The following is a 58652-nucleotide window of genomic DNA, read 5'->3' on the forward strand; positions in this document are numbered from 1 at the left end:
TAGACTGGCTGGGACCTCATCAAACCCTGCTGTCCTGAACAATCACGCCATAAACTACCAAACACGATTTTCTAATGCACTTGGTCTCTCACCTTTGTTGTTATGAGGCATCTTTGCATCTCTGCAGCAATCACTATCCAGCCAGTCTCAGATGTAGCTCTGTTCTTTTGCAGCACCGTGCTGTACTTTAGACACCTCTTCCCACTCTATTCACCAGCGCAGCTGGTTTTTTTGTAAGTTCTTTGGAAGACCAATGCAAACCAGCATGTGTACTTCCAGCGCTTTTGATTGTGTTTTCTGCTATATCATAGAAAGCAAGCTTTTGTGGCTTCTTCTAAAGTCACAGGAGACCAGAAATGCATGTGCGGTTTCATGGCAGAGCTCCCCAGGGCCTTGGAAAGATACCATTACTTCCCTTTCTCTGCTGGAAACACTCCAAAGGACACATTTGCTGCCTTTATCTAGCAGTCATGTGGTGAGCAGTATGAAACGACTTTGCTGGGGCTCAGCTCAGTTTCTCCAAAAAACCCAGAAACCCTGGCACTTTATTTGGCTGCGCCAAACTCTGCAGACTGGTGGCAAGTTATCCCAATTCACAAGCCTGTCACAGCCAAGAGGCTTCTCTTGCTACAGCTGCAGCAGGGAAGCTGATCTATTTCTTGAGATTTTCGGAGTTGGCATGTTTAACTTGAAATGACAGAGAGACAAAGAAAATGGTTCTGGAAATGGTTCATTCAGCCCAAGATTCCCTTAACTATTTGCTATTCATGCAGTTACACTGGGTCAAACAGTGGAAGAGTAATAGTAGAACACAATTGAGTGGAAGAGAGACAATTTCAGGGAGACAGTTGCTTCTGATCAAAGAGAATCCAGATTTGTGCTCAGTGGAGCAAGAATGAACAAAACCTGCAATCATTAAGTCTCACAGAGAATTTTTTTATACTGTAAAGTACCATTTTCTTAAACATTAATTAGAGGAAAGAAAAAGAAGGCACATTTATGAATGGATAGACCTGCAGGTTTATCTGCCTGTTAAGAAGCAGATAAGCACACAAGCTAAGAAGCCAGGGTCTGTTGGTACCTGCATGGAAGATCTCCAAGTAAATAAATTCAAAGAAGAAAAAATAGCGACCCAGTTGGATAACGCTCAAGGAGGCTCCCTTAACTGGGTCCTGAACTACTGCATCAGTGCGGCACTGACGGGCTCTGAATCAACACCCATCGCTTGATCTTACATCCTTTCTGTAAAGATGTCTGTTTTGCTCATCTAAAGCACCTCACAGCTTCAGCCAACACAGTGTTCTTGTCTTTCTGTCTTCAGTTCGGCATCAAACAGGAATGCTTCATGCGCAGGCTCTTCCGAATCTTCTTTCTCCTGAAAATAACCCACAAGATTATGTCCTTGCCCTCCTTTCACCCTCATGATGCTGACTGAGCTACCTGCAGAGTCTCGATGAGAGCCACCCTTTCTCTTTCCAATTCACCCCATGCAAAGCCTGCATGTAAAGCCTGCTTTGGTGGACAGGCACCATTGCTGAGCTCAGAGGGACTCCCGGTACCTCTGGGTTTCAGGCCATCACATGATGCTCCCTTTCAGGCTGTCTAGACTGTGAGTGGGCAATGCTGATGTCTGAATTTTCAGCCCACCAAAGAAATGCCTGGTGAATTGCTCAATATGCAGGATGAAAAAGATGCCAAGTTCCTGTGTTCATTCCTTCCGGCAGAGCAAGGAGAGGGGAAAAGCAAGCTGCTCTTGGGCAAGAGCCCTTTTCACTTTTCTCCAGACTCCTCTCTTGTCCCCTTTGCTGCTCAGCTGGCATGGAGAAGCTCGTGCGCCTCATCTTCTTGGTCTTCTTGTCAGGTAAGAAAGCGTACATGGCTTTGGGTTTCTGTTAACAGATAGGGTAAAGGTGCGAAACTTAGTCTCTACCTGCACCTCCTATGAGATTACTGATAAAGCTATGGGAGGTCTTGAAGCCAGGTCTTGAAACAGTAGCTTTTTCCAGATGCAAAGGCATCTTCATTGTAGCTTGTGGTTCTTTGGAAGACCAGTACAAACACTTACCATGGATAAAGAGTCTTGCTGCCTGTCTGTAACACTGCAAGGTCCAACGCAATGCAAGCAGAGGGAACCTGGAGCACTGCAGGGTCTTCTGCACTCTCCTTGTCCTCCCTAATTACATTGCAGGGGTGGCAGACTCCTTCCTCAGAGTTTGCTCTTTTCCCTTAATTTAACAAAGGGCCAGCAGTGATCCAAGTGTGCAGCTTTTCTCACAGGGATCCTTTTGAGTCAGAACAGGAAACCCTGTTGACAGAACTCTTGTGTACCTTCTCAGAGCGAAATGCGAAATTGCAAAATCCTCTTTGTTTGCATTTGTAAGGCTTCGGGTAGCAGTAGCTAGGGTTCAAGAGGAGAAAAGTAACACTCAGTGAAGGGGACATCTCTGAAATTTTGGGATATTTTCAGCTTGGAAAGTAACATTCATCTGAAACGAGAAGGCACAGGACCCCGCTGGTACTCCCAGCCGGCAGCCTTCTCTCTCCAGCTGCACTTTGGAGATCTCAGATACTTGCAGCAGTGCACAGAAAAGCCACAGGTTCAGGCTTTGGGAGCGCAGAAACCTATCTCAAAAATCTGAATGAGTTTGGAAAAAACTCCACTATACTTTTTTTCAGTAGCACACAACAAGGGAGGAGGAACACAAATAGCAAGTGATCCGTCAGCAGAATTGCTGGAAAAGATAATGACACAAAGTTTTCCACGGAGGCATCAGCAAATTTTTAAATGCCATGATTCTGATCAAGAGGTTTTTTGCAATGCTGTTTCTATTTAAAACAAAACCAAAAAACCAAAACCCTGGGGCCGTTTCAGGAACTGAAGGGGCACAACTGGAGGTGAGAAGGGGTCCACAAGAGAAATAGGAGGGGGGGTTAAATTGTTTAGAGGGATTGCACAGGACTGGACTGGACAGGCAGTGAGTTAAGCTTTGACTGGAACAACTGAGTGGAGCAACATCCCAGGATAAAGAGTTGTAGGTGTTGGATACTTGGAGAGCACAGATCCATTTTTATGCCTTCTTCCACTCAAACCTGAAAGATCTTCAGATTTTTTAGTTTACAATTCACTTAGAATGGCTGAAATAATTTTTAAAAGTGTTTTTAAAAGGCTCAGCCAACACAAAGTCCTCAAGAGAGCCTATTGTTTTACTTCTGGTTTATCATTACTTACCGTTTTACAGAAGGCACTAGCCTTTGAATTTTTTTCACTAGAAATACAGAGATTTCCACAAATACCACACTGCACTTCTGTCTGGAAATATTAATAGTTCAAACTGTCCCCTCTGTCTTTGCCTACCATAAAGAGGAATGGAAATTAGAAATAAGGAACTAAAGAAAAAAAAAAAAAAGCCAAGCAGCCAAAGGCCATGACATTGTCAACAGGATTAAAAATTAGTAGGATACTAGAAGATGGGGTGAAAAAAATTGCGAAGACCCTGGACTTAGAAATTAGGAGTGGGATAAGAAATACCCTCCTAAACGGCTAGCTGGGCACTGTTTTGTAGGTGTCACTGATTCTAGCATTTTCCAGGGCTGTGTTGCTTCTCTATGGCTGTGTAAAGAGCCTTAAAATAGGGATAAACCTCATGGGCATTTACTGCAAAGGACCTTTTCCGCAGCAGAAGCTACTCCAGAGCCAAATCTGCATCTATGACCATATGTGGATGGGCTGACCTCAAGGCCAAAACCTGAAACAAGCTGCCTTGCTGCCAGTAAGCAGGTTGGACCTCGCAGAGCAGGGCTGTTACAGCAAGACTAGCCTACTGAGAGTTACACAGAAACAGTCTGTCATCATTGGGTCAAGCCATGTTTTTACGAGCTGCCTTGTAAAAAGAGCTTTTAAAAATCAAGACAGCTTGCCTGCCAACTCAATCTACCTGAATGCCCAGCTTCATGCTCCTCAGCACCAGAGGAAAATGCAGATTTATATTTAATCACACTGACGAACTGCTTCCCCTTACTGGGCAGGAGCCCAGTGATTACAGAAAGTGTGCTGTGCTTGAGCTCCAGGCTGCAATCCAGAGCAGTCACCACAAGGGCCCAAGGACCAAATTTTCCTGAGCTTCAGAAAATCTGCAAATATTAATGAAGCTGACACCTCCTTCTTCCCACACAAGAACAGCTGCCTGGCAAGAGCCAAACGATGCACCAGTCAGAGGGATCACTACAGACACACTTCAACAAAGTGGGAACCACGACTCCGAACCTCAGCACGCTGTGTCTTTCATCGAGGAAGCAGTCAGGTGACAGCCTGACAGTTGACAGCAGCTATCACTGGAGTTGTAAAAGATGAAAATTATGTTTACCATAAACATAGTGGTAAGGGACAGATACGAAAGAGACTGGCTCACCCCTTCCTCCTTCTCTCCTAGCATCCTGTGCTGCAGAGAACGTCACTGTGGTGTACGGAATGGAGGGGGGCACCATTTCTGTCAACTGCACCTATGACCCCTGGCAGCAGCGGTGGAGAGAAAAGAGCTGGTGCAAGCAGGTCGATGAGACCAAGTGCCAACACGTGGTGAGCGCCCGACGCTTCTGGCTGCCATTCCTAAAGAACAGGAACGGCACAACCTCCATCAGGGACAATGTCCATGAAGGGGTCCTGACGGTGACCATGAAGCGACTCAAGAAGGAGGACGCTGGGTTGTACCAGTGCAAAACTGACTACCTGGGGGAAACAAACAGCTTAAGGAAGGTGCAAGTGGAAGTGCTGACAGGTATGTCCTGTGCTGCAGAGAACATCACCGCGGTGTATGGGATGGAGGGGGGCTCCTGAGTTCCTACTTAATTTTCACGTGTGTCTGGAGATGCCAAGGCCTCACTTTAGTAAACATCTCCTTTTGTCTTACTTAAGGAGGCTCTGTGTTTCATTGCTGCTTTTTAGTTCCTGATTTACAGCAACATGCTCTCACTGTTAGAGGACATCTAACACATGGCATCCCCTTGTTGCTGCCCAGATTTATCTTCTAGCATGCAGCCCAGTGCCAAATCTCACCTTGGTTATCTACGCCTTCCTGGGGCACTGGTGTTGGAGACACCAAGGAATATCATGCAGAAACATCTGCAGACTAAACTGTTCTGTTTCTATCATCAGCTTTCCTGGAGACTCAAATGCCAGAGGAGCCCAGTGCTGTGCAGAGCATCTCCAGGTAAGCCATAAAACTCCTCATGCTGTGATCTCTAGTCTTCCTAGGACTAAGGCAGATTAGCATTGACAACCCCAGTGGAAGCTCAGAGGAATACCACTACAGGCATATTCTCTACCTCTTCCTAACCTGTGACAATGCCTGGAGCTGCTGAGGGGTTTCTACACAGCAGCTTTATCCTAATCCAGAAAATGCAGTGCTTCAGTGCCAAGCAAAACAACTCCTGCAGATCATAATTAATCCATACGTGACACAACCTACTGTAGTTGTTCTAACCTCCCAGGCTCTGTTGTGCACAGGCAGGGACTGCCTGTTGCAGGAGATGTTACCATATCTATGTTGTGTCCTACAAAAGTTTCTTTGAAGGTTGAACCATCCCCTTCATTGTTGTACTTATGGTTCCCCATAGCATCCCTCCTGAAGCTGATTTCACTGTCTTCTACATCATTGCTGGATTCCTGGTTACTAAGTTCATGGTGGCTGTGCTGATCTTTATCATTGGCAACAGCAGGAAGAACAGAGAAACAGAGCAGAAGAACCCAAGGTTGAATGAGCAGCAGGCCCTCCATATCGCTGGTGACCTGGCACATGATGGAATCAGCCCCTCCTGGGAGAGCACTGCTTAGAGCCAAACCAGAGGGAATCCACAGAGAAATGAACAGCAAGCATTTGCTGGCAAAGCTTTGCCACCTGCCATAAGAAAAGGATTGCCTACTAAACATAGGTATTGAGGAACCTATCGCTCTAGAGAGGGACTGTCACCATGTACCACCTCTTCTCATTGGCGCTGACCAACTTTTTCCAACACAACTGAGCTGAACAGATGCTGCCAGTAACACTTGAACCTAACGGAAGAGGATGGGATCGAGGGCCAGAGGGAAAGGAGGAATATGAAGGTTTTCTGTCAAGAGACCCAGCCCAGACTTATGTGCAGAGATGCTTTCCCAGGCATGGTAAAGGTGAGAGAGCTCTGCTCTGTTTTTCCCCAGCTCATTGCTCGGCCAGAAAAAACTTCGCTGCTCTATACAGCTACTAGCAAATGCTTTATTATAAATAAAACTACAAATAAAGAAGTGAACATAAATACAAGTTCAGGTAACACATCTCAACAACCATGTGTTGAGCAACTCACAAACACATCCACATACTGCTAAAATGGAAAGACATGGTTCTGTCTCAAATCTCCAAGAAACTTCTGATTCACTGAAGATCAGCGTTGAAGAGCTTTTTTCAAGGTGTCCTACATGTCTCTACAAAACACTCAAATGGCTCCTCCAAAAGCATGAAATATAACCAGAACTAGATGGTTTGTATTGAAAACTAATATTATTCGCCTAGAAATCAGCTTTTAAACTGAGATTCCACTCTCTAAAGACTGAAACTTTTGAGACACTTACGACAATGCAACACTCTGCATCATCTCCAGTCACAGCCAGTAGCTGCACCACCACCAGGCAGAGAGTCATTGCAGACAGCCATCCCCAGTATTATTCCACCAGGGTCTAAACTGAGAGCCGTCATCTTCATGTCACCTCAGAGTAGTGCCAGGTGAGAGATTCTGTCTTTCCAAGGTGGTGAAGACCAGCTCCCAAAAACTGCCTTGGACACACCTTGCTCAACAGTCACTGTGGAAAGGTGTGAGGAACTGCAGAACACAACAGAAAGGGACATGAAGTCTACGTGCAGCTCTGAGCCTGCTTCCTCATTTCTCAAACGCCTTTGCGAACAAAGAATGAACTTTCTCTCTGCATTTCTCCCTCTGTCTTTTTCTCCCTGTGTTTTTTCATCCCTCTGAAGGGGATGTTACTAACATGTGATCATTGTTCATCACGCCCCAAAGTGAAGCTCTCCCAGGAAGACCCCAAACCCAAGGGCATTCACACTGCTTTTCCCTGCACTGCCTGCAAAGCTAAATAAAATCAAACTGACTATGTGACTTCGTGTGGATTCATGATAAAGAGCCGCAGTACACCAGACCACAACACATCACCCAAAGAAGAGGTAACACTTAGAACATGCTGGTGTGTTTATAACGTACAGAAATGCTCTGAGCCAGCTGGATAGGTTGGCACATCCAGCCACCTCCATTTAGCACCGTGTAGAAACAGCAGCTCAGATCCCAAAACCAGAGCAGGCCATGCATTGTTCTGCTCCGTCTAAATTAATTGCCACTGTTTCCAGAGGGTAAATTAGCACATACACAGTCGCACACCACTGCAGCTCTACCAACACAAACCTAGCTTCAGTATTCCTGGGCAGTACTGTGGTGCCTGACTAGATGTGCTAGAAAACAAGGGAATTGCAGCTCTAATGAGGAGATCTAGGTCCTAGTTCCAGCTGCAACCTGTTGAGGCACCTCAGGCAGGGCCATCCGCTGCTCTGTGATGGCACAGTGATGGCTCTCCACCACTATGCAAGGGCTTTGGGAATGAGGAATATAAAACTTGCATGTAAGGATGAACATATCTGACTGAGAGCTGCTCCGTAACATACCAAGGCAGCACTAGAGACCAAAAAAGTTTCTTTTCCAGCCTCACAGCCTGATTGCTAAATATGGCTATCTAGACAACAACATATTTAAAGCAAAAAAGCAGCCAGTAAACATTATGCAGCCTTCCCACCCAAGAAGTATTATTAAGATTGTGGTTAAAAGATATTCGCAGCAATTCCAAACTGGCATCATCACTCCAGGCAGCAGACCACTGCAAGTGACAGAGCAAGTTAGCTTCCTCTGCAACAGAGAATTTCTCAGTGATAAAGAAGCTCTGGGATCCATTTTTTTCCTCTATGCCCTAAAACACTTTCTACTTCAGGATGAGGGGTTTTCCAGCCCTGCTGCTCTTGCTGGCACTACCAGGTAAGGCTCAGAGACTCTCCATTTCTCCAAAGAACAGGAGGCTCTCTGTGCTGTTGAGTGTATTGCACGCTGTTCTCTGCTTGAGCACTTTTTATTCAGGCCATCCGTAGCCGGGTACAGAACGGGATTCCCAGAAGTCAATAAGGGGAGGAAATGTTCAGCCTGAAATTTGCTTATTTTAATTATACAAGCTTTTTTTGTCTATAGTAGTTCTGTATTTTGTCCAGAAACTGAACTTCATGGTGGGGCATTTGGCAATCTTTGCCCTTCTGAGACCTTTCTCTCCCGCTATTGTAAGTTCTCAGTCTGAAATCACCTAGCACATGGGGAGGAAAATCGGTGTTTGTTGCTCTCTCCTGACACATCATGGACCACGTATTGTCACAGACAGGCTAGCTGCTGGTTGCTTTCTTATTGCAAATAAATACTTAGTCCACAGAGAGGAACAATAGGAATAAAAAATGGAAAAAGGGTAGTGGCACTAAGGCTGAGCATAGATGTTTATTTAGGCAAACCTGCAGCATTAAGTTACTCTTCTCGGAGGCCCAGTGGTATAAGGTAAGAAAACCTGCCATACTGAGCTGTGACCAGTTGTGGCATCATTCTCTTTCTTTGGAGGAACCATGCATGGGAGGAGAGGACACCTAAGGGTTTCTGCATGCGGAGGGAGCGTCCTCCAGAGCTAACTGCTCACGTGACATGCACAAGAATTTATGTGAGAAGACATTTTGGGGCAAGGAGCTGTCAGAAAAGCCTTGTCCAGTCTTAGCCTTGAGTTCCCCTCTAAAAGAAAAGATTAACTTTAACGGTGCACTGCATCATTCAGTTGACCTGGTAGACTTTGGATGTGGCTGGTTTTCTGTGATCACAACAGCACTTCGAAAAGAGAATTCTGGCACATATCAGCGTGGGGTGCAGGGTGATCTGAAGAATATTCTATTGCAAAGAATACAGATGGCGGTTTCACGTGAGGGTGAGGTATGAAGTCAACAGTGCACTGGGTGGGAGACAGCCTAAATAAATCAAGAATGATGTGTCATTTCCATTTTTGTTTCACAGCAAAAGACAGTGTATCTAGACATAGAGATCCCACTAGAGGTTATCAAGGACAGGGTAAAACTCTATTATATAGCTCAACACAGAACCACAATATGTACCTATATGTATCCAGAAAGAGAAGCACCCAGGAAATTACTTTTGCCACATGAAACAAAAAAGTTTCAAAGGAAAGAAAAAAAAAAAAGAAAATCATCAGTATTTTATGCATTACCATCAAAACCAATAAATATAATTTTGTAGGATTGTATTAATCAAAATCAAATGGGTTTGGGATAGAAATATTTCAAGTTAGTTGGTGAAAATGAAAAAACAATACTTGCTTTTGCAAAAATTTTCCATTCTGTTAGAAGTGTTTCACAGTCACAGAGATCTTTCACACAGAAAAGCTTTGATAACTCACGTAGAAGGCTCGTGAGATGGAGCAACACCATCTTAAACTTGAACACCTGTATGAGGGATAAGAAATATGCTGAGGTGGCTCCAGGTCCCAGCACCTGGGGAATCTGACAGCAACCACAGTGCTGGGGCCTGATACGGCCCATGATCAGGAAGGGCAGCAGTAATCCAGATTTCCCGTTTGCCACCCCAACTTCATCTCCAGTGATCACCCCCCTCAGACTGGTGGGCTGGTTATTGCCTTGTCTTCTGCAAGTTCTCTTTGCACTGATGTCAGCTCTGCCTCTTTGTGGGCGAGATGTACACCGCCACGAGACTGTTTTTTCCTGTCTTCTCCCTCTAATGAATCACCACTCTATTTTCTTTAGAACTTGTAAGGCTATTTGAAAAAAAAAAGGGAATTCCCTGTCTGTCCATTGCTCCTATTATGTCATAGCCAATGTCAGGAAACTTCAGCATTTTATTTGGTGCAAAACAGTGTCCCAAATTAGATGCCAACCTATTATCAGAGGTAACTCTGATCAAAGTATCATTAAAGTAGGAAGGACTGAAATGATGAATGACTTCTCATGGAAAATGATTAGAGTGTGGCTGAAAAAGCTCCAACTTAATGACTCAGGAGAATATCGTCTTGAGAACCACTTCCAGAGGAGAAATAAACTACTGAATAGGATCATGCTGGAAGTTTTGGGAGAGTTAATCAAAGAATTAACGATCTTCTAAAAGTCAGCAATTTCTTACTACTTGACAAGAAAGATTACAGGTCAATGTTAAAGAGCTCTCTTCTGAGCCTGGATATTTCCTGAGACACACATAATTCCTGATTTATTTATTTTTTTAACAGATTTTTGATACATACTAATGGTATACACAAATTGCAGCCAACTGGCGGGGGAGTCTGGCTTGGCTTTATTGACTAATGAAATTTTACATTTACATCAGCAGATGAAACAGACTCCAAGCAATCTGAATCTTTGCCTGAATTTCTACCAAAGTGCAGCTCTTTGTCACTGCTCGTTAGTAAACTTCTGTATTTGTTTTAACACTTTACTTCCTTTTCTGCTTTTAGCCAGCACGGGAGGCAGAAAAACAGATGATGTTTAGCGGAAGCTGTTCTTTGATTTTTCTGACATGAATGAAAAACGTGTACGGGAATCACATGACAGCTTTTTTCTAAGATGCTTCCTTTCTAACAGCATTCAAGCGCCCAAATAAGCAATTCAATTTTCATACTGTTCTCTAAAATGGCATGAATTTTCATGGCCGACCTATACCTTCTAGAGAACTTGTCTCCTGAAGGAGCTGTCCTTTCCCTTTGATCTGTCACAGACCCAAACTTGTAAGGAAATCAGAACCCAAATCTCATTGTGCCTCTGCATATGATATAATCATTGCATAAGCAGGTTTTCCAAGGCATCATGCAATCACATATCAAATAGTTTGCAAGCATGAAAAAAACACCAGAGGATCACCACCCGAAGGGAAGGAAACTGGAATCACAATATGTCTGTTCTTGTCGTACTAGCTACTTACTCCTAGCTTTCTGGCTGGGCCTGAACTTGGTGTTTTCACTTAGACACGCTGATAACAGGTACTATCCAATCACCCAGACAAAACTCCCGGTACCTGAGGAACCGGTTGATTGCATTCCTGTGATTCAGCTCCATTAACTAACCTTCTTTTACTGGTAAATAGCACAGGATGAATTTTCTTGTTCAACTTCACGATTTCATAGCTAACAAGCAAGCAGCAACTCTAGACCATTCTTGAATGCAAAGCAGGATTTTTTAGCATGAGAAAAAGTCACCAGGGATGGATTGATGTGGGAAAATCACCTGCTTTTGGTTTTTTGTTTTTTTTTTCTTTTTTTTTTTTTGAGGGAAAAGTTGGAATCAGGATGCAGATTTAGACACCATTTCACTCCCCACTAAGAAGGAAGATGTTGTCAACTCCACAGATGACAGCAGTAACGATCAGAGGTAAAAAACAAAGACTCCCAGACTCTGAGCATAGCATTCCGGATGCATTGCAGGATTTGAGGAGAAGTGTGACAAACAACTGAAGCACATGCAGGCACACACAAACACACACAAAAAGGCTTCCCCTTTCTCCGCTACAGAGTTTGGTCCAACCTCTGCAAGTGCCATGAAAAGCTGTAGCTGGCTCTTTTCCATTTCAGGAGCACTAGGTGAGGCCTCAACTGAAGATCCTCAGTTTGACTGCATTCTTACTTTCTACCTGGTTAAAAAAGGGACAACTATATGGGCCATGCAATGCTACAATGACTCTGCCTTTTGTACAAGCATGCCAGGCTAAGACCAATCCCAGCTAAACAACATAGCATGTCAGACCAGAGTTATCACCAGGCCTGATCAAAGGTGACCCTATTAATGATCCTGATCAAAGACAGACCAGGAGAAGAGCTACTGCATCCTGATGAGGGACGCCTTTGAACTCTGGTAGCACTGCAAATGACTGCAGGAAGAGAATTCAAGCTCCTGAGTATTCCCCAGGCTTGCCAAGTGCCAAAGAAAATACAGCTGGGAGGGATCCTCTGTGGCTGTAGATCAGTACTGACCTCATGGAACCACACTTGTTTAGAGACAGCAGGGGTAATATTTGCATGCTGAATTTTTATCCTGGAACCATAATCCATTTTCAAACACACAAAATCCCCTCCCAAATTAACCTGGTCACCTCTGGTGCTGTAAATAGTAATGGGGATATCATGCTTTTCCCTGCAGGACTCTCTATGCTCTCATGGTGCTGAGTTCCTTCCTGCCAATAACTGCTTTGATTGCTACTGTTATACTCCTTGTCACGACTTACATCAGAAAGAAAACGGCAGGTAAAGCTCCTTAATCCTCTTGTCTAGTTTTCCTGCCCCTACAGCTTGCTATCCCACCACCCTGAATGTAAGGAAGGTCTGTCCATAGCAGTCGTTGTCCAGGGAGGCAATGAGACCGAGCTGAGAGTGAAACGCAAGATGCGAGTTAAATCACGGGGAAGGGATAGTGGGAGTAGTAATTTTTAAATTGAAAAGGTAAAGGTGTAGTTTTACACTCAAAGGAGTTTCTGTCCTTTACGGCAGGAAGGGGGATGGACTTTGGCAGACATTCTTCCTTCAGACAAGCAGCGCTGCAGGTAAGGCACCGTCAGCAATGCCACATTCCTGGCGCTTTGTTTGATCTCTGTCATGCAGAGACACTGGCTCTGTGTTCACCATCATGGGGAGCACAAAGCAGGCAGCACCATGCAGCCTACAGTGGATGCACAGCACCCGCTCGAGCTAGCAGACTAAAGCTAGCTGTCTGTGTGTGTTGATTGCCTGATATGTTGCTGCAAAGCAGACACAACCTAAGTCGGTTATCTGAGTAAGTCACAGCCCTTCTGCATATTTTTGTTTATAGTACTCAGAAGAATAAATGTAATAACAAACATATAGTTTTGACAATTAACTGGCTTTGAATCTTCAAAAACATCTCCAAAGTTTCTCATTAAACTTCACTAGTTGCAATCGCCCTAAATATTTAGCATGTTAACTGTTGTTACATCTTTCTACCCAGCCCCTTAAATCTTAGGAAGTAGAGTTTTGTGCAGGAGAAGTTTTCTAAACTCCTCTGAGAACACATTCCCTCTTCCCATGCAGCCCCTCCCCTCTTCCCTAGTTTCATGGTACAAGGAGAAAATATTTGTGGTGGTAGATGAACTAAGACTAATATTCAGAAGCAAAAAATGCTGAATTTCTTTTTAACTTCTCATTCTTCATGGTTGTCAGAAGGACAGAAGAAACAAAGCAAGCAGAATGCCAGAAGGGGAACTGAATGACAGTACAATATATGCTGTCATAAGGCACCAATCTCAGCCAAAGCCTGAAGATGTTATATATGTCAACACACAGCCTCCACCACAAGTTTTCTTTCACGTTCAAGAACCACCAGGCATTTCAGTTTCCTCAGAGCCTGTGGAATATGCTACTGTCATCTTCAGAGCCACAACTCCACACTCTGGAACTGAAAAAACAGGTTCACCGAATCCAAGCAGCACAAAGCCTTGGGCTTATTCACAGAAGTTTGCTGAACTGCATTTAGAAACAGTCCATTTGTAACCAGGCGCTGAAGCTGGGTACAGATGGGACGCGAGGCAGAAAGCGAGTGAAAGCATGAGGCACAGGGATGCACACACCTTCCCTGAGAAAATAACTTTTCGCATAGCACAGCATCACAGTTCAGCTGTTGGTAAGCAAACCTCGTGGAAAGCTGTGGTATATTTGTTTTTTTCCAAATTGCTCTATTTTTAAACAACAGGCAACTATAAGCCCAAATACAGGAAACTGGTTCTCTCTGGTAGCGGCTGATACAGTGCCGCAGTCACCAAAGGGCTGTGAGATACGGGAACACGACACTTCCTTGTAGACATTCTTCAACAGCCCACTTCAATACTCATATATAAAAAGTTAATTATTGCTCACTCTGCTAAGGTCCAAGTCAGCAAAGGGGTAAAGAATCTGCTTTATTTTAAACACCTAAGTTGTTTCATGGACTTCAGAGAGACAAGTAATGCACTTGGCATGTTTTAGTAAACAAGGGTCTGGTTGAAAAACATTTGTCTACGCTATGGTATAAACTGCCTTCAGCTTGAACACACGGGTGTAGAATTCACACCCAAAGTTAGTTAGTTAGTTAGTTTTACAAAGAAATAACTTTGCATTTCCTTGCCTTTGGTGCTTCTTGTTTATTAATGCCACACCCATGCTACAGTACAAATCTAGCTTGACTTTATTATAAACTACATACATTTTGATCAAAATACCAAATCCTGTTATCATGGCGATATGTGCAAACATTCCTTAGGGATTACGGATAAATCTCAAAATTCACCTGACTGAGATTTTCATCTTAATTTTGAGAGTTGGAGCCTGAGGATGCTAAGTACGACACAAAAATGGTTTCAGTTTTTTGGTATTAAGATTGCAAGACTCCAGCCTAGGTACTGGGTGGCATGGGAGGAAATGAATGTAAAAAGGCAGAGAATATGTCCATGGATCAGATAAACTGCACTGTGCCTGTGAGTGCTTGTACAGTTCTGAAGAGTGGCGGGGAAAAAGAGAGAGAGGGAGAGAGAAAGAGAGAGAGAGGAGAGAAGTAGGAAATTCTGTTGACTGGTCTGATGTGGCTACACAATAGCAGGATTTTTGCCATCATATCTGAGATTATTTTGTCCCTCTACTGCAAATTCTCTGAAAATAAAGCTAGAAAAACCCCATAATAATAGCTAAAGAAATAAATTTGTAGCTTCCTAAACAGGCTTGCATGATTTCATTCTTCACTTCCTGTCCCAGCTTCGCATTTTGTGTTCTTGCATGCCGTTATTCTGTTATTTCCCTTTTTAATTTTTCTTTCCTTTTTTTTTTTGATGGTCACTGCATTGACCAACTCTGGAAATAATTAATGACTGACACCCTTGTGCTTTGGGTAATTTTTGAGATGTCAGAAGCGTTGGTGTGGGGACCACACCATTAAGGTCTGAAATGATACACCATAAGACAGACAAATGGTTAACATAATAAGCTTCAATATATAAATTCAACATCTTATTTAGCCTGTTTGATTCTTTGAAAGCACCTAAAACTTTGTATGCCTAAATTCCTCATCTGGGTGCAATGTCATACACAGTGGAAGTTCTGGGGGCCTCAGATCCTGAAGTAATAGATGTTAAATAACTAACTTAATAGAGAGGCTTACTGGTATGCACTTCTTTCTGCCTACAAAGCTGAAGAAGATCTACTATCGTATGATGAATTTGAGGGTGTTTCTAGGGACAGTTTATCTGTATGGACAGCATCAGTCCTCTGTCACAAAATGTAAAAATATAATTGCCTGGTTTAAAATAAAGACACAAGAAATATTCTCAAATCTTTCTAAATTTGTAACATCTTACGGGTATTTTCCTTCTGTGCAAATGATGGAGATTTGCTAGTAACCTGAACTGCCTACAACGAAGGACGAATTATCCTAAGACCCAGTTTAGACTGGCATGTTCGGCTGTTCAGTTTGCAAAGTATCAGCAGCCCATCCATCCTCCTCCTGTTACGCCCCGCTGTGAACCACCTTCAGGAACGGTCTAACTCGCGTACGAGCAGCCTCTGCACATCTGGGACATTACAAACCTGGCCATGTCAGATAAGCCTGACAGAGGCAGCTAGTTAGTCCCCTAGTCCTAGATTGGCTGCTGAATAGTTGTGTAGATGTGTATCTGGCCAGCACATCTCTCCCAGCTTATCTTTCATTTGATGGTAGCACAAAATAAAGTCGTGGCATTCTAGGAACCGGGCATATCAGATGGGCAGGACACGGCTGACAGGATGTAAGAGGGCAGGAGCTTTTTCTACGACTGAGGCTATTAGTCAGTACATTCCACTCCAGTGCCTCCAGACCTCTCCTCTGTCCTTCTGCAGGACATCTAGTTAAAACTCACTCCAACTCTAAACATTCTCTGCAGCCTATGCTAAAGGAGTTATTTGTTTTTTCTTTGTCTCATTTGAGAAGCCATAAACACTACGAGGACCGTTTTCATCTCTAATAGGAGTAAACGAATATCCATAGGACAAATGGCTGGGCACCTTCATCTGTTCCATGCTCTTCACCGCAAACAGCTCTTGCCCTAAGCGCACTATAAGAACATAACAATCATATAATAAAGTATAATCTAGAGATTCTGCTAAAGTCATCATCGTATTATGTCATCTAAGTGCCTTCCAGTAGCAGTTTTGCAAATTGGGTACAATTTGCCATATGCCTAAGAAGCCAGGGAGATTTAAGCAAAAGGCAGAGATGAAAGAGAATGTTTTATTAGCCACTGTGTAAACCAACCAGTTCTGCTCCATGTCTTGAAAGACCCACAGAAAGCAAAACGGGAAAGCAAACTGAGTGTTGCATATACTACAAACTACAGAGACTGAGGAGTGTCCTGCTAGACAAAATGAAGTTGACTCATTCATACTTTTCTTCTTCCTCTGGGAGTCACTGAAACACGAGAACGTTTCTGGAACAACTGATTGTGTCAAACTCCTGCAAGTACAAAGGATCAGCAAAGTGTTGCTGCTTGAAGAACCTAAAGAAAGAGAAAACCCAGCTTACCAACCCGTTCACTTCACATCAGTAGTACAAAATTCTGTTCATTCTATTCACTCCAGAACACCTGTTCAATTGTTCTCAGCTTCCTGCCTTACTTCTCTCCCATGCCCAACCAGTGTAAAATACTGATTACCAGAAAGGAAAGCAAAGCAACTAAAGACAAGATCCTGGCAACAGTAACTAGCCCAAGATTAGCAGATAGAGGAACTTCTCTCCAAAGTGAGGGACTGCTTTAAATTAGTCCGTTCCTGTTCTTGTCAGGGAACTGAAAAGGATTTCAAATCAAGAATAAAGCAAAAAGCTGTAAAAAAATCCATATCTGAGTGGCTTTGTAATCAGATAACCTATTATGTGCTGAGGGCATTCCCTCCAGGCCTACAAGGCCTGCTTACTCCCTTGGGCCACCGCCCTTCATGCTCTTCTGCATTCACGAATCTTCAGCTGTGAGGTCCTTGAGGATTTATTCTGCTCTGTTTGCCAACAATCACACTTCCAGCACTTCTGCATTTCATCGTGATTGCAGAGCTGCCAGCAATGCAGGGACAGAAAACCAGGCCAGCTTTCTTCAGGACCCACACTGACCACCAGCCTGCGGGGGCTTTGCAGGACGTACAACAGTGTCTGAGTTAGGAGGCCAGATCCTGTGCATTTGGCAGAGGGGAAAAAGGCGTCTTCAGAAGATATTTCCCAACAGCAGGACCTAACTGGATGCTCTGAGCTGCCTGCTGGCAGAACTTCTATCTACCTCACCTATGGGGACACCATCCCCCTAATTTTGACACTTGACATAAGAGGTAAGGTTATGCCCCACTATAACTGGCATTAGAAGCACACACCAATTTTCCATTGGCGCTTTGGGACCACTTCAGTGTAGCTAAATACAAATGCATCCAGTATTTCCAAGCTGCTTTACAGTTAGTGCAAGATGTCACTCACAGTTGGTTCACTCGGAAAGCACTATTGAGGCATCCACTGCAGCAGAAAGAAACACAATACTGCTTGGGGTAAAACTCGCCTTTTTTTGTTCTGTTTTTGCCAGCTAGTGATATTCAAGTGTGCTTTCAACCTCTGCTAGCAGAGACATGCTTTTGCAGCAGTGAGGGCAAAATCGGTCCCTGAACTGCAGTAGCGCCTACTGTTCTTTCAAGAACACAGCATATAGCTACAAACACCTGCGAAGTTCGGTGTAGCCCTTCTAAGAGTGCCCATCTCAAGAACACAGGGAAAAAAAAAAATATAGGCAGAACATAATGTTTTGCTTTTTTATATGGCTGCTTTTAGCCCAAAGAGCTTCGCAAACTGTAAACGTGCACAGGAACTGTTTCAACAACACTGTAACTTACAACCACCTGGTATCACACAAAGATTGCCTAACAGTGTGGGACCTCAGCCTCGACAGAAGTATTTATGTTATTGTAGTGAATGTTTAAGTTACTATACTGCTGAGAGATCCTGAGCAGCCCGCATGGAAGAAACAGCATGCCTGAGAGGGATTAGCAGGCAGACATGGAAACTGACTCTCTCTTAAACCTTTCAAAGCCTGCCCAATCCTCTTAAGAGGAAAACTTCCTTTGGTGCCAAAAGACAAGAAATAAGCCTTTTCTAAGGGTGCCCATTCAGTCATATTTGGCCAAAAAAAAAGATAATGACGTGACACTTGGGAATTTGGGGACAAGAAGAAAACACCTTCCTGGAAGGTAACCAAGAATATAAAGGAATGAATGTCTTAGAAAGAAGAGCATTTGGGTAACATGAAGTCGGATTGTCATCTCTTACATTTATGCAACACTGTACAGATTCCATTGCTGCACCCATAGGACACTCCCTGTGCTCCAGGGCAGCTTCTATATAATCATTGGATTCTTCTGCATGGCCTTTCAGGGATAATTATTCAATGCCATGAGTTCTGCAGCAAGCATGTCACCAAGGCAGGCTGAGCATTACGCCAGCAGATATCCAGGAGCTGGATAGCTATGGCCGGGACACAGCGTGACTACTGGGCATATTTCTCTTCATTATTAGAACAGTAATTTTTCCTTTCAAACAATAATTGCAGCCCATCCTCTTTCCTCCCAGCCCAGAGTCAACGAACCCTCTCCCCACACTCGAAGGACGCACAGAAATAACACCAGCCAGCTCGAAGCACACTTCCTTCCCTCCCCACAGCTCAGCGATGGCAATTTCCCAACCTCAGGAGGGTCACAGCAGCTTCTCCAGGCTCAAAGCTGAGGCAAGGCCTTCTTCCATCCTTCCTTTCTCAGGCCCTGCATGCAAACCACCCTACAGCCGCCATCTTGAGGCACTACCTCGGCCTGTGAGGAAGTGCAGCAGGCCAAGATGGAGGCCCTCTTCACCAGCCAATCAGGTGTCCCAGAGCACCACCCATCCAATGAGCACCCACGGTGGGCCATCCCTCAGCCAATCAGCTTCCAGCACTCACCAGCAGCCAGGCGCCAAGGGTGGGCAGAGCAGTCCCTCAGGCAGCAAGATGGCGGGGAAGACGAACACAAAGATGCCCGGGCCTTTCGTCCAGGGCAGGGCAGAAGGGCAGCAGGAGCACCCAGCTGTCCCCCGCGGTGGAGGGCAGGAAAGCTCATCTAGGCCTTTCTCAGCGGTGCTAAACCCACTGCCTGCCCTCACCGCTCGCGTCACTGCTGCCACTTCACTGAAAAGACCAGGTCTGAAAACCAGAGCCAAAGCTTGTTCCCTGTTTATAAATTTTTATTAGCTGGATAGTGTACACAGTACTTACAATTGCATCTATTAAAGACCAAAATACACTTGAAAAAATGCATCATATAAAAAAAATTATAAACTTTTAACTATATACAAACTTTGTCTTACATTACGTTAATCTCAGTACCCTCCCACACCCATTCACAAAGAAGACGCTCCTTTTTCCCCCCCTCTTTTTAACATGCAGGGCCTTAAAGCCATTTTAGCATCACTTGAGGACCATTTTCCACATCCCATTCTTTACACTCATACAAAACTGGTTTTTGATCGGCTCGCCGCTCCAGCGCTTTCTGGGTCAATCGACCACGTTTCGCCCCAAGCCTCTTTTATCCTCATCCACTCTTTCATGCACTCCTGAAGTGGAGTTTTTGCTCAAGTGTAACCAATCCACAAAGAATTCTCATTTAATTACTAGAGAGGTTTGAAGTTGATGACATCTCCAATTTAACAAATTTACCCAGGAAAAGAAAGTAGACTTTTTGGTAACATGGTGTTGACCAGGAACTCCAATCTCACCAAGCAAACACTACTTTTAGAAGTGATACACATAACCCAAAGCAAATGAAAAATATGACTGTAGCACTCAGGCTTTCACATCACTATTTAAAGTATTAACAATAAGACTTCCTATATAACACAAACCCATAGGTCTTAATACACATTCTACAACAACGGATCCGAGAACCTATATATGAAGGGCCTATTGGGGAAAAAAGTTCTAGCTGTTTTGAAGAAGTTTACAAGTTCTTTAAGAAAAGAAGTAATTACTCAATAAAAAAAATACCTATGTCAGAGCAACAATCTTGCTTTCCTATTTCCAACTCTCAGAGGGGGTTCTCCAGGACAGAGATTAGCTGTCACCTGAAAAGCAGAAACGTTACAGAGGCTGTCTTACTCCAGCACAGAGATATTCCGCCAGCACATAAATACTCCACTGACAAAATGTACAGATGCTCTAAAAAAATATTTACAATAATGCTGCAAATTCAACCGAAGCAATTTTTTTGCCATTCCTTCACTAAGAGCTACATATTTCCTGAAATGGGTGACCTCACAAGAAATGCTAGGTGAGGACTTCATAGTCGCCAACTGAAGAAAATAAGCACCGTGCTCTAATTGGCCAAGTATTTTAAGGCGGAAGCAACCAAAGGCACCGAAGATGCCACTAACGCAACGGAGGTAAACAAATGCCTTTAAATCATTAGAAAAAAAAAAATCTTAACGCAAGATTTGTGAGCAGAGTGTTAGATTACTAATATAATTTAAGACAAAATCGAAAGAAAGAAGACCGATTCGCATTCAAGAACTAGGCCACCTCCTCCCATAGTTACAGGTGTCACTCTGTGTTGAAGTTTCTTTCTCAGCTTCAGCCAGTCTGTGGGAAGGGTAAGAACGCAGAACTAAAAATTGAGAAAAATTCACTGAATGCCATTTAGAAAATCCAGGTGCCTAACTACAAATACCAAACCTGTATTCCTTCTTTGTTCTTTCATTGGCTACGTACTTCCACAGGTGGCTGACCTAAACATTGTCACCCTTAATATCCAGACATGCATACTCTTCTTCCAAGATTGCCTGCTGGCAATGTAGAATCTAACATTTCTCCACATTTCTGCTCCCTCCTCTTGCATTCCTTCCCATCTACTCATACTCTTAGGTCTAGTATTTCTCTCTTTTTATCCAAAGTAAATAGAATTTCCAAGGCTCCGTCTTTTTTTATTCTCCCAGTCTTCTACAACTTGCTAATTTGTCCTCCATTTTGCACTTAGTCATAATGGGAAAACCTTAGGGGGGAGATAATATGGGTTGTATTTTTCAAGTTGCATTTACCTTTTTTGTCACTTGAAAAACAGAGTTCACTGAATTTAAACCAGTCTTGTCCATCCTTGGCTGCTGTCTCAAAACCACCTCACCCTCTGCAAGTTTACCTATTCAGGTTCATAATCACCTCCCCCAACGACAATGCCTGGCAATATTTCCAATCCCATGCTTAACCGCCATGCTGCAGTTCTAGGTTTTAACTACAGAACACGAAAACTGGAAGAGATGGGACTACAGCATGCAGGTGATACACAGAGCATCTGTAAAACTCATTCAAGACGGGAAGAGACAGGCATGGGAAGATGCAAGTATCACCTGTTAAAACGATTATGAACTACAGCTTCCATCACCAAATTTCAAATCAGTAAGAACGGGGCAAGCTTAAAATCTGCATGAAGTGACAGAATTAAAGATAAAGATATGCTTTGTAAAGATACTCAGCCAGAGGCCAGCCACAGGTCATGAAAAAACTTTTTTTTTTCTTAAATGTAAGTACTCCTCCTTCATTAAGTGCCACTTTTTTATTATTATTATTATTATTATTTAAAGAGTCTCTAAGAAGCCTGAAAGGTTTATCGGTATCTGCCTTCACTTGTTTAACCGTCCTTCAGTTACAGCAGGACAAGCTGAGTTGAGTTGTCCTACGCTTCTGCTGTCATGAAACAATCCCTCGCTCTTGTGTAGAGTGAGAGAAATGTAGAACTAATTTAGAAGAGACATCAAGAAACACCATCACAAGATGGTCAAGTGCTATCACTGAGATTGCAGATTTTATGTCTTTTGGAGGAACCATGCACAGCACTGGCAGGTTAGAAGGAAGATTAAAAAAAATCCTTTGGAAGAGACTCACTTAAAAGTTTTAATCCTTTTTATACTAGCATCCCCTTTTCTTCCAAAGCAACAACTACTGGCAATAAACATCAAAAAACATCCAGCGACTGCTTGTACTAACTAAATCCTTATCCCCCCATCAGCCTTTCCTATCTTACTCCTTGGAACAGATACACAATATATCAAGTCCTATAATAATCTTGAAATATTTCTACCACTGTGACTGGATGGCCGAACTTTTCCCAGAGAAGAGCTTGCCGTTTACATATTTTACAAGGTGGAACTTTAAAGAACCCCACTTCAGTTTCTGCCCGTTTCAGAAGTGCAGCTGCAACGACAGGGAACAGTTCAATAATGAAGCCCAAAGGTGTAGGAGTGGATGTAAATAACAAATCTCTGCTGGGAAAACGAAGTACTGGGGTGTAGCCACGTCAGTGCTGGTTGCTATAAACTGGATTATGTCTCTGTACAGAAGGGCCGTAACTCCACGAGGTCTTTGCTGGCCCTGCTTCAGCCTGCCAGAGTTATTGCTGGTCACCGAGTCAGTGGCACACCCTCGCCCATGGCCAAGCTGAACGCAAGAGATGTTTAAAAGAATTTTAAAAAAAAAAAAAAAAAAAAAAAAGGCATGAGCAGTCAGACTCTGAAACCCTTGTGCTGGATCAGAAGAGTATACCAAGAAAGTCGTTAAGTTTTTATTTGTTGAGTCAACTGCAGTTAAAATCTCGACCACGTACTGAAAATGTGGTGCTCGTTCTGTAGAAAAGGATAGGCTGTGGTATGGTGATTGTCCCATTGAAAGACTCGATACACTGGGAAGGTAGGACAGACTTGCAGAAGGGGTGGGAATTCTATTCAGTTATTTTTTTTTCTTTAAGCAGTGGTTAGGAGACTCGGATCATCTGTGTCATTGCTTCTTCATTGGCCTGAGCGGGATCCTACAGATAGAAAATAGATAGCATGTTGTAACTCCAACATTCTTCCGTAACAGCAGAGAGAACCACACACAACTATCAAGAGGAGACACTCCTGCGCCCTCCCTTGACCTCTAAACATGCCATATTTTCCCAGGTTTTACAGGGCAGTGTAAGAGAACGGGCTATATAAATCTTAATAGTGCCTAGTAATGTGTTGTTTCTAACAGAATGGTAATAGGGAAGACCTCGTACTGGTCTAGTATTTGGGAAGGATTCTACTTCAGAATAAGAAATATTCTGCTCAACCACACTAATCAACAACAGCATTTGCTAATTCTAGTCTATTGTGTCCCTTCCTTTGAAAACCTGTCTTGCACTTTTTATGTAAATCAATATGCAGCCAAGAATCAGATATTCACATTTTTTCATTTTCCATCAGATGTAAGATAAGGTGTCTCTACTTCTAATTCATGCCCTAAAAAAAAAATACTTCTGGTATGCACTCAGAAAGGCTGCAAAGATCGTCTCTCTTAAGACAAATACAAACATTCTCTGTTAATAAAAAGTGAATACATTTCTATCAATATTACTGTAATTTAATTTCTCAAGGCAAATGGACACTTGCTCTCTACAAGTGAGAGAAGGTTTCTTTACAATGCCTAAAACACAAATTCAAAGGCAGAGAGGAACAAAGGTCAGCAGCCTAACCCAAAAAAGAACAAACAAACCAGTACAATGACACCTCTAAAGTATATTTTGAGGAACTGAAAGTGGCAGGTGTCCAAAGAACAGACAAAATTCTACTTACCTGCATGTGAGGGCTGTCTTTTTCCTTTGGTGAGAAGAATCGTCCACCTTCTCCCCTCTTCCTGGCCATGGCATGACGATGCCGAGATTCATGCAAGTATTTCTGCAACAATATGAAGGAGATAGGGAGAGACCAACCTACTATTTCTGGTTCAGTACTTTCAGCAGAGGAAATTCCTGAACCACTGGAAAAGCCTATCCAGTCCCTGTCCTTCCCCCTTCCCTGAAGACAAAGTGTTTACAGTAATGCCCGTTTGCAATAGTTACATACACATTCAGCAACTAAAAGCGTGAAAGGGAAGCAAGACTGCCACCAAGGGACTTCAAAACAATTACTCTGATGTAGCTTATGAACAAAAAAAACAAAATTTAAAAAAAAAAAATTAACAAACACTTTAAATTCTAGTCCTCATTTTCCAGCAGAGGCGGTTTTCTGTGCCTTTCTTACAGAGCAACCAACCCTGTATTAGATCTGAGTTAGATTCTCACCCTTCTTTCTTTGGGAATTTTCCCCTCCGCTTCAAGCTTAGCACGTGCCTGCCTCCTCTTAAGGATCCGGTGATACTGCTTGGCATTTACATAGAGGGGCTCTTCTTCCAGCATTTCTGCTCCAGGCAAAGGTATTCTCTGGATAGCTGGTACTGATCCAGCTCCAGGTACCATCTGTGCAGAGAACGTGTTTTTAGTACTTGTAGATCAGAACACAAAGTGAATGTGAAAAAGTAATTAAAAAAAAAAAAGTTAAAATGGAAAGTGTTTGGGTTTTGTTCAGATAATGCACCTATGTAAATTAAAAGGAGTAATAATGTTCTGAAACTGCAGAACAAATTTAAACAAATCAATTACTTATCAGTTATGCTTGGGTTTTTTTTCTAATAACGGTACAATTCCAATACAATATACATTTCTATGACCATGTTACTGCTTCTTGTACAATTAAGCATACAGGGCATGCCCGTTGCTTCCCTTTCTTTTTTGTTATCACTTATTTAATTTATATGATCATTTCAGAGCATTTCTTAAGCAAATATTACTTGTAGAGCTGCTGACATCTAGTGGGCACGAACAATAAAATTCAAGTTAAAAGGCCTCGCACTAAAAGAAGTAAGAACTGGCAGAAAAAGCCCTTTTATGAATCAGAGAAACAAATAAAGGGATCCTCAAGAACAGCAATAGTTGATTCAATCTTTTTAAACCTCCGCTGTCAGTTAACAGCTTGCTTTGAATTTCAGTTTCTAGATTTCCGAACTCACTAATTTGCTGTGGGAGAAAGAAAGTACAGAATATGTAGATCACAATAGGACACAGGCCATTAAAACTGAAACCTCACATTATTTACACTTTAAACTAATGGTAGCTGCTGAGAAGACTGACCATATTAAGGTGATATGAATCTCAGACAACAGTTTATGTACAGATGCCTTAAACCTCAACCTTTACAAATATCAATGGAAAGTTAAATACATACCATAACCATTCCACCTGAATTGACAACATTTCCAGCAACTGGCAGTGTCACTGTGACAGTCCCTTGTCCACTACTGGTTGTATTGGTGTTGGCTCCTGTTTGGACAATTTGCGCTCCAGCCAAACTGGCTGCTGGAATGGTGATCATGCCTGTAACAGGGACTGTAACTTTAAGAAAATAAAACACAAAAGAAAAAAACAAACAAAACAAAACAAACAAACAAAACAAAAACACAAACCAAAAACACGCACACAAAAAGAAGGGAACACCATTAGTCCCTCTTCTGTTTTTTACTCATTCATCCTTCCATAACATGCAAAAAGATTCAGAAAAGCACTGCAAGTTATTAATTAAATTCCACCGCTTGGTCCTCATACTTCCTATTTTTTGCATTTCTGTCTGCACAGTTATCACAGAATGGTTTGGGTGGGAAGGGACCCTAAAGATCAGCCAGTTCCACCCCCCTGCCATGGGCAGGGACACCTCCCACCAGACCAGGCTGCTCCCAGCCCCATCCAACCTGACCTTGAGCACTTCAGGGATGGGGCAGCCACAGCTTCCCCGGGCAGCCTGTGCCAGGGCCTCACCGCCCTCACAGGGAAGAATTTCCTCCCAATATCTGATCTAAATCTCCCCTCTTTCAGTTTGAAACTGTTACCCCTCATCCTGTCACTACCCTCCCTGATCAAGAGTCCCTCCCCACCTCCCCTGCAGCCCCCTTTCAGTGCTGGAAGGTGCAACAAGGTCTCCCCGGAGCCTTCTCCAGGCTGAAAACCCCCAGCTCTCTCAGCCTGGCCTCACAGGGAGCTGCTCCAGCCCCCTGAGCATCTTCATGGCCTCCTCTGGACCCACTCGAGCAGCTCCATGTCTGTCTTGTGCTGGTGCCCCCAGAGCTGGACGCAGCCCTGAAGGGGGGGTCTCGCCAGAGCAGAGCAGAGGGGGAGAATCCCCTCCCTCGCCCTGCTGCCCCCGCTGCTGTGGTGCAGCCCAGGACAGGGTTGCCTCTCTGGGCTGTGAGCGCACACTGCTGGCTCATGTTCAGTTTTTCATCCACCAACGCCCCCAAGTCCTTCTCCCCAGGGCTGCTCTCGATCCACTCATCGCCCAGCCTGTACCTTGGGATTGCCCCGACCCCGGTGCAGGACCTTGCACTCGGCCTTGCTGCACTTCACGAGGTTTGCACGGGCCCACCTCGCCCACCCCTCCAGCCTGCCACGGTCCCTCTGGATGGTCTCCCTTCCCTCCCCTGTGTCGGCCGCACCACTCAGCTTGGTGTTGCTGGCAAACGTGCCGAGGGTGCACTCGATCCCACTGCCCGTGTCGCCACAGACACTGAAGAGCACCAGTCCCAACACCGTCCCGTGAGGAACGCCACTCCTCACTGGTCTCCACTCACACGTGGAGCCACTGACCGTGACTCTGAGTGCATCCCGGTGTCAGATAAGAGATCAGGTACTCTAAGGTGTAAAAGCAAACTTGAGCATTTCTATTCTAATAGCCCTTGCTAAAGAAAAAAAAGCTATTTTTATTTTTCTGGGGAAAGAACCGCAGACCACATTCCTGTATAACAACATAAACGTCTCTTCTTCTGTTCACTGTGCCAACAATTCGTATCACAGCCCTCACAGCACTACTAGCATCAAAACCTATCAAAGGGCTATTGAGAAGTCCTGACTCTTCACACCAAAGCTCATACCTTGTTGAAGAATGGTTCCATCAGCATTAACTGGCTGATAGACTATGGTCTGGCCTTCAGCTGCTTGTGCTACTTGTTGTCCTTGAACTGCTATTTGTTGCTGGGTCTAAACAAAACAAAGAACACCGTAACTTTACAAATTGCTTATTTTTCAAATTTAACAATTCCTGAATTAACACATGGTGCTTAAGGTGTTTCAGGCATCTATTTCTTTTGCTTTGTTACCAGCATCAAGAAATAGGATGGAGCACAAAACAACTGAACTGTAGATAAAATACCTAAAGCCCATGTAACATACTTTTTCTAACAGCGTAGCATTTAATATTGAAAGAAACAAGTTCTAGGTTTGCTGTCTCAGTATGAATATTTTAAAGGAAGAACTATTCTGCTCAGAAATTTAATTTTGCTCCTAAACAAAAGAATCAGCAGAAAACCCAGGTATGACTAGACTACTTCACAAAATGGCGCAAGTATGAAATTACTTCACGTTTTCAAATTTCAACAGAGAGACAAAAACAACCATGAACCAACAAAATACAGAAACACAATGGATAAAAACATGCAATCTATTTATTCTGCCCCAGAGTTATGTATGAAAACACTACAAAAATATGAAATTTATTCTCAAGTTCTCCTCAATATTAATAATTCCTCTTTTTTTTTTTTTTTCCCCTTTTTTTACTTAACCACACCTTAAGTCATTTGTCAAGTTTCTCTTCCTATTTCTCTCAAGAAAACCCTTTCATGCTGGTGCAGTTACCTGTGTCTGGCCAGCAGTAACTGCAGTCTGTGGCTGCTGTATAATGATCTGCTGGGTCTGGCCCTGCTGCCCCTGTACCTGCACAGCCTGCCCACCTTGAATCTGAATCTGACCTGGCTGGACCAACTGAATCTGTGGAAGAAAGAGTCAGAAAGGAACATTAACTATGCCTCTTATTCTCCCTCCTTGGCCTCAGCATTACCAAATCATCTCTGCAGATGATTTACTGTTGCAAAGAAAAAGAAAGCACTGATTCTTCTCTTTTCCCATTTTAAAATGAAGAGTTTTAATTTATTCCTCCCTGTGACACAGCAGTCACAACCATACAGAATAGGGGAAACACAACATGCTAGCGTCATTATGCCCTAGCAGTTCTCCACTGCTTACACAATAAAATGTCAAAAGAAACAAATTATTCACATGAAACTGGGAATAATAATACTCAGGTGAAAGAAGAAAAGAGGACTAAGATTTAAGATTATCTATAGAGTGTTAATTATCCAGCATCCAGAAGTACTCCTGGATAGATATAAAAGTTGTCTTCAGCTTTGCAGAGAAATCTTTCCACCAACGTGGAACATTTCTTAGGTTAAAAAAAAGAGGAACTTGAATATGGTTTGAAGCTTGTGCTTAAAAACCCAGTTACAGATTTTCCTCCAAGAACCAGACTGTAAAGAACCCAACACAAAATATATTGTATTTCAACAAAAGAAATTTTAAATAAACACTAAATAAACCCCTCAAAACACCAAGACATCATGTGCCTTCCTGCACTGTGCTGAACTTGATTCCTAAATCCCATTCTCAAATCTCTAGAACACTTTCATTATGCCGCTGTCACAGTTCTTCCCTTTGCTTTTAAGGAACACACTTCAAGTACCTATTTAAATTTAAAAACTGTCTTTTAGACAAATACTTCAAAGTAATTGCTTCTAAGAAAATCAGTCTTTTGTACCTTCTACAGTATTACCTTCTGTGCAACAGAAATGTTTAAATTCACCTTCAGCCATCACGTATTAGATGAACTCAAGCACAAGAGTTATTTTCAAGAAGCTTTCTTAAATAAATAGATTTTTTAAAAGATCACCTTTCTGAGCCATAAATTGAGTAGGCACCAGATCACCAACTACACTGCAAGGGCCAGTCAAAAATCAAAAAAAACCCCAAACCAACCAAAACCCCTAACCCAACTCCAGCTGCATTTTAATGGACTTCATTTAAAAGGCCTGCACATTCCCCTAAAATACAAAAATCAAATACACAAAGAATTTTCACTGCATTCTTAACACACAGCTCACTGCCAGATCCACAGCTGGAAAACAACCGTCTTTGCCCAGTTTATTTTAAGAGGCAAACGTACTATCTGACAAGGTGAGAACATCACAGCTCATTCTCTGCAATTTATCTTAAAATAAAATGAGGGTTATCTCACCTGCTGCAGTCCCTGTGTTCCAGAAACCGGGACCTGCATGATTGTCTGGCCCTGACCCCCAGGCACAGCCTGTACCATGATGGGCTGGCCAGTGGACGTGATCAGCTGACCGCCGCTTACTTGGACCATTAGTGGTTGACCCTGGACCTAGGAAACAGGAGAAAAAGCAAACAGAACAATGAAGCAGTCTGGTGACATAAAGCCAGAAACTGAAGTGGCTACCACATGAGGCTAAACGCTTACCTATTTATTGTGGGGACCAGAGAAACTGAGCAACAGTCGCTAACCTGGGTTCATAATCAGCATCAAATATCTCTAGTTTGTACAATTGTTTCCACAATGTGCCACTGCATTTAGTAAATTATCTTTTTCTGTTGCAAGCTAACCAAAACTGCCAAGCCTAATTGCAACAAAGCATCAAAAGCGTGGCTAAATTTCCCAGGCACAGTAAGTATCTTCATGCACACCCCAAGAGGAAAGTGTAATAAAAGAAACTTCATTACCCACATCACTATTACTAATCTTTAATTGCAGTTCCAAATGAGAAAAAGCTCCAAATAAGCTATTCTGACAGAGAGATTCTGAGGTAGCTTCAACTCTCTCCAATTACGTGCTTACAACATTTCCGTTTCCTAACCAATGTACAGCATGCAATGTTCTTCGAGAATCTTTTCACGGTTATTAAGTGAAATTATAAATGTAACAACACAAAATGTAGTTTAGTAAGGAAGAGTGAAAGAAAACGAGCAGCAGCCACTTCTTGGCCCAACAAGGCTTACACCAGATCTATGAATTCAGCATAAGAGTCTCTGATCACTAGGCAAAAGGCCAATGAAAGGAAAAGCGAGGGGAAAACCTCTCTGTTTCAACATTCTCACCTGCTAAGTCCCCCAACTCCCCAGAATGTATCTTTGGAAATACCGTACCTCCACAGCTTAGATGTGGGATGAGTCTGATGAACCAGGTAATCGCCCTTTACTGCTCTGGGTTGTTTAGAAACAAGGAGCAATGTGACATGATAAAAAGGCACCAAGTTCTTGGGTTTTCTACTTGCAAATTTCAAGAATATGCAGTAGCGAATGCTCACTCCTCAACCATGGTGGAATACCAGGCTGAACATCAGTACGGCTTTCCAGCACATACTGAATTACCTAAAAAACCCCTTCGCTTTGCGTAGTTCAAACGCCTCAGTGAATTATAAAGCTAGCGCACCCTCAGAAACAACCACAGTTGTACCTCGGTGATCAACACCCTGCACAGAACACTGTGACTTGACAGGTCACCTAATACCCTTGCGACACTGCTCTGTCCCCAGCCTCGTACCGATCGCATACAAGGCCCCGAACAAAAATCAGCAGCACTTGTTTTGAGTTACAACAGAGAGAGACAGAGAGATAAGCATGCTCATGTCAGCCACAGAGAAGCACAGTCAGCAGTATTATATCCAATAAGCAGGAAGAAAAATGATACAATCCAGGATTCTTGTTAATGTATTAGAGCAAGCCAAAAAAAAAAAAAAAGGGGGGGGGGGGGCACATAACAATGACCAGGAGGCCACAGTGATTCAAGCAATTCAAGTCAGCCAGCTTTTCACATTTTAACTCTGAACATAAAAAATGCTGTGTTCAACTTTACACCTGGCAAGACCATTCTAGCCCCTTGGAACTCTCCTCCTCTGGAGAACTAAAAACCAAACAAAATCAAAATACTGAGTGAAAAACGCACTACTAAAGCGCTATGGCTGTCCAAGGTTTACCAACTCCTTTAAAAGCCTCCTATGTGAGCTAAGACAGAAAATACTTCACATGGAAACAAATCCCAGTTTGAAATAACCTTGCATTCTTTTCCAATTTGTGATGTCTTTACTGTTAGGATACATACTTCTCCTGGAATTCCCTGGGTTATTCACATGCAAATGCCCAGCGGTGAGGCCCTGGCACAGGCTGCCCAGAGAAGCTGTGGCTGCCCCATCCCTGAAGTGCTCGAGGCCAGGTTGGATGGGGCTGGGAACAGCCTGGTCTGGTGGGAGGTGTCCCTGCCCATGGCGGGGGGTTGGAACTGGAGCATCTTTAAGGTCCCTTCCCACCCAAACCATTCTGTGATTCTATGAAATTAGAAATTGGATCTCTCAGGCCCACAGAGGCCAATATTGTCCCCAGGTGCCCTTTTTAATCACAGATGAAAAACTTTCAGTCTTCAGGCTCATGGATCATCCACCATCTGTCTTTCTTTCATGTAGTGACGACACAGAACTACTCACAATGGATATCCAAAATCCAATCTCCTTGAACCTACAGGAAATCTTTGGGTTATATCTCCTGACTGTTGCTTCCTCATCTTGGTGTTTTTAGCTTTAAGCCCCATTTCAACCACTATACACTTTCAGAACTACAGCAGCAGCAATTCATGAATGCATCAGGGTTTCTGGCATGCACTTGAGACCCAGTGAAAAGCCAATCCCATGGTCTTCATGGAAAACCCTACAGCTAGCATAAAGCACAGATACTACCGCTAACAAATTTTCCTCTTCCTATGTCAAACCCTGGAAAAAACACAGCATTAGATATGTGGCAATGGTGAGAGTCATGCAGTGCTCACAAACACAATTAGAGAGGTCACCACTACCTGGAGGGTCTGGACTTGCTGGCCTGAGGCGGATGCCACCTGGGCCTCAGTCTGCAACTGGACAGCAGTGACACCACCCTGCTGCTGGGAATAGGAACAGGAATAGCTTGAAACATGGAAAGGCACAGCTCTGACAAGAGACAATGACACTTTGCTGGAAGAGGGTGAATTTAAAATTCATACACACTGCTCTAGGAACATAAGGAGTGTGAATATGTTTAGCAAACCCAGGAACGGAATACCAACAAAACTACACACAATACTGACAGGCTTCAATATCCCAAACAAAAATCTCTCACCAAGAACGTGAGAGATTATTGTGCAGAATTTAAAATCTTTGCTTCAGACTGCTACCTTTCTGTTTAACGTTCTCTTTCACTGCCCAGGTTTCTTCCCGCGAAGGGGTTCCAGATTTTTGTCAGGCTTGTCAGTTACGATGAGGACCATAAAGTCCTTTCCGCGCAGGCCAGCAGCGCAGGTGACTGCCGTCTACGCTTCAGCTATGTCACTTCTGCATCAATGTTTTCCCACCACTGACCCTGAAGGACAATCTTGAGAGGTTGCAAGAGCAGTTAAATCGAAAAGCCTCTTCTATCTTTAGCCTCTTTAGTAAGAGTCCTAAAATAATCTGTGCTAACTCTGTTAGCGTTTCAGGAGATGAAGGACATCTCTCTACTAAAAGCTGTACTACACTGGCCTATTAAAAAAAATTATAGTAGAAAAATATTTCAAATCAAATACAACACCGGCTTTAAGAGCAGGTACTAAAAATGACACAAGCCAAGCTATGTTTTTACCTCCTTTTAACCCACAAAGTGTCAATAAAACAAATACATTTTTGGCGAATTGTTGGAAGTATTTTTGATAATTCCTAATATATAATTTCTAATCTCAAGTACAATCTCATTCTTACTGGAAAAGCCAACTTCAACCAAATTCAGTGGAAGAAGCTGGTCCCCACTATGAAACACTCAAACAGGGCGATGGCAAAGCAAAGTATCTCACTGAACATAATCCAGTGGCTCGTTCACCTGCGTGACAAACTAAGAAACTCCTCTTGTCCTGAACTAGAACAAACATAAGATGCAACAAAAATTCAGCAGCAGCAGAGATCATCTGAAAATGCATTACTACATCTGAATGAGTGAAGCTTAACAGCAGCAGCAATCTGTAAGCCCTTAAAAACCCCGGCCCTACTCATCTGCACATTACAACATGAACTAGAAACTTTCTAGAATGGACGAATTCATCCAAAGCTACAGGTTTTGTTGCAATTCCTGTACTGTGCGTTCGTTTTGATCCACCTGCAGTGCTAAAGCAAAGGTTCTCAATAAATACTTCTTTTGAGAAAGCTGGAGAGAGCCTCGCTGGGCTTGAACAAAACCTATTTCAGTTTTGGGGGGAATCCACATTGTTCCTTGTGGACAACTGATTTTTTCAATGAATATTGTGTTTCCTCTGTTTTCAGAGAGGATTTGTCGCTTTCCTCATGTCACTACGTGTTTGCAAACTCCCTACTACACTGAAATTTGGTAACTCATATACCTGCAATTTTATTAATTTAATTTTATAATGCGGTTTTTTTTAAAAACATATTTACTCTGACTTCAAGCCAAGTCAGATCACTGACCACTGATCAGGTGACAGAAGTCAGGCAAACACCTACCCAGACAGCATCATGAAGCATCTTGCTGGTTCTGTGGAACTCTGAGAGGTACAAACAGATTTGTAACTCGGCACTGGCAACGCCAGCTCACCCGTTAGCACTTTCCATACCTGCTGCTGAATCTGTCCAGCCTGCACAACGATCTGCTCTGTGGAACTGTTACTATTCGCTGTGTACTGCTCCATAGCGCTTCAGTTCCGAAAAAGGCACACCTCAGCCTGCGTATCTGGCAAGACAAGTTTAAAAAGCAAGTGATTATTGTCCCAAGGTTTCATTAGTATCATCTTACAGTAGCTGAAAAGCAAACCATCTGCTGACACTGAGGTCAGAACCACACAGTAAGAGCCACTGTTTAATCAAGGACCTTCCTCTTTCGTAACGCCACCTTACTTCCTTGAGTAACACAACTGGAATCGTCATTTCAAGAACACAGAACTTGACTGAGAAGCAAAAAATACCTCCATCTCAATTCTGCCGTTATCTTCAGTGAATCAAATAGTAGCTATGAACCTGTTTCTCTTCCTGTTTTACCCTGTCTGCGTACTCTGGGCTACAGACAGTTGCCTCCGCTGCTATTGATGGAGGAGAGGGGTGTTACTGCTGCAAAACCTCACAAAATACAAAGTTTAGGTGTAAAACTAAACTACATTTCAAGAATTCATCAAAGCTGAGTGAAACTCCCTGCTCATATCACTTTTTTCTCTTCCTACTTCCATGTATTTTGAAAATAGCCAGCAGCCTTCCCGCTGCCTCCATCCTTGTACTGCCTCTCATTTCTGGGACCCTTGCCTAGACATATGAAGAACAGACTTGAAATGAAATAGTTTCAGTGACTCCTTCTCCCTCACATTTCTTCTCAGTTGATAAGCTGGCCACGAGCCGGCAATGGGCCCTCGCAGCCCAGGAAGCCAACCCTACCCTGGGCCACACCGAGAGCAGCGTGGCCAGCAGGTCACCAGGGAGGTGATTCTGCCCCTCCAACCGCTCCGGTGAGACCCCACCTGCAGTGGTGTGGGTGGCTCTGGAGCCCTCGGCACAGGAGGGACATGGACCTGTTGGAGCGAGTCCAGAGGAGGCCACAAAAATGCTCAGGGGGCTGGAGCAGCTCCCTGTGAGGCCAGGCTGAGAGAGCTGGGTTCTTCAGCCTGGAGAAGGCTCCGGGGAGACCTTATAGCACCTTCCAGCACTGAAAGGGGGCCTGTCAGAAAGATGGGGCAATCTTTTCAGCAGGGCCTGTTGCGATAGGACGAGGAGTAATGGGTTTAAACTAAAAGAGGGAAGATTTAGGTTAGATCTAAGGAAGAAAGTTTTACAATGAGGGTGGTGGAACACTGGCGCAGGCCGCCCAGAGAGATGTAGATGCCCCATCCCTGGAAACATTCAAGGAGGGGTTGGACAGGGCTGCGAGCAACCTGATCTAGTTGAAGAAGTCTCTGCTTGTGTCAGGGGGCTGGGCTGGACGGCCTTTAAAGGCCCCTTCCAGCCCAAACCATTCTATGATTCTACAATAAACAAGGGAAGAATTCTTACTATTACTTTTAATTGGGTATTTGATTTATGCTATGACTGAACAAGTACTTGCTACATGAGTGAAAAGGCAGCCTATAATTTTAATCTTCAAAGTCTAAAGCAACAAACCCCCAGGTTCCTTCAAAGAAATGCACACAAAATTTATTCACAGCTTTAACAGTTGCTGTGGTTACTACTGTAACGACACCTCTCAGAGTCCCTGCTCTTTAACTTTAAAACAGCCTTTGTACTTCAGTGTCTTGCATTTATCCTAAGAACACTTCATTTTTTCACCGCCTTACTCCTCACTGTGGCCTAAGAAAACACACAATGATTTTACATTTTGTCGGTTTCTTGCAGGTTAACGCCAAATGTCACTTACTACAAAAACAAACGATTAACCCCTATGTACCATGACAGACCAGCAGCATGTTCATTACAGGGGACACAATATTCACCCATAATAATCTAAGAACCTTCTCAGTCCCAATCAGATCTTTTGTTCAGAATAAGGATGTACTGACGCTAACCCTGGAGATCACAAAGATAATCTGAGTCACAGCACTGAAAGGCACTACATTTTACCGAAATTTTAACTCTATCCTTGGCACATTTAGTAATAGTTTTTCACAGCCTGCCAGAAAAAAAGAAGATAAATATTCTTTCTGAAGATGACACTGTCTACAAAGGCTCTCATTCCACTTTGGCACTGCATACCTAATTTCTGCCCTAAAGCCTGTGCGCCCGTCAGAAAACGGTTCCCACATTTCACTCTTCAGGGGAGTATTTCAACAGCAAGCACAGGATGCCAGCAAACCGTATTTGCCAGAAGTTCTCTGGCTCCCTCACTGCCACAACCAAGAACAAGCACGGGTGTCCTTCTACTTGGAAATGTTTGACAGACCCTGGCATCCAGCCCCGGGTCTTATTTACTCCAAATATTAGCAGCATTGTAATGCTAACTCTGCACCAGCTGTGGCTAGCCAAAGTCACCAACACAAGATTTTACATGCGCTTGATCAGAGTCCCCCAAGGGATTATTTCACTCCCTTCGTTACAACACAGAGCACGGGTGCTAGTGAAGTTAAAATTTAAAGATCAGTGATCTGCTTCAACGGTGTGCTCCTCCCACAGCTGATCTCACCATCAGCTCCTCCTCACCAGGCCCTTGTCTGCACTGAAAATGACTTATCGTGTTCTAGTTCCACCACCATATGTCCCTATATATATATATACACACACATATATGAGGCTATAGAGGCTACAACAGTTTCCTCAGCAAATAAGCTACCCTAAGAAGAAACAAGTGTGCTAAACTGTGCCAGGACTTGAGCTAGCACGAAAGCATCATTTCTGAACATGTCACACCCCGAAGCAACGTTACTAAATTGGCAGAAGTTTCTAGGGCAGCCCCTGTCAATCTACCCACCATGTGACCGCTGTCCTCTAAGGACACGAGTGGAGGACGGACACCCACGTGAGGCCAGAGACAGGATTGAACTAAACAGCAGCACAGACAGGCCACAGTCCATCTCCCACTGTTGGGCAGAATAAAACCTGTGGTACCCAGATTTTGTTTCCGAGCTCGTTGTCCAACTTGCAAGTCAGGGAGTTCACCCAGGGACGCTTTTATTGCAGAAAGCCTCAGATCTGGGGGTTTTCTCGGCGGGCAGAGCACCCCACGCTGCGCTCAGGCAGACCTGGCAATGCCCTGCGGCTCACGAAAGAGACGGCAAGGGAGCACCGGGGCCCCTCGCTCCTACAAACAGGGCGGTTTCTGCTCCCAGAGGAGCACATGGCTGGCGACATTTGGCGTCCAGGTGCGCCGAGGGGAGGCCGGAGGGGGGAACGGCACGCTGGCAGCCCCGGGGAAGAGCACGGGGTGGAGGGGGGCAGCGACCTGCCCTCGGCGCACACTCGGCGGTTTCCCACCGCCACCCCCGGGCAAGGCGGGGAGAAGAGGGAGGAGGGGGAGAAGGAGGAGGGGCAGCGCGGGCTGCCCACGGCCCATCTGTCAGCGCGGCCGGCGGGGAGGCTCGCCCGCTCCGCTCCGCTCCCCCCGCCCGGCCGGTGGAGGGCGGGGCCCTGCCGGCTCCCAGCCCAGCGGCCCCACACGGGCAAGGCCTGTCGCCGCCAAGAGAGACCGGGCTGGGCCCGGCGCGCACACCCCCCCCCCCGCCCCCCCTTAACGGCTCAGGCCGCGGCCGCACCTTCTCCTCCACCGCGGCCGCTCTCGGCCCCGCGCCTCCCGGTACGCCTCGCCCGCCCCCGTCCCGGGCCCTCTCCTCCCGGGGCCCGGCGGCCCCAGCCCCGCTCCTCCCGGGGCGCCCCCCCACCCCCGGAGGAGCCGGGCCCCGTCCCCTCGCCTCCCCCAGTGCCCGGCCGGCCGGCCCCGGCCCTGCGAGCGGCCTCCTGACTGGTCACTCGGCCCCGCCAATCCCGGCGCTGGGGCCGGCGCTCGGGGGCTCCATATTGGCTGCTCGCACTCACCGTGCCTCGCTCCCCCGGTTCGGGTCCCGCGCTGATTGGCTCCGCTACCGGTCCCCGAAACCCAATCAGCGCCTCCACTCAGCCGCCGCGCAAAATGGCGCCCAACCCCGAACAAAGGCAAAGGAGGGGGCGGGCACGAGCGGCGCAGGCGCACGGCTGCGCCCACCGCGGATGGCCCCGCCTCCCTCATCGCGGCCCTTAACGCCAGGCACCGCCCACCCGCGCCCTGCCCACCCGCGGCTACTGCGCCTGCGCCGCAGGCAGTGCGCGCGCCTCCCGGGGCCGCCGCGGCCAGCAGTGCGCAAGCGCTGACTGCGGCTCCACCCCTTTTCTCGTCTTCCTTTAGGCTCCGCCTCTCAGCGCCTTGCGCGTGCGCCGGGGCGGCGGGAGGTGGGCTTTCGGAATGTTCTCGGCGGGTACCATAGAGAGGGAGTCCTCCCGCGCTGCCTAGAGAGGCGGGCAGCGGCGGCCATTTTCGCGTGACGATAGGGCCGCCGTGGTGGAGCCGCAGCAGGGCCGGGCTGGGCCGGGCCGGGCCGGCTGATGTGGGCGGCTCTGGGGAGGTTCATCGTGGGGCAGGCCCCGGCCCGGCGGATCGTTCTTCACACCGCCCCCGCGGGTGCGGCCTGCGGAAGGGTTTCCTGCAGGGGCAGGGGGGGGCTTGGAGGAGGATGGAAGGCCGCTGGGTGGGGACCCCGGCCTGGGGCCTCCTCGCACCTCGTGGGCTGGCGCCGTGGGGCTGCAGCGGGAAAGCTTACGCCACGCTTTGGGGGTGCTGGCTGCCTCCTTTTCTCTTCCCAGGGGGTATCTTGATTGTCCCAGCTGTCTCGTAGATAAAGCAGGCCCAGCCTTGCACCTTCTGGTACAGCAGCTTATGGCGTAGTTTGGGGTTCCTAATAACTCTTTTTCTCTCTGTCGTCTTTCCAGCTGCAGGAGGCTTCACCATAGCCCACGTTACCATGGCCACCCACTTCTCCAAGGATCAGGAGGAGAGAGTGCGTAGAAAATGGGTTATCTGGGCTGATGCTGTAAAGAGACCTTCCTGTCCCCCTAATGACGTGGCAGCTGGCTGTGCCATGTCGCTTTTGGGAGGGAAGTGGCCGATGCTGCTAAACTTATGGTTTTCTGCTTGTGCTGGTGGTGCAGATACTGTACAACAGCACAGAGCTTACCTGCTTAACTAAATGTCTGGAGATACCCAGCACTAACACCCTGATAGTGTGCTGAACTTGTGCGCTAATCCAGTTGTCCTCTCTATTACATAATTCTTTTTTAAACACTGATTTTGTAAAATTAACTGCTGAGCTGGCACGTGGCCCTCATAACTGCTCTGATCTGTACATTTGGTTCACGCGTGCCAACTCATTTACTTGAGAACTGCATCGTAACTCAGTGCCTGAAGCTCCCCTGAACAAGCTTGCCCCATTCCCTGCTGCCTGAGTCTGCACGCAGCATATTTTTATTTACCCTTCTGTTTGTGCTGTTTTCCAGATCAAGTGTGTTAAGGGAGACCTTTTCTCCTGCCCCCAGACGGACGCTTTGGCGCATTGCATCAGCGAGGACTGTCGCATGGGTGCAGGCATAGCCGTGCTTTTTAAGAAAAAATTTGGAGGCGTGCAAGAGCTGTTGGATCAACGTGAGTGATACACGTGGGGTGGACATGCAGGAGCTGAAGGGAAAACCTTGATTTCCAGCAGTAAGGGTATTCCAAGCTACTTGGGGTGCAGGGGGAGTTATGTAGTGGAGTGTAATTGTTGTTAAAATACTCTCCTCTTCACTTTAGAAAAGAAGACCGGGGAGGTGGCAGTTCTCCAGAGAGAGGACAGATACATTTACTACCTGGTAAGAGTGGGACGTGACTCAGGCACTTCCCTGTGACTAAATCATATTAGATTTGATGGTGAGGGCTTTAATAGTTGTGGGGTTTTGAGGATGTTCTTCTGAGTAAGAGGTGGGAGACCTATTAGTCAAATACTGCTAGTTGAGGAGAAGCCAAGCTGTGTTGCCTGTGGGCATTTAAAGCTTAAATGGACAGAACGAGCTGCTAAATTACACTGTTGTAAGCTGTGAAAGGTTCTTTTTCCAGCCTTTTCTCTTCACAGCAGCAAGTCTGGGTGTGGAGTTTGAGTGTAGTGGAATGTGGTGGTTTTTTTTTTTTTTTAAAAAAAGAAAGTAGCTTGCAGCAATAATGGCAAAGGCACAACTGACCTGGTACATTTGTACTTAGATTACGAAGAAGAAAGTTTCTCACAAACCCACGTACGAGACTATGCGGCAGAGTTTAGAAGCCATGAAATCTCACTGTCTAAACAATGGAGTAACTGACATTTCCATGCCTAGGTAAGAAAATGAGCTACTGTGATGTAAATACTTCAATGTTTCCTGCATAGGAAGATGTTTGAGAGATGATCCCCTGCTGTGAAATAGGAGTTCAAGTATCCACTTTCTATTAAACTCTCCTGTTCAATTGTGCAAATGAAATTTGCGTTTCCCAGTGTGTTTAAATGATAGCAGAGCACACAGGCTTGGTTGTTTCCTGATTTTTAACTGCATTATGTTGATTTATGGTGAGCTGAGTTAGTGCCACATAAAATTGTAGCTGCTTAAAGGGCTAGTGGTTCATAATATGCCCCAAAAGAGGCTGTTACAGCGGTTTCAATGTCTTATTTTCCAGGATTGGCTGTGGACTTGATGGCCTGGATTGGAATAAAGTTTCAGCAATACTTGGGGAAGTGTTTGAAGACACGGATATAAAGATCACGGTTTATACTCTGTGAGCAAAAGAGTTCAAAGAGTGCTCGCTCCATTTCTCTTGCTTTCAGGAGTGGAAACCTGTTAACTGCTGAGGGGGGGAACTGCATGCTGAGCACATCCTTCGTCTGAGCGTAGCTCACTCTTGTGTTGGCAGTGGCTTTTAACAAAAACAACCAAAAAAAAAAAAGCTCCAGAGCAGCCAGTTTGGGGTACAGTGTGGAGGGAGCCTATGAAGGCCGGCGTGTTGTAACCCTCAGGGAGTTCCCGGTCTGTCCCAGCAAGCCACCAGATGTCACTGGTCTTCCACGGAGCACCTGCCTGCACTAGAGCTTCTACGTAGAGCTCACAGTTCCTGTGCAGAGTGAAACTGGAGCTGTCTGTTGCTCAGGTATTTGTTGGTTTGTAGTTAGGGTTGATAACGATGAGCTGCGGAGCCCTGTCACTATTTTTTTCTCTCTTGCAGTGTTCATACCTGGCATGCAGTTTACCTACTCTGTTTCTTACAGGATTAAAAACTTAATTTCTGCCTTCTGGCCACAATTAGAATTTTTTGTGATGAGGTTGTACTCGCTAAGAATCCCGCTGGCAACACTAAATAGCTCTTCAGTGCCCTGCTGTCAGATCAGAGCACGGTCCTGCTGAAAAACATGCCTGTGTAGGCGTGGTGGGTGTGCACTAGAGAAAGCTGGGGTTTGGAGGGGAGTGCTGGAGGTGTGCACAGACACCTTGTGGGTGCATTTGGTACAGTGTAACTGCTGTACCCTGCCAGACCCCCTTTTCTGAGAACCCACACGTGAAGGAATGATGTGCAGTAAAAAGACATAGTATGGAGCTCAAGGTTTGGGGGTTGTGGTTCTTTTTACTGCGTTTGTAGTTTAGCTGTTATGTGTAGGTTGATGTTTGATGTCACCCATAGCAAAAGCAAATCAGTAACACGGTTCATCAGATCGTTGGTAAACACGGGATTTGTTGAAAGTTTAGTTCCAGTACTGAGGAACTGTTACACTCTCCGCGGTTCCTTTATGTTTGGTTTTCCCTGCCCTCCCATAACAACAGATCTTTTTGGCTTCTCTCATACTGAATGCCCAGAAAAACGCCGGAGATGTTGAATAAACCTGAAAGATAGGACGCAACAGTTGAGAAGTTTGTAGCATAACACAGGGTCCTGATTTGGTTTTGCTGTGAACTGAACAGTGTTTTCTGTTCTGCGCGTTGCGAGTTAATCTGTATCGTGCGGTTTCTTTGCTGATGCAGATCTGTGAATCCTGCTTGTGTCTATAAGAGCTTGATATTATTACTCTCCCTGTTTGTTGACCATCCTTTGTAAACTTGTTTTTGGTGGATAATTGCTGTAGCTAAATACACAACTGGAAAAAAAAATAAACTCAGTAAGGCAAGTAGGAACTTGGAGTACTGAGCTGACTGAGAGCGGACGTGAAGTCTGCTCATTGATTTGGTTCTTTTGCTTATTGATGTTGGTTTTCTAAACCTAGTGGCAAAGAGATGAAATCCGCAGTGGCTTCACAAAGGTGTTCTCATTGCTGCTTGGTTTTTCTGCCTTGAAAATTTATGCCAGAATGTAGTGCAGTTGTCTGAGGTGAGAGACGGGTGCATCAGCAGTTTTGTGTGTGTGTGTGTCCAGCACCATTCTGGCTTGTGACCACGCAGGAGAAACCAACATGGCCTGACTGGGAGAACAAACCCCCTCGGACTCGGTGTCTCAGCTGATGCGTGTCCCTGTGACCCGTGTTTGGTCTGTGCCTTGGTTTGTATGGAAAGTGATACGCCCATATTCTCTCTCTCTGTCTCCCACACTTGTCTGTACTCCTGAAATTTTTTTGGCATATAGTAATTCTCCCTTCTCATCGTGCTGCATTCAGCTATGGAATATTTCATACGTGGCTGTCCCAGGATGTCTCACTTGTCAGATTAAATTTAGGACCTCTTGCAAATAGAGACGAAGGAATAAACAGTGCTATAGGCTTTTGCAGTGACTTCCAATTTTATTTCACTTTGCTTTTCCCGGTTTTAGATCACAAACATCGTTGAACAAGGGGAAAAGGTATTTGATGTATTTCAAATCAAGCACTTGGGGCTCCATCATAATTTAGAACAGACCAGTTAGCCCTAATGTAAATCACAGCTCTGATTGTTGAGGAGGACAGTGGAAGAAAACTTTTTTTTAATCTTAAATCCCTTTTTTTTTATGTTTATGGAGTATGTACTTTCTGAATGTATTTATCTATTTGGCAGCTTTGTTCTAAGATCTTTTCTTGTAAAGGAGTCCTAGTGTGTGAGGCCTACAGTGTTCCCTGGGGGTCCACTGCAATCCATTTCGCTCAAGCCTTTAACCACACAGTATGTTGCCTTCTTTTTTCCTATCAGCAGAGGCAGCATGGGTTTGTTTGGGGCAGGGGGCGGGAAGGAAAGAACAAAATACACCAAAAAGAATAAATCCCAAACACCAAAGATCTGTGCTGTATGTGTATTTGTAGTCCATTGCGGCCTAGTCTTCCAGAAGTTGATGCTCCATCCTGCTGGAATCAAAGCTTTGGAAAGCGGGAGTGTCCCAGATGTCCAAATCTGTCACGTTTCTCTTCATAGATCTTTTCTGAATTGGTCCTGGGGAAGGCAAAAGAGAGATGTGTTAGAAGCTTCACATGCTTTCATGTTTTATGGCTTAGACAGGTGACTCTTGAGTACCCCTTAAAAGCAGGGAATTCTGCAGTGATAACTGATTTCCTTTAGTGGTTGGTTGTTCTTCTAGAGGGCTAGGCGTTGGGGGGTGGGAGAAATCCCCTTTTCTCTATATTCTTCTCACTGTTTCCACACATGTCCTGAGTATCATGCACGTGGGGAACAATGAAGTGATATTGTTGTACCTTTTTATTCTTTATTCCTGGAGGGGTTTGCTTTGAGAAGGGAAAAAAACCCAACCAACCCAGCTGTAAATCCCGTAGGGGTCTGCTGTGGGGGAGCCCACCGTAGCGTTACTACCCTGGAAGGGTAAGGTACTACGTAGGGTTATTTTCAGTATCCACATGCAGGCAAACCCAGCCAGGTACGTATGAGAGTAGCAGCTCCTGGGTTATGTGGTTAGCAACCTGAAGGAAAAAAAAACCAGGAGCCTGTGACAGTAATACAAGGAGAAAGGTGACCAAGTAGAAATCCTCACTCACGTGAGCTTCAGTGGAAAATCTCAGCCAGCTTTTCCTCGTAATACTGGAAGTTCTCTTGAATGTCCTCCCATGGCACGAAAGCCTTTGCTTCCTCCCCTTCCTCCTGTTCCACAAAGTTCTGCCAGACATACTCAAAGTCTTGAGGCTTCATAATCCTCAGCTTGCAGCCGGCTGACTTCATTTTTTTCAGGGCAGCCTGCATCTCTGGCTCTTCCCACATGAAGAGGCGCCCTACCATGATGGTCAGACGCAGGTTCTTGTTCTTCTTGAGGGTCTCTGTTATCCGATCAGCACAGGTCACGCAGGGACTGGAGGAGACGTACCAGGTGATGTTGTAGCGGAGGCTTGATTCACACTTCGGTAAAATTGTGTTGAAGAAAGCCATTTCTGCGTGGGCAGCTGCGTGCTCGTCTTCCAGGTAACCCCGAGAAGTCACTGACTCTTTGCCTTGGGTCTCGATAACGTAACACAGGAAGGTTTTGTTCCTGCCTGAGCTGTATTCCACGTTCCTGAACTGGAATTTGAAAAATATGGCTGGGAGGCGCTCCCTATAGAGAGTGGAGAGAAGCATCTCAGAGGAGGTAAAAAGGGTTACAGCATTGTTTAGTTCCTGCCTGTGATCTTGGACAAGTCACTGCATCTGACGGCTGTGTTTCTCCGTGTATTGAAAGGAGATGCCTTTTAATAGGAGGATAAAAATCCATTACAAGATACCCAGCTAGTTTTGCTGTGTGGTGAGGCTTCCGAGCCCATTCTCGCTACCTAGGCTTTTTCACTTAATTTTAACAAACTTGTACTGGGAATTTCTGGTATCTGCGTTGAGGTATTTGCTTCTGAAATGTATTTCTTGAGACTATGATAATTTACTGTTGGTAGAGAGGGACAGCAATTTGCATTCTCCTAGTCTTAATGCACCTGTAGGCTGAACTGTTCTTCTCTTTTCTAGGCCATTAACATAATTCTTTCAGCGTGGCGTTGCAATGTTAATCTGCGAGATCTGTTGCCCTAAATTGTTAGGGTGATAACTCTGGCATTGCTAATTAACGTTTTACCCCCAGTGCTTTTGCAGTCTGGATTTCCTCTGAGCAGAGGCAAGGGTCTGACTAGTTGCAGTTTTCACATGTTCTAGTTTTACTCTTCCAATATCAGTTGAGTACTAATATCCAGCAGGATTATGTTGTGACTTCAGTTTAATAAAATATCTGAAATCAAATCTAACTTTGCTGTGAAAACGTGTATTTCCTACTGAAGTTTGGTAGCTGTCTCATGGATACTACTGATAAACTTCACAAACTTTTCATTTGTTGTGTGCCTCTTCCATTCTGGGTTTCTAAATAAGCGTAATCCAAAGCAAATCATGGCAGTGAGTAATGTGTTTGCAGTCCCCTTTCACCCAAACAAGGTCATCTGCTGTTATTTCGGGAAATTAACATTAAACCCGTAAAATACTGCATATAGCTTTTGTGTGTTGCTGACTGCAGAGGTGACAAAGGGAAGCTGCATCGTGTCATAGGACCTGTTCGTTATGGAGTACCAGGCTTCCCTGATTGCCCCCTGCAGCATCTACCTCTGGAGTACACCAGTACAGGAACTGGTACTTGAAGGGTGCTGGGTGGAAAGATGAAAAGTATAGCGCTGACAACGTGCCTTGTGACCTGCTAAATGCTAGAGAGGGTGGGAGTGAAGACTTCACAGGGTAGCCAAAGCGAAATAATGAGAAGTAGTAACACAACATTTCATTTATTACACACTAGTAATCTTCTGGCGTGTTGTACTCCTCTCATCTGAGCTTTAGGTGGACCTATAACCTTGATATTCCCAGTGAGGCAATAATGAATCTTTGTAAAACAGTAAGTGTCTTATTCATCCCTGTCTCATCTATAGTCAGATTATAATGTCAGGCCTCTCCAGGGGGTACGCTGAGCAAAGGTCAGGAGAGAGTCTCACTCTTGGAAATTTTAATTGGGGAGAGCAACGAGGCTGCAGGAGTGAGTGGCAAAGCATCGCTCTGCTGAGAGGAAAGAACAATTTGTGATGCAACCTCTCACGAGATGTCTCCAGAGACGGCGGAAGGGAGTGGTATGGAAAAGAGTGGAAAGAATCAAGATCAGTGTGTTGTGCTCGCTTAGTAACGAGGGAACAACGAGTGAAGGTTCTGTCACTTCGCTGGTGGGAAATGCTGGTGTGGGGGACAGTGACGATGTGGGAGGGTTGCAGGTCAGGAATAGGGACGGTTCATGAGGAGCTGCATCTGATGCCTTTTAAAATTATGGGATGTCTTCCTCTAGAGTGCAAAGGATAAGGCTTTGCCAGGACTGTGTGAAAAGCCCCATGATATTCTGTGCAAATCGGCGGGACAGGAAGGGGAATTCTGAGCAGAAAGACCAGGGAATAGGCCCTTGGAGTTCTTCCAGTAATACCTGGCTGCAAATACTACATTACGTACTGTAAGCAAATGGCTTTTTGCTTAGAAACTAATGGGAAATGGTGCGCTGTCTAAACACATAACTCGGAGTAAGTTACAGCTGTTGTCAAGCTGTTTTAGCTGTGTTTAAAAATAACAGTTATTAAATAAATATTAAATAATGTATTAAAGTTTAAATTTTCCATAAATGGTTAATGCCACTTACAAAGTTTCAGAAATTTCTCTGTATGTGTATATTCCATACTTGGCTTAGCACAGCCAGGAATTTTCTTGCTGCGCAAGTCCTGTAGCATTTTTGGCTTCTGAGAAAGTTAAAACACAAAAGAACACCCTCTCTATTTAATATTTTATGGCACTACAGTAGTATCTAGGGTCCATTTGGGCCTGCTGCACAGATTCACAGTAAAAGGCCTGGAGTTACAGTTTCCACTTCTGGTTTGGATTTCCCAGCACATGATTTTACAGATGAACAACTTCACTTGCAGTATCAATGTACTGTGCCAGCCAAATGGCGTGAGAGTCGATGCGGTTAGGTTGGCACAGTTGTGTTTTGTACCGGGAGAGCGAGATCATTAGTCTTCCAAATGCAACAAGCTGTACAAGTCGAAACAGTTTGGTTCATAGAATTGCATCTACACTGGGAATATCTACTGCTCCTGTCAGTCAAGGACCACTGTAATTCTTTTCACATATCACTGACTCCTGACAGTGGAAGTTTAGAAGTCTAGCTTCAGAAATTTTACTAGAAGCAGGTTTTCAGCTGCTGCTTAAACAATACAATGAAACCCTTACGTTGTTCAATTCGACTTAGATGAGATCTGGACAAGACAGGACTTAACAGTAGAAAAGCCTCTTTGGGAGCCTTTCGTGCTCTTCCTGTTTTAGCTGGCAGGGTATTAATGAGAAGCAGCAATGTGGATACAGACTTTTATTTTCACTAATGAGCAAATAAATCATGCTGTTTGCATGTGAATGGGTCTGGGGTTCTCCGGTTTGCATTGGGAGCTTGCACAAGCCTAGGTAAGGGAAATTTGCACTGGCTTGTACAATTCCAGAGCTAGCCAGAAAGACTACTTTTAACTTCCTTTCCTTAGCATTTTGAACTCTGTTCCCTTATGTTGGATGACTTGGTTACCTGCTACAGTGAGTCTCATTTTCTTTAAGATGAATTGCAAGACTTCCACTGATTTTAATAAAGAGCGTTATCAGGCTCTAATTTAGCATTCTGCCTCTTCCCTGAATGCCTTTCTCTTCTTTGAGACAAAAAAATAAGTTCTCATGCTTCTGAGAATAGCACTTTTCCGGCTTTATATCCTAGATAACGAGTGGTTCTCTGGTTAATGATTTAATCATTCATTAAAAAATCATGTCTTTGAAGTCCAGCTATGTTGGGTCTGACATAAGGCACCCGTTGGCCTGTTTCAGAGCTAAGTTTGTAAGGCCACAATAAGTTATTTTAAAACAACATCATGTATTTAGGTGTAGCACATCAGAGTCACGTGGAAGTTCATTCCTGGTTTAACTCCCTTGACTGCAAAGCGCTTACATCAGTGGTGAGAGTGAGTCGGTATGTTTTGGTGACCCGTTCAAACAGCAGCAATCTGTTCCAGGATGTGTTGACTCAGAGGTGTGTTTAGTCAGGCCTTCTAGACGGATTTTATTGCTTATCATCTCGGTGTCTGTCTAAGATTATCTGGGATGTTCATCTAAATCTGTCCTCCTAGCAACATGGAATATACATCAGCTTAATTAATAAGTTTCTGATAACGAATACAAACAAAGCTAAGGGCATTTTCCAAGTCTGTAAGCAGCTGGCTGAGCGCTTGGAAAGTTTGCTGATCCTGGATACAGAGGCCACCAATGAGCTGTGCGTGCTAGTTAGCAAGAATCTGCTTAATCCCGCGTAAACCAGAGCGGGGAGGACGTTTCAGCACAAGTGTGAATTGTAAACTTCTGTCCTGCCAGGGCTCAGCTGAGACCTTGCTGTGTGACTCTTCCCAGCGGCGGGGGTTTGGGCAAGGTGTCTCTGGTCCTGTGAGTAACTGGAAAGCCCCTTCGTGAGTGATTCAGGGGTGAAAGAATGGGCCAGACCAAGCCGTGTGTACCGTGAGGCTGCGTACGTGCTTAAAGGCCGTGTGCTGCGTCACCTCGCCTCGGAGTTGCAGCATCCTTGGCGGGTGACCCTGATAACTTGCTGCAAAGCAAAGTATCGTAGTTGTATTGTTCATTGGGGTAGATCAAAACTCTTTGCAAACAACTGAGCGTCAAAATAACATCCCTGAGGTAGCGCTGTCAACTACTACAGCAGACTAAGCCAGCTTCTTTGGTAACTGAAGTCTAGCTTTGAATAGGCTGTTGCTGAGGAAATGACTAATTCGTGGCAAGTCCGTTTTCCCATGTTTGAATGACAGGTGGTGTACAACTGTGACTATTATCTCTATTTTACCCTTTTATTTGTTACAAAATTAAGGGAAGATAATGCTGACAAAATGCCTAGGAGATGCGAGTTCCGTTCTCTTTATTTTCTGATGCCGGAAGCTGTACTGCTAGAAATGCTAAACATAAAGATTGTGTGGTCTGTCATGCGACTTCACAATCTATTAAAATACACAAATACCAGATATTTCAACGACTGGGCTAATTGCTTTTCTGCTTTTGTTTTTTCTTGCAATTAGTGACTTTTTCTTGCCATTTCCAGTAAAGGCATCCTATTCAGTGTAAGACTCGCAGGTAAGTTTTATGTGTATGCAAGGTTCTTTTAAAAACGGCTTACAAGCACTGAACTGTCATAATGCTCTTAAGAGATCACCTGCTCTGACAGTCAGATACCAGTGGTGACGTAACTCGTTCACGGTGTATGGGAAGGTAAAAGTTGAAATCTTCGTTCTCCTTCTCTGAAGATCACCATTTAATGGGATTTTCTTTAGGGATTTTCTAAATGCCTCAAATGTAATTTATCGGGGTGTTTGCCCTGGGTAGCAAAGTGTTTTGTCATCTGTTAGATCATATTGAGATGAAAAAGATTGAAGCTCTGAGACAGAAGCCTCAGTCTGTAAGAATGGCACTGGACCGAACAGATAATGTGCTTTTAAGTTTGCTGAAATAAGGTGGGCTGGAGGAATACAGCAGCTGCCCAGCAGGACCCGGCGCTGCTGTGTGCTGGGTAGGAGAAGAGAATGAGAACTTTTACTGAGAGAACAAAAATACGGGATTATCTAAAAGATGCTGTAAACGAGTAGGACATATTCTTTAAATTTAAACGTTTGTTCAATGACCATTTATACTGTGGTCTTAGGTTATTTGAGCCGATAAACCAGTGTCCTTTTGCTTGCTGTTTGACAGCTGTTCCCAGATAAACACATTCATTCATGCTGGGCTCATTGATTATAGAAAGCCTGTAATGATCAACAGTAACAGGAACCAAGGTTTTATCGCTGCTAGAAGGAGCCTCATTTACACCCTGCAGAAAGTGTAAATAAATGTGTCTGCTTAAATGTCAGTACGCAGATGGGGCTTAGACTTATCCGGGGCTGTGTTGAGCCAAATGTTGACAAAAAAGGGGTTAATATTCTTAAACAGAGTAATAGGGTTCCCGGTATTTGTCTCGTAAGCCAGACTCCTCAGAGCTATAAGCAACAGCTTGAGAACTTGGCTGTGTGTCATAAGATGCCCCTAATCCAAGGGCTAAAACTGAATTGCAATGTAATTGAATTTAAGTGCTTCCTCAGTTGCAGTTGTGTTTTCTCATTGTTCACATAACTGGCTTTATTGGCTGAAAATTGTAAATAATTAGAAAAATCCAAACAGTGATCGTACCAGGTTGAGGCACGGTCTAAACTCACAGCATACACTTCTTAAAATGAAAGTAAAAATTGCTGGACTTTTCTGTACCTTTTCCAGTGTCATTTAGGATTTCAGCTTTACTTCCTCATTCTCGCCTTTAATAGCCAGCATGTTGGTAACAAATAATCAGAGGAAGCTTAGTCGTGATTCCTACCAGAATTTATCAGATATTTAGAAGCACTTTCCAAATAATGCTGTGATGAGGACTGCATAAATGCTCACATACTGACAGCACTGTCGTCCCTCACCAAACGTCTGAACGCTTTCATTTCAGAAACTTAAACTCCTGTCGTGCTTGGTATTGGTATAGAATGTGAAAATCAGCTGGGACCAGCTTAGTGTGTGTAGATGCCATAGCACAGGCTCTAACTCATCCCAGGAAAAGCGTTACCTGAGGCTTCCCTGCATCACCTGCCGCTCCCACACCAGTCCCTCTGCCCCGGTGCTGTTCCAGCAGGGCAGCTCGCTCCTAAGCCTCGAGGCAGGTCAAGGTTTCCGACCGTTGCCCCTTTCTGCAAGCACATGTCATCCCTGGCGTTCCTGCTGCCGCCTTTCCAGAGTGGAAAGTCCTGTCAAATTCTGCAACACTCTTGTCATTTCAACAAATAATTTCATTGCAGGATGGCACTAAGGAGGTGTTTTTCATCCATGATTAGCACACCAGTTCCTACACAGGTCGTTTGGATTAGCAAGGTTTGAAGATAGTGCCCAATGCCTTAGCATTTCTAATTGCAAGTTGAGTGTTCTAAGGCTGAAAAATCTAATTTCCTCATTGTCATTCATTTCAGTACATGCCTTAAGTGTCTAGAAGTTGTCACCACATGTCTTGTTGGTCCAGTGACTTATATAAACAATTTTTGGCGTCTTAGCTCCCTTCCTAGCAGAGGGACACGCTTTTCTTAAGTCACTGCTCTGGCAGACATATTATTTCTATGATTGTGTATGACAGAGACCAAAAGCTGTGAACAGCCTCACCCCAAGAAGTGATTTTTCAGAGCAGACACATTTTAAGAAGAAAATGTTTTCACCCCTGTGCAGGATTGTGGCCCAACTGCGTGAGATCAGACACAGGTACTGTCCTGCCCCGTGCATCGTTTTCAGAAACGCCAGCCAAATTTTACTTGCAGAATCTTTCTTACCAGTGGCCATGTCACAGGAAGAAGGATTCCAAGTGGGATTTTACAGCCTGGCCTGAGCTTTACATTCAAGCAGCTGGAAGAAATCGTGGGTTTGATTTACCCGCTGGGAGCACGGCCTTGGTGACTGCTGAGGGAGACCAGAGGGAAGAATGACATAGGGCATCTTGCTATGACTACAGTGAGCATTTTGAAATGCTTAGAGGTAGCAGATTACGGAGTTTTTCCTAGTTGCAGCTGTCAGTTAGGTCTGACAGAGTTCAGCTTCCTAGTAGATCTCTGTTGTATCTGCCCTTTTTCAAAGGCTAGGCTCCCTGGAGCAAGAGGAGCTGCTTGCTGCTTTTTTCTCTCGAAAACTGCCTGTTGTTTTGGTGGCTTTCTGTGAGTTAGGCTTTTTTGAAAGTTGGGTTCCAGCTGTGGAGCCCTTGAAAATGTGGACTTGCAGCTCACTTGAAAAATCAGTCCCTTACGTCCATAAAGCAAATCAGCCGTAGCAGGAGTATTTTTCCTAATCCTCAGATAGAGAAACTTTCAGGCAAGAGCCATTGATCACACCAAGAAATCAATATTCAGTGCTCATCAAGGGCCAGTACCTTCCATCCCGATATCATCAGGCAAGTGATCCCGTTGCAGTCAGCGGGACTACTTGTGCTGCAAGGGAATCAGTCACCACTATGGAAACAGACCTGCTTGTCTAAACCAAACAGATTTGTCTGCCTGCCTGGTGTGAATCTGGCCTCTGTCCCCGGAACAACTGCATTTCAGTGACGTTACTAACAAAAAGCTACAAAGGATATACATAGGTACACAAGTAGCACAGAAAGGCAGGCTGGTGTTAGCAAGGGGGCTCGAAAGAGCAGCCAGAACAAATTAAGTGCCCAATGGCCTAAATTTATTCCACTCTGTCATAGCACAGATCCCCCCAAAGTCTCTAAAGAGCCGACTACAACAGTATCATGAAGACTGAGTTTGGCCTGAAAGCGGGTATTCAAAAAAGTTGGCAAAACTTTTAACAGAAACCCCCAACAATGAAAGCCTTACTTACACCATTTCAGAACACTCAGAAGTGCCCGGGCTGAGGGTGCTGTCTTTAATGACCCAACGTCAGAGCTGAGGCAGACACCTTTGAACACCCCCGCTTCACTATCTTGCACCCTCATATTTATAACTAAACCTCTTACCCTGTCACAATTTCAAATGGTGGCAGGTCTTCCCGCTTCAACTTCTTCTTCTTTTTTTCCTCGCCCTCCTCTGCGTTGTCAGGTTCACCATTCTGGGTGTTGCTGGGCTCCTCCTGCTTTTCTGCCATCTTCTTAGTGTAGCACTATTAAAGTTATGGCCGCTGGGGAAAAGAAAGAGCAATTTCTGAGAGCTCTGAGGGAGAGGAGACAGCAGAAGGAGGAGGGAAAAACAGAGCTGGGAGTTCCTGCGCTAGGCACAGTTGTCGGGAGCTAAATATGGAACAAAGCAGCAAGGATAGAGGCTGGATGGGGTAGGATGACCCAGGGCTCTCAGATGTCGCCTCCTTCCCTTGCTTTCTCTAGGTCTTTTTTAACAATCCCTCTTGCTCCCCTTTTAACATAAAATTAAGTGACGACTTCACTGTGGGCGGGTTAAGCAATGGGTGGAAAATCCTGGAAGTATCTGTTTATCCGTTAGTGTGACAGCTGGCAAGATGCAGAGCTGGCAGCTTTTCCATCTACCTTCTTTTGCCAGTTTACTATGTTGCTGACCTTGAAGGACCACTGTTTTGGCTCAGGCAAGAGGGGAAAGGGGCAGTCCCCATGTGGTTTGCTGAAACATCCCCATTGCTGGTGGATTTGGCCTCATGGGCTACCTGGAGTGTCACAGCAGGAGTGCTCAGAGGAGCAGGAGATCTGCCTTTCCGTGCTCATCCGTGCAGGGCCACTAAAACCAGGAGTTGAACAGGGTGAAATCTTGCTTGTTGAAGCTGGTGTCCGATCGTGCTGGTGTAAATGCAAGCCAGAACCTTCTCCCAGATATTTTAAAGTCAGTTTTATAATTCACAGTGGGATAGTGTTTCTGGTGCAGGGCAATTCCAAGTGCATGGGCTGAGCATCTGCACGTTGTTCTGTATTTTTCCTTTCTGTTGCCCGAATGTTTGAAAAGTGCCCAGCGTGCTGGGAGCGACAGCGTAGCTGGGTAAGAGGAAGCAGTTGGGAACTGCTGGGCTCAGTGATTCTTGCCTTATTTCTCTGGTTCTTTCACCTTTGCTGCTGCAGAGGATGCAGATGTTGAACGAGTGATTGCACTGGAGCCAAGGAATCGGACAGATGAGAGCCTGCGGTGGAGGTGTGATGAGCAGCGAGGTGTGCGTGATTGTGCTGTAATAACTGGGACTGGTGTCAGCAGCGTGCCAAGGACAGAGGACTGGAGATGTTCTGGTAAGGAGCTGCTTATTGGGATTTGCCTGAACTAGCGTGGGCATGGAATCTGCCTCTCGTGCACAGAGAAACGAGAAGGACTATAAAGATTTTATCGACACGAGTTTGGGATGTTTGATTTGCTCGGCACTGCATCAAGCAGATTTCTTGAGGAGGCTGTGGTAACTTAGAAGGATACTCAGGGGGAATGAAGCTTTCACATGAGCTCTAAAAAAAGTTGGTTTTGTGTTTGTGTTGGGGAGGTTGTCTCATTTATTTTTTTTTTCTTCAGGATTATGTGAAATTCTTCCAATTTCTCACTCTAAATTTAAATCATTTAAAGTTTGTATAAATCCCATGTGAGCCAAGCCTAATGAAAACCTGAGTAAGATTTTTCTGAGCGACTAATCCTGCTATGCCATGAGGGTGAAAGTAAATGGAAAATGTGTAGCTGTGCAGAATTCATGTTTTAGCCAAAGCATATTGGAAATCAAATCTCCAGTATCCTGGGTTCTGCACTTTGTTCCAGAACGCACCGTCATCAAGATTTGGATAAATATGAAATATTAAGCTATATTTGATTTAGCATTCAGTCTGTTCTTAGTGGAAAACCTGCTCTTAGTTTGAGGAAGATAAACTGTATTCCACAGAAATCAAATAGCTGTGAATACCCGCTTTCAGGCCAAACTCAGTCTTCGTGATACCGTTGTAGTCGGCTCTTTAGAGACTTTGGGGGGATCTGCGCTATGACAAAGTGGAATAAATTTAGGCCATTGGGCACTTAATTTGTTCTGGCTGCTCTTTCGAGCCCCCTTGCTAACACCAGCCTGCCTTTCTGTGCTACTTGTGTACCTATGTATATCCTTTGTAGCTTTTTGTTAGTAATGTCACTGAAATGCAGTTGTTCCGGGGACAGAGCAGCGCCCCCCTCCCTTTTACTCCCACAATGTTTGCTAGTGATGAGAAGTTGTTTATTCGATGACTGACACAGCTGGCATGGAGAGTATTGTGACAACAGCGCAATCAAGGATTTGACAAGTTCCAAGACATCCTATCCGTGGAACACACATCTTTCATTTTCATGGTGCAGAATTTTATTTATTTTTAAGCTTAAAATACTTTCCCGGAGGGCAGGTGTAGTGTTTTTCCTCTCGGAAAACTCCATGGTAACTATGCTCAAATCCCAGCTCCCCTGTCCAATTACTCTCACCTTTGACATTTCAGGCAGTGTTTTTGGGGATGGGAATCCTCTCTTGATGAGTGACAGCTTGTTTCCTACTTACCCTTATACTTTAAAGAGGCATTCCAGCCCTTTTTCAGTCCCTCTGACCCACTTTTCTTTATTTTTGGAAGCTCTTGATGGCTAGGGTCCCATCTTTCATGCAGCCTTTAGCTTTCACTGGCCTGGCCCCCTTGCAGAGTTCGGGGCTGAGCTCTAATCTAATCTCGGGAATGTGGCACTGAGACTCTACCTCTATCCAGCCCTTCTCCAGCTGCTTCGCAGCTCCATCTAGGGCAGTGCACTAAATAGTCATGATCCACCCCCCTGCAGCGTCTGCCTGCGCCAGAATTATAAAAGGGCACCACCAAGTTGCTGTCAATCTGACATTTTGCGTCGGAGCCGTAGGAATGAAAGCTTTGATCGATTCTGTTCGGTCGCTTTTAAGTGACCCTAGTTCCCCCGAAGCGCGTGCCCGTGTACCAGGGTGTGTGTGCGTGGGCCTAATAACTGAAACCAGCGATGGAAATTTTTTTCCTGTCAGCTCGGTCAGAGAAGGAGCTGGGACACGGGTGCTGAGAGGCGCCAGGGGTGCAGCTGGCCTCACGTAAGGACCTCCCGATGGCACTTTGGTTAACTAAAATCGTTGCACGCACCAACCAGCGTTTTTATGGAGGTTTCCTTCCACCCTGCCCCTCTCCCCACTGATTTAATGATTTATTTAGTTGACTATGAATTTCATTCTGCTCAGAGCGCCCCGCACAGCGGAATCGCTGTTCGGCCGCAGAGGAGCCCCAAGAGATCCGCACGCACCTCGGGTCTCGCACACGGAGAACGAGACTCAGCCCGTCGCCTCTCTCCCTTCGCTCCCCCACAGCCAGGGCTAAACCGCGCTCCTTTCCAGCATAGCCCCGTGGCCTCTCCCCATCCCCAGCCTGCTGGATGCAGCCCGTAGGTGCAGACTCTTCCCTCGTAGATAATCCTCTTCAGCAGCTGCACCTCATGTCTGGGGAAACCTTCAACCCTGCACCCCAGCCGCAGGATCGGCCGTTGAGCCCTCTCCATCTCCGTGGCACAAACCCAAGCTGTTCTGTGTCCTGTGGCAGATGTGTCCTGCGACATCTGGCAGTCTGTCTTCCTCTGGTTTAGAAGGTCTGGCTTCACTGTGTTGGGGCATGAAGGCCAGAATGCCTGAGCAGAGTCTGATGAAGTAATGGGGAGGACCAGACCTCCAAGACACCAACTTGCAGTAGGATTTGAAGAGCTGTCTGCGTGGGAACGCTGCCAGCAAAGGTGACTGCTAGCGAGGCAAGGCTAAGATGACAACCTGTTCTGGGAGAAGCTTTCTGGCTTTGCTGGAATATTGGATATTAAGGTCTGATCCTGCATCCATCCAAGTCCAGAATAGTTTCTCCACTGATTTCAGAGGCATCTCTGTACAGTCTGATGACTTTTTTTCTCCATCTTAAATAGGTCTCTCACGTAGAAAGTACTGTATTCCCTTGACCTGTCCCCCAGGCAGGTCACCTGCTGTTCCTCTAATGGCAGCAGGAGTTACTTTCCTGAAGGTAAAATGGCTGTTTTACTTTCCTGATCACAAAGGGGCAGTAGAAGAGACCTGGCTGTGAAAGTCCTTGCCAGAAAAAGGAGGCTTTTATTGCGTTCTCAGGCTGGAGGAACATTTCTGGATAGATGCGAGAGTGAAATAAGACACTGGCTGTGTGAGTCATGGCTCAGACGTGCTCAATTCCAAGGGGACAGCTGGTGGCACTAACAAAACATCTCCCTAGATACATTGTCTGGCAGCAATCCCCCTCCTGCTTTTTCCAGCTGTAACTACCGTTACGTGATAAATAAATAAACACTCTGACAGTGATGTGCAGAGGCAGCTTTCCTGCCCTCGGCCCCTGTAGGCTCTCACCCGTCCCCCTCCTCCCGCTGCAGGACCACACTGCCAAGATTTAAAAGAAGGGGCAGGAAACCCTTGGTGTCAGGCGCTGCGTGGGTTTGACCTGGACGGTGCCCCCGTCCCTTTGTGCGGGGTGGCAGCTCCCCATGAAAGGCACCGCACCAGAGCTGAAGTGAGCCGGGGCGCAGGCCGAGATGAGCGATGCTCTCGCCTCCTTGCCTGCCTTATCTTCACAGCTAAAGCCTGGGCCTCTCTGGTCCATGGTCCCCAACCCTCGCACACCCATTACCACGCTGCTGTAGAGCTGGGAAGGAGGCTGTTGGCAGGTGCTGCTGGCTATCCCGTTCATTCAGAGCCCAACTGGAAGTTAATGACAGCTCCAAGCAGCACAACCTCCTTCCTGCTGGGGTTCTGCTGCAGTTTTACTGGGAGCGGTTCAAGGGGAAGGTCAGCCCCAGCCCCGCTGCAGGTGCTGAAAGCCACAGGAATTTGTATTCTGCACCACCCCATGCTCACGAAGGGGCGGTGGGGAGAGCTGCCGAACCGTAGTCAGCTCTGAAGTTTACACGCGCGCAGCGGCAAATCCTCTCTAGCGTTCGACTCTATCTTTTAACATAGCTCCAGACATCAGCAAATCAATTAAAGTTCCTTGCCACTGAAGCCGGAGTGTTTTCTGGAACAGCTGGTAAGTTATTGAATGAGACAAGGCTTAGGAAAAGAGGCTGGACTGAAAGGCGGGAAGGTTTTGTTTGTGCACAAACATTGTATATCCAGCAGCCAGGGGATATATCTTATCCCTTTGGGCTAAGATCAAGTGTAACTATCACTTTAATATCAAATACGTCTTTCTGGAAAGACTGGCTGCAGTTTGAGGAGAGGGATCATCATTAGACATGGTGATCCGAGAGGTGGCTCTTCTCTCCAAATGCCACGACCCCATGAAAGCTGTCACGAATGCCCGGCCTTTGTCTGAGTCACTGCTTGGATCCCGTAGACGGCGACACGGCCCCTCGTGGGTTATGAATGTTCCTGACGCTGGGTGGGACGTGGTATCCATTCCATCAGCTAATTCAGGCGGGGCTGGAGAAACACCTTGCGTGCCTGCGGAGGTGATCCAGCCTGCCCGCCGCCTGGTTACTGCTGGCATAAGCAAAACTTCCCAGGGCTCCTTCTGGATCCCCTGGGATGAAGAAGCAGGGAGGGCAGCCCTGAGCTCGTGCATTGAAATCCCCTTTCCCACTCGGGGGCAAAATTCCACGGATCTTAGCAAGCCAGGTTCCTAACTGTGCTTTGGATTTATTTTGTGTTTTTCTTCTTCCTTTTGGTCTGTCTGTAACAGGGGTGGATCCGGACAAGGGCTGCGTGGCCACGTGCTTCTTCCAGCCATCGTGTGACCAGGAGCACAGCAGTGCTGGGAAACCAGGGCCCCTCTGGATCCACCGAGGCTGGTTTTGGTCTGCACTGCACAGAATAACGGAGAAATTTTCTAGATGACTGACTTTGAAATGTCATTAAAGTTATTTTTATGCAAGGGGGTTTAGTGTATCTGTTTAAATAGCAAATATACTAAATGATGTTTTAAATATTAATACAGGAGGGTGCTTTGCTGAATTTAGCTTTGTCAATTGATTTCAAGCTATTATGTGTATTACGTGTAGGAACATTTGCTATTTTTGCTGCCTGCAAGAAAGTGCAAGTAGCGAAGAGAAGCTATCGGTGCATTTATAGGTGGACTGGAAGGAAGAGGAACTGAAATGAAGGCAAGAACAACGCAGCTAGTCACACCAGCTGGGAAAGTGGGGAGGGCAAATATGAAAAGATCAAAAAAATCTATTCTTCTTCGTTCCAGATTTTCCTCTATCTGCAGAAAAAAAATGGGAAGAAGGGGAAAGAGGACTCATTTATGAAAGCCGATCAAATATGCATCCATATATTGAATTTGGAGGTGTTAAAATGTTGCAGGTTTGAACCAGATCTAGAGTCGCTTACCAACTTAAATGTGCTTTCAATAATACTCTTCCCCTTTTCAAAAGCAGAGATCACTGTAGAGACTTGCTTTATCCCTCCTGGCTTCACTAGGTGGCTCTGCTCATCGCTATTCCTCGTGGCTTTGCCATGCTAACTAGGAAAAGACAGGCATAATGACGTTCAGGCACCCTAAATCATTCTGAACTCCACTGAATTGAATCTCCAGCCCAGATATTAGCTTCTTTTTAGGAAGAAATAATTTATGCCTTCCTGTCCTTTGGCATGTGGCTTTCTGGAAGACACAGACGAGGCGTCGCTGTAAATAAGCTCAGTGGTAACATACAGTTATGTAAAGCCGTGAAATATATAGGATTTTTTTTTCTCTTTTTTAAAGTAGCTTATGATCTTTCTAGTGCTGCTTGCAG

General features: G+C 45.1%; 5 protein-coding genes across 10 annotated transcripts; 3 read left to right on the forward strand and 2 right to left on the reverse strand.

Moving 5' to 3' along the window:
- Positions 1-1818: 1818 nt before the first annotated feature.
- On the forward strand, positions 1819-5830 carry LOC104349503 (triggering receptor expressed on myeloid cells 2). The gene is made up of 4 exons (XM_009955060.2): positions 1819-1861; positions 4431-4775; positions 5153-5207; positions 5614-5830. The coding sequence occupies exons 1-4, from the start codon at positions 1819-1821 to the stop codon at positions 5828-5830; spliced, it is 660 nt and encodes a 219-aa protein (XP_009953362.2).
- Positions 5831-8018: 2188 nt separating this feature from the next.
- TREML1 (triggering receptor expressed on myeloid cells like 1) lies at positions 8019-15401 on the forward strand. The gene is given in 8 exon segments (XM_086476741.1): positions 8019-8066; positions 8680-9039; positions 9895-10200; positions 10798-10855; positions 11396-11495; positions 12261-12364; positions 12608-12660; positions 13298-15401. Coding segments are annotated over 8 exon segments (1356 nt in total). The 3' UTR covers positions 13625-15401.
- Positions 15402-22647: 7246 nt separating this feature from the next.
- NFYA (nuclear transcription factor Y subunit alpha) lies at positions 22648-37509 on the reverse strand. 5 transcript variants are annotated; one of them, XM_086476544.1, is made up of 10 exons: positions 37411-37509; positions 33522-33637; positions 31743-31829; positions 29121-29267; positions 27689-27820; positions 26929-27034; positions 25233-25381; positions 24254-24427; positions 23766-23867; positions 22648-22978 (listed from the first exon to the last, which is right to left on the reverse strand). In XM_086476544.1, the coding sequence occupies exons 2-10, from the start codon at positions 33594-33596 to the stop codon at positions 22925-22927; spliced, it is 1026 nt and encodes a 341-aa protein (XP_086332670.1). In that variant the 5' UTR covers positions 33597-33637; positions 37411-37509; the 3' UTR covers positions 22648-22924. The 5 variants fall into 5 exon arrangements, with proteins under 5 accessions (XP_086332670.1, XP_086332669.1, XP_086332672.1 ...); XM_086476543.1 differs by having other exon boundaries at positions 25233-25399; XM_086476546.1 differs by lacking the exon at positions 31743-31829.
- Positions 37510-37953: 444 nt separating this feature from the next.
- OARD1 (O-acyl-ADP-ribose deacylase 1) lies at positions 37954-41564 on the forward strand. 2 transcript variants are annotated; one of them, XM_086476472.1, is made up of 6 exons: positions 37954-38029; positions 38338-38405; positions 38902-39046; positions 39194-39252; positions 39638-39750; positions 40085-41564. In XM_086476472.1, the coding sequence occupies exons 1-6, from the start codon at positions 37954-37956 to the stop codon at positions 40185-40187; spliced, it is 564 nt and encodes a 187-aa protein (XP_086332598.1). In that variant the 3' UTR covers positions 40188-41564. The 2 variants fall into 2 exon arrangements, with proteins under 2 accessions (XP_086332598.1, XP_086332599.1); XM_086476473.1 differs by lacking the exon at positions 37954-38029 and adding an exon at positions 38115-38214.
- A 630-nt stretch (positions 41565-42194) lies between these two features.
- Positions 42195-52150, reverse strand: APOBEC2 (apolipoprotein B mRNA editing enzyme catalytic subunit 2). Its single transcript, XM_086476471.1, has 2 exons — positions 51929-52150; positions 42195-43891 (listed from the first exon to the last, which is right to left on the reverse strand). The coding sequence occupies exons 1-2, from the start codon at positions 52054-52056 to the stop codon at positions 43351-43353; spliced, it is 669 nt and encodes a 222-aa protein (XP_086332597.1). The 5' UTR covers positions 52057-52150; the 3' UTR covers positions 42195-43350.
- Positions 52151-58652: the final 6502 nt, after the last annotated feature.

This window comes from Leptosomus discolor, chromosome 21 (assembly GCF_034619465.1).
Source record: "Leptosomus discolor isolate bLepDis1 chromosome 21, bLepDis1.hap2, whole genome shotgun sequence".
Taxonomy (NCBI): domain Eukaryota; kingdom Metazoa; phylum Chordata; class Aves; order Leptosomiformes; family Leptosomidae; genus Leptosomus; species Leptosomus discolor.

Bases quoted from the DNA above. Each gene is read 5' to 3' on its own strand.
- LOC104349503 (XM_009955060.2), top strand. From the start codon at position 1,819: ATGGAGAAGCTCGTGCGCCTCATCTTCTTGGTCTTCTTGTCAG. The intron at 4,776-5,152 runs GTATGTCCTGTG...TTCTATCATCAG, and splicing joins GCAAGTGGAAGTGCTGACAG to CTTTCCTGGAGACTCAAATG. The intron at 5,208-5,613 runs GTAAGCCATAAA...GGTTCCCCATAG, and splicing joins GCTGTGCAGAGCATCTCCAG to CATCCCTCCTGAAGCTGATT.
- NFYA (XM_086476543.1), bottom strand. From the start codon at position 33,596: ATGGAGCAGTACACAGCGAATAGTAACAGTTCCACAGAGCAGATCGTT. The intron at 24,428-25,232 runs GTATGTATTTAA...TTCTCTGCACAG, and splicing joins ATTCAGGTGGAATGGTTATG to ATGGTACCTGGAGCTGGATC. The intron at 23,868-24,253 runs GTGAGAATCTAA...ATATTGTTGCAG, and splicing joins AAATTCCCAAAGAAAGAAGG to AAATACTTGCATGAATCTCG.
- OARD1 (XM_086476472.1), top strand. From the start codon at position 37,954: ATGTGGGCGGCTCTGGGGAGGTTCATCGTGGGGCAGGCCCCGGCCCGG. The intron at 38,030-38,337 runs GTGCGGCCTGCG...TCGTCTTTCCAG, and splicing joins TCTTCACACCGCCCCCGCGG to CTGCAGGAGGCTTCACCATA. The intron at 38,406-38,901 runs GTGCGTAGAAAA...GCTGTTTTCCAG, and splicing joins CCAAGGATCAGGAGGAGAGA to ATCAAGTGTGTTAAGGGAGA.
- APOBEC2 (XM_086476471.1), bottom strand. From the start codon at position 52,056: ATGGCAGAAAAGCAGGAGGAGCCCAGCAACACCCAGAATGGTGAACCT. The intron at 43,892-51,928 runs GTAAGAGGTTTA...CACTCTCTATAG, and splicing joins CCATTTGAAATTGTGACAGG to GGAGCGCCTCCCAGCCATAT.